Source organism: Ceratotherium simum, chromosome 34, assembly GCF_057802395.1.
Source record: "Ceratotherium simum simum isolate JZ-2026a chromosome 34, ASM5780239v1, whole genome shotgun sequence".
Taxonomy (NCBI): Eukaryota; Metazoa; Chordata; class Mammalia; order Perissodactyla; family Rhinocerotidae; genus Ceratotherium; species Ceratotherium simum.
In genome coordinates, this window is record NC_141933.1 from 9,827,553 (window position 1) to 9,888,500 (window position 60,948).

The window sequence follows — 60,948 nt, forward strand, 5'->3', positions numbered from 1 at the left end:
AATTTAGTTGACGTCCATCATCTCACATAGGTACAAAAATGAAAATAAAAAAATATTTTTTCTTTGTGATGAGAACTTTTAGGATCTACTCTGTTAGCAACTTTCAAATATACCATACAGCATTGTTAAGTATAGTCATCATGTTGTACTTACTTATCTTATATCTGAGAGTTTATACCTTTTGACTACTTCACCTAATCCGCCCCCACACCCCAGCCTCCAGTAACCACAAATTGATTGATCGCTTCTTCTCTGGATTTGTTTTTGTTTTTGCTGTTTTTTTTTCTTTTTTTAGATTCCACTTTAAGGGATATCATACAGTATTTGTCTTCCTTGTCTGACATTTCATTTAGCATAATGCTCTCAAGTTCCATTTATGTTGCTACAAATGGCAGGATTTCCTTCTTTGTTATGGCTGAATTATATATATATATATATTATTTATTATTGTTATTATTATATATTACATAATTATATATATGTATATATATAATCACAACTTGTTTTTCCATTCATCCTTTGAAGGACAATTAGGTCATTTCCATGTCTTGGCTATTGTACATAATGCTGCAATGAACAGGGGACTGCAGATATCTCTACAACATAGTGTTTTTGTTTCCTTCACATGTATACCCAGAAGTGGAATTGCTGGATCATATGGTAGTTCTATTTTTAATTTTTTGAGGAACCTCCATACTGTTTTCCATAGTGGCTGTACCAATTTACAACACTACCATCAGTGCATAAGCATCTCTTTTCTCCACATCTTCACCAGCATTTGTTCATCTTGTCTTTTTGGTGATAGCCATTCTAACAGATGTGAGGTGATACCTTATTGTCATTTTGATATACATCCACCTAATGATCAGTGATATTGAGCATCTTTTCATGAACCTCTTGGCCATCTGTATATCTTCTTAGGAAAAAATGTCTATTCATGTCCTTTGTTCATTTGTAATTGGATTATTTGCTATTTTTCTTTTGAGTTGTATGAGTTCTTTATATATTTTGGATATTACTCCTTATCAGATATATGATTCTCAAATGTTTTTTCCCATTCTGTACATTTTCCTTTCAATTTCTTGATCAATTTTTTTTCTGTGCAGTAGCTTTTCAGTTTGATGTAGTCCCACTTGTTACTTTTGCTTTTGTTGCTTGTGCTTTAGGTAAAATATCCAAAAAAAATCATTCCTAAGACCCACGTCAAGGTTCTTTTTTCCCATTTTCCTCTAGGAGTTTTATGGTTTCAGGTTTTACCTTTAAGTCTTTAATTCATTTCAAGTTAAATTTTGTGTTTATGTCTGTAATCCATTTTTAATTAATTTTTGTGAATTAAATTAAGTGGTATATGATAGGGATCTAGTTCCATTCTTTTACAAGTGAATATCCAATTTTCCAAGCACCGTTTTTTGAAGAGAATGTCTTCTCTCCATTGAGCATTCCTGGCTTCCCTGTCAAATATTAGTTGACTCTATTTGCATGGGTTTATTTCTGGGCTCTTGATTCTGTTCTATTGATCTATGTGTCTGTTTTTGGCCACTACCATACTGTTTTGATTACTATAGCTTAAAATATAGCTTGAAATCAGAATGTGTGATGCCTCCTTCTTTGTTCTTCTTTAACAGGATTACTTTGTCTACTTCGGTTCTTTTGCGGTTCCACATACATTTTAGGATTGTTTTTTCCACTTCTGTAAAAATGCCATTGGAATCTTGATAGGGATTGCATTGAATCTATAGGTGGCTTTGGGTAGTATGGACATTTAAGAATATTAATTCTTCCAATCTATGAAAATGGGATATCTTTCTCTTTTTTTTTGTTTTTTGAGTGTGTTTCTTTGGTTACTTTCATCAATGTTTTTTAAATTTTAAATAGAGATCCTTCACTTTGTTAAATTTATTCCTAAGCATTTTGTTACTTTTGGGATAAATGGGATCATTTTCTTTATTTCTTTTTCAGAAAATTGATTGTTAGTATATAGAAACATTGCTATTTTTGTACATTAAGTTTGTATCCTACAACTTTACTGAATTTGTTGATTAGATCTAGAGTTTTTGGGTGGAGCCTTTAGTTTTGTTTTTTTGTGTTTTTTTGTTGTTTTTTTTTTTGGTGAGGAAAATTAGCCCTGAGCTAACATCTGTTGTCAATCCTCCTCTTTTTGCTGAGGAAGATTGGCCCTGGGCTAACATCCATGCCCATCTTCCTCTACTTTATATGTGGGATACCTGCTACAGTATGGCTTGATAAGTGGTACATAGTTCTGTGCCTGGGATCTGAACCTGTGAACCCTGGGCCACCAAAGCAGAGCATGTGAACTTAACCACTATGCTGCAAGGCTGACCCCTACTATTTTTTATATATAAAATCATGTCACCTACAAATAGACAATTTTACATTTTCCTTTCAAATTCTGATGTCTTTTAGTTCTTTTTTTTTTAACCTAATGGCTATGGCTAGAACTTCCAGTACTATGTTGAATAGGAGAGGGAGAGTGGTACCCTGGTCTTGTTTCCAATCTTAGAGTAAAAGCTTTCAACCTTTCACCATTGAGTGTGATGTTAGCTGTGGGCTTGTCATGGCCTTTGCCATGTTGAGTTATGTTCTTTTTATAACTAATTTGTTAGGAGTTTTAATCATGAGCAGATGTTGAATTTTGTCAAATGCTTTTTCTATGTCTATTGAAACGATCATCTTATTTTTTTCTTTTGTTTTATTAATGTGATGTATCATATTTATTTATTTATTTATTTATTTATTTATTTATTTATTTATTTATTTATTTATTTATTTATTTTTTGGTGAGGAAGATCAGCCTTGAGCTAACATTCGATGCCAAGCCTCCTCTTTTTTGCTGAGGAAGACTGGCCCTGGGCTAACATGAGTGCCCATCTTCCACTACTTTATATGAGATGCTGGCACAGCATGGCTTGACAAGCGGTGCCTTGGTGCGTGCCTGGGATCAGAACCTGCTAACTCGGGGCCGCCGGAGCAGAGTGCACGCACTTAACCCACTGTGCCATTGGGCCAGTCCCTGCATTTATTGATTTGTGTATTTTGAACCATCCTTGCATCCCAGGGATAAATCCCACTTGATCATGGTGAATGATCCTTTTAATGTGCTGTTGAATCCAGTTTGCTAGTATTTTGTTGAGAATTTTTCATCTATAATCATCAGGGCCTATATGTTTCTATTATTTTTTTTAATTTATGTTATTGAGGTCACATTTGTTTATAACATTACGTAAATTTCAGATGCACATCAATATCTTTTGAATTCTGTAAAGACTGCATTGTGTTCACCACCAGATGTCTAGTTTTCATCCATCACCACGTGTGTGTATCTTTAGATCATCGACACTCCCTCTACCTGCAGCTCCTCAGGTAATCACTACTCTGTTTTCTGTATCTTATGTGTTTGTTTGTTCATCTTCCATATATGAGCGAAGTCATAATGTTTTTGTCTTTTGCCATCTGTCTTATTTTGCTTTAGCATAATATCCTCAAGGTCTATCCAAGTTATCACGAATAGTACAATTTAATGTTTTTTATGGCTGAGTAGTGGTGTATATTTACTACATCTTATTTATCCATTCATTCATTGATTGGCACTTAGGTTGCTTCCAAGACTTGGCTATTGTGAATAATGCTGCAATGAACATAGGGGTGCATATATTTTTCAAATTAGTGCTTTCATGTTCTTTGGATAAATACCCAGAAGTAGAATCACTGTATCAGATGATATTTCTATTTTTAATTTTTTGAGATATCTCCATACTGATTTTCATTGTGGCTGCAACAATTTACATTCCCACCAGCAGTGTATGAGTGTTCCTTTTTCCCCCCATCCTCTGCACAACTTGTTATTTCTCATCTTTTTAATAATAGCCATTCTGATGAGGTGAGGGGATATCTCATTGTAGTTTTGATTTGCATTTCCCTAAAATTCAGTGATATTGAACATCTTTTCATGTACCTGTTTGCCGTCTGCGTATTTTTTCTTCAGAAAAATGTCTGTTCATATCCTCTGCATTTTGTGATTGGGTTGTTCATTTTTCTGTTGTTAACTTATGTGAGTTCTTTATATACTTTGGATGTTAACCTCTTATTGGATATTTGATTTGAAAATATTTTCTCCTAGTTGGGTTATCTTTTCATTTTGTTGATGATTTCCTTTACCATGTAGAAGCTTTTTAGTTTAATGTAGTTCTATTTTTTTATTTTTCCTTTGTTTACCTTGCCTGAGGAGCCATGGTATTCAAAAATATACCGCTAAGACTGATGTCAAAGAACATACTGCCTATGTTTTCTTCTAGAAGTTTTATGGTCTTAGGTTTTACATTCAAGTCCTTAATCCATTTGAAATTAATTTTTGTGTATGGTGTAAGATAATAGTCTACTTTATTCTTTTGCATGTGACTGTCCAGTTTTCCGAAAACCACTTATTGAAGAGACTTTCCTTTCTCCATTGTATGTTCTTGGCTTCTTTTCTGAAGATAAGCTGTCCATAGATATGTGGGTTTATTTCTGGGCTCTCAATTCTGTCCCATTCATTGGTGTGTGTTTGTTTTTCTACCAGTACCATGCTGTTTTGATCACTATAGCTTGGTAGTATATTTTGAAACCAGGGAGTATGATATTTCCGACTTGGTTCTTTTTTGTCAGGATTGCTTTAGCTATTCGGGGTCTTTTGTTGTTCCATGTAAATTTTATGACTCTGTTCTATCTCCATGAAATACATTATAGGGACTTTCATAGGGATTGTATTGAATCTGTCAAGGGCTTTAGGAAGTACGGACACATTAACTTTGTTATTTCTTCCAATAAATTAGCATGGAATATCATTCTTTTTTTTTTATGTCTTTTTCAATTTCTCTAAGTAATGTCTTATTGTTTTCAGTGTATAGGTCTTTCACCTTCTTGGTTAAGCTTATTCTTAGGTATATTGTTCTTTTGGTTGATATTGTAAATGGGATTGTATTCTCGACTTCACTTTCAGCCAGTTCGTTATTAGCTTATAGAAATGAAACTGATTTTTGCATGCTGATTTTGTATCCTGAAACTTTACTCTGTTTGTTGATTCCTTCTAGTAGTTTTTGGTGGAGTCCGTAGGGTTTTTTATGTATAGAATCATGTCATTTTCTAATAATGAGAGTTTCACATCTTCCTTTCCGATTTGAATCCCTTTTACTTCTTTTTATTTCCTAATTGCTCCGGCTAAAACTTCCAGTACTATGTTGAATAATAGTGGTGCGAGTAGGCATCCTTGTCTTGTTCCTTTTCTCAGAAGAATGACTTTCAGTTTTTCTCCATTCAGTATGATATTGGCTTTGGGTTTGTCATATTTAGCTTTTATTATTTTGAGGTACTTCCCTTCTATATACAGTTTATTGAGAGTTTTTATCATAAATGGATGTTGAGTCTTGTCAGATGTTTCTCTGAATTATTGAGATGATCAGGTGATTTTTATTCTTCATTTTGTTAATGTGGTGTATCACATTCATAGATTTGCCAATTATGAATCATCCCTGTATCCCTGGAATAAATCCCACTTGATCACAGTTTACTAACATTTTGTTGAGGATTTTTGCATCTTTGTTCATCAGCAATATAGGCCTGAAATTTTTGTTTTTTGTGTTGTCCTTTTCTGGTTTTGGTATAAGGGTAATGTCAGCTTCATAGAATGGGTTAAGAAGCTTCCCCTCCTCTTCAACTTTTTGGAATAGTTTGAGAAGGAGAAATATTAAATCTTTGATTGTTTGGTAGAATTCTCCAGAGAAGCCATCTGGTCTTAGACTTTTGTTTTTTGGGAGGTTTTTGACTACTGTTTCAATCTCCTTACTGGTGATTGGCTTATTCAGAATCTCTATTTTTTCTTGATTCAGTTTTGGGAGGTTGTACAATTCTAAGAATTTATCAATTTTTCTAGGTTATCCAGTTTGTTGGCATATTGTTTTTCATAGTATTTTCTTATAATCCTTTGTATTTCTTTGGTGTCCATTGTAATTTCTCCTCTTTCATTTCTAATTTTATTCATTTGAGGCTTCTCTTTTTTTTTTCTTAGTTAGTCTGGCTAAGGACTTGTCAATTTTGTTTATCTTCTCAAAGAACCAGCTCTTAGCTTCATTGATCTTTCTTTGTTTCTTTAGTTTGTATTGTGTTTATTTCTGCTCTGATTTTTATTATCTTGATCCCTGTACTGACTTTGGGCTTTGTTTGTTCTTCTTTTCCTAGTTCTTTTAGGTATAGCATAAGCTTGTTTATTTGAGATTTTTCTTGTTTGTTGAAGTAGACCTGTATTGCTATAATGTTCTCTCTTAGTACCACTTTGGTACATCACATATATTTTGGTATGTTGTCTTTTCATTTTAATTAGTCTCTAGGTATTTTTTTGATTTCTCCTTTGATTTCTTATTTGATCCAAGAGTGTTCAGTAGCATGTTGTTTGATCTCCACATATTTGTGACTTTTCTAGCTTTTTCCTTGTAGTTGATTTCTAGTTTCATACCATTGTGCTTGGAGAATATGCTTGTTATGATTTCAGTCTTCTTATATTTATTGAGGCTTGCTTTGTTTCCCGATGTATGGTCTATTTTTGAGAATGTTCCTTGTACACTTGAGACGAATATGTATTCTGTTGTTTTGGGATGGAATGTTCTATATTTATCTATTAAGTCCATCTGGTCTAGTGTTTCATATAAGGCCACTGTTTCCTTTTTGACTTTCTGTCTGGAGGATCTATCCATTGATGTAAGTGGGGTGTTAAGATCCCCTACTATTGCTGTGTTTCTGTCAATTTCTCTCTTTAGGTTTGTTAATAGTTGCTTTATATACTTTGGTGCTCCAATGTATATAAAGATGCATATATGTTAATCAGTCTTATGTCTTCTTGATGAAAGGTCCCTTTTATCATTATATAATCTCCATCTTTGTCTCCTATTATCTTTTTTTCTTTTTCTGCTGAGGAATATTGGCCCTGGCCTAACATCTGTGCCCACTCTCCTCTAGTTTATATGTGGGACGCCTGCCGTAGCATGGCTTGATAAGCAGTGTGTAGGTCTGCACCCGGGATCTGAACCTGCTAACACTGGGCAGCTGAAATGGAGCATGCAAACTTAACCAATATGCCATCAGTCCTGTTATTTTTTTGATCTTGAAGTCTACTTTGTCTGATATAAGTATGGCTACCCTCATTTTCTTTTGCTTGCCACTTGCTTGGAGTATCATCTTCCATCCATTCACTCTGAGCCTATGTTTGTCTTTAGAGCTGAGATGTGTTTCCTCGAGGGAGCATATTGTTGGGTCTTGTTTTTTAATCCAGCCAGCCACTCTGTGTCTTTTTATTGGTAAATTAAATCCACTAACATTTGAGTGATTATTGATATATGAGAGCTCAATAGTGCCATTTTATGTTTTGTTTTCTGTTTGTTCTATTTTTCCACTTTTTCTTTTCCTTTGTATTTCTGCCTGTCATTTCAGTTTGGTGCTTTTCTGTGATGTTCTTCTCAGTTTTTTTCTTTATTTATGATCTGTTGATCTGCTCTGATTTTTTGTTTAGTGGTTACCATAGGATTTGTATAAAAGATCTGATAGATGAGGTAGACCATTTTCTGATACTTTCTTATCTTTATTAACCTAAGCAGATTCCATCCCTTTCCTTTTCCCCTTATATGCTTTAGTTGTCACAAATTATTCCTTTTTGTTTTGTGAGTTTGTGACCAAATTGAAGTGTTTATAGTTATTTTCAATTCTTTCTTTCCCTTTAACTTTTGTTACAATTAATAGTTTCCTAACCTATTCTGATATAGAGCTGCAATTTTCTGCGTTTGACTGTCTATCTCCTTGCTCAAAGCTTTGTATACCTTTGCCTTTTTGTTTCAGATAAGAGGGCTCCCTTCATCATTTCTTGTAAGGCAGATCTAGTGGTGATGAAAGCCCTCAGCTATTGTTTGTCTGAGGAAGCTTTTATTTCTCTGTCATACCTGAATAATAATTTCACTAGATAGAGTATTCTTGGCTGGTAGTTTCTGTCATTCAGTATTTTGAATATATCATTCCACTATCTCCTACCCTCTAAACTTTCTGCTGAGAAAACTTCTGAAAGCTTGATGGGCATTTGCTTGTAGGTCATTTTCCTCTCTCTTGCTACACTTAATATTTGTTCTTTGTCATTGACTTTTGACAGTTTTAATATATATGTCTTAGGGAAACTCTTTTTGCATTGATGTAATTAGAAACACTATTGTCTTCATGTACTTGTGTGTCCAGTTCCTTCCCACGTTTCAGAATGTCTCATCTATTATTTCTTTGATTAAGATCTCTGCTCCTTTTCCTCTGTGTTCTCCCTCTTGGATACCCATTTCCTTATGTTACTTTACCTAATTGAGTCAGATATTTCTTGAAGAACTTCTTCATTATTTTTAAAATCTCGGTTCTCTTTCCTCCTCCATCTGAAACATTTCCAGATTTCTATCTTCAAGCTCACTAACTCTCTCCTCCATAAGGTCTGCTCTAGTTTTTATGCTTTCCACATTATTTTTTATCTCATTGATTGTGTTCTTCATACGCAGAATTTCTGAGGTTTTCTTAGAGCTTCAATCTGTTTTGAGAAGTACTCCTTATGGTCATTTATTTTATTCCTGAGCTCATTGAACTGTCTTTCTGACATCTTGTAACTCATCTTGCCAAAGCCTCCATGTATTGCCATTTCTTTTTTTTTTTTTTTTTTTTTTTGTGAGATCAGCCCTGTGCTAACATCTGCCAATCCTCCTCTTCTTTTGCTGAGGAAGACGGCCCTGGGCTAACATCTGTGCCCATCTTCCTCAACTTTATATGGGACGCCGCCACAACATGGCTTGCCAAGCAGTGCGTCGGTGCGCGCCCGGGATCCGAACCAGTGAACCCCGGGCCGCCGCAGCGGAGCGCGCGCACTTAACTGCTTGCGCCACCGGGCCGGCCCCATGTATTGCCATTTCTTGATCATCTACTCTGATAAATATCATTTCATTGGGATGAACTACCAACCTGATATTCTATAAAATGTGCACAAGTCCAGGTGTTTTGGATTACATTATAAAGATAGGGCAGAGAGGTAACAGATTCTTGCGGCAAGAATGTAAGTGTATATTATTGCACATCTCATGTGAATTTTAGTTTTTATACTTAATAGGGATGGAAACAACACATTATACAGGTCAGGACCCACTTGCCATGATGTGAATCTGTGTTAATTTGCTGTAGCAAAGACACCACTTGTGGCAACAAGATCTAATTCAGTCTAATGGTTGGTTCTATTTGTGATAGTCCACTGTTATCCTCCAAGGTCAATCAATTATTTGCAGGGCCAGACTCAAGTGGAATTAAGTCTGCCTCCTGCAAATAATTAAATGGAGACATTATGGAAACTACTACCCTTGTGTTCTTTAGGCCTCTACAGGTGGAATAACTTCTGCTATTCGCCAGGAATACACTATTGTTTCTGATTTGCTCTGTTGGGAGGAAGTTAGACAGTAGTTTTTAATTTCTACTTGTTTTTTTTTTCTGCTAGGATAGCTCTTACTCCACTAGCCAAAGAACAAATGTGGGGTGTCCCCAAACCTTTCGATATACTCAATCCCATTATGCATGCAGGAAGTGGGGATATAATCATTTTGAGAGGGTGGACCTTGTGGTTCTACTGTGAGTCAGGCTTTAGTCAAAACACTCAATTACCTGACCCCCTAAGCTCCTGTTCTTAGATGGGGATCATGATGATTTTTTGAGTCCTTCAATCTTAGTGTCACCATGAACTCTGTGTCAAGCACTCCTCAAAATGAGTCCAGTGCATGTTCACCCAAGTAAATCATGTTAGAACTCTCTAAGAAGGACAGGAAGAATCATTCCTGTATGCAATTACCATGGTTTCCCAGAGTTCTTGTTTCTGCAGATAAGGTTTCTCCTCCAGTCAGTGGTTTTGGGTTCCAGAACTAGCTCTGGTGTGAAAATTAGATAAGGAATAATGATGTTTTATTGGGGCAGCTACCTTCAAACTGTTGATTTCTATGATTTATTTTGATTGTAATATTTTAAGTAATACTTTTGTTGGCGGCCCTTTTTTTTTTTTTTTTTGCCCAAAGTGTTACTGTGTTTCAGTAGTCATTGCCATAGTTTTGTTTATTTCTTTGTTTGTTTTTGTCATTTCCCGGGGAAAGAGAGTCTGAGGCAGAAATGTATCTGCAGAAAATTTTGTGGGGAGTGCTCCTAGAACCAATAGTATAAGGCACACAGAAGTAGAAATTGAACAGAGAGTCATTTCTTGGTTTTTAAAAGAAATATATCCACACATAGTTTGATAAATTTCCCTTTAAAAGTTGAAGCTCCTCCCACACATACTTGAGCAAGGGCTGGACTTAGTGACTCATTTCTGAATAACTGAACAAAGCAGAAATGATAATGTGTGGTTTTGGAGATTAAGTCGTAAAAAAGAACAGCGGCTGCCATTTTGGTAGAAGTGTATCTTGAGCTATTTGCTCCCAGGAAAGCAAGTTGCCATGTCATAAGGACATTCTCTGAGAAGAGACCCCTGTGACAAGGAATTGAGGCCTTTTTTCAATAGCAACCAGAAAGTGAGCTATCTTGGAAGTAGATTTCTACTCCAGCATCAAACCTTTAGATAAGTCAAACCTCTGCTAACAGCTTTAATGTGACATCATAAAGGACCTTGAGCCAGAGGTATCCAGCTAGGTTGCTTCAGGATTCTTGACCCTCAGAAATTGTGTGAGATAACAAACGTTTGTTGTTTTAAGCTGCTAAGTTTGGAGTGGTTTGTTTTGCAGCAATAGATAACTCCACATCTCCACCAACATTTTTTAAATCTACTCTTTTTGATAATTGCTGCCCTAACAGGTGTGAGGTGATATCTCATTGTGGTTTTGAGTTGTGTTTCCCTGATGGTTAGTGATTTGAGCGCCTCTGCATATATTTATGGGCCATTTGTATGTCTCCTTTGGAAAAAGTCTATTCATGTCCTCTGCCCATTTTAAAATTGGATTTTTTGGGTTTTGGGGGTCTTTTTTTTTCTTTTGCTATTGAGTTACATAACATCCTTATGTTTTCAATTCAGTTATTGTATTTTTCAGCTTTGCAATTTCTGTTTGGTTCCTTTTTATAATTCCTATCTCTTGTTGTATTCTCATCTTGTTCACATATAGTTTTCCTGGTATCTTTTAGTTCTTTGACCATGTTTTCTTTGAGCTCTTTCAGCATACTTCAGATGGTTGTTTTGAAGTCCTTATGTGGTATATCTGAGGCCTGTCTTTACAGAGGTATGGTTTCTGCTGCCATTTTCTTCCTTTGATTGCACAATATTTTTCTGTTTCTTTTTAAAACTTGGCGATTTATTTTTTTGAAAATTGGGCATTTGAAGAAACAACTCCGTCTTCTTATCTTTGTAGATTGGCTTTCTGTGGGGCATGGTCTTCACCAATTAGCAGAGTGTGTTTTGCAACTTGTAATCAGCTCAGGGTGAAGCTTAAGGTCACCTCATGTCTTTTCTGAGAATGCATCCTGCGTGGGTCTTCCTGTGGCTTTATCAATTACCCTATAAACACAGCTGCTTTTAAATTCCCTTATTTTGCAAAGAGTCCCATCACCTCTTTTGCAAAGAGGCTCCCCTTCGGGACTTTAGAAGGTCTATTGTATTTCTCCACTAGTAATCTCTGCCTCAAGCTTCTATAGATTTTATTCATGTGTCTCTTAATGATGAGGACATCTGAGAAATGTATCATTAGGTGATTTTGTCTTTGTGTGAACATCGTGGAGTGTACTTGCACAAACCTGCATGGTATAGCCTAGTACACACCTAGGCTATATGGTATTGCCTATTGCTTTCAGGCTACAAATCTGTATAGCATGTAACTGTACTGAATACTGTGGACAATTTTTTAAAAACTGTAAGTATTTGTATATCTAAACGTAGAAAAGCTACAGTGAAAATATGGTATAAAAGATAAAAACTGGTACACCTGTATAGGTAACTTACCATGAATGAAGCTTGCAGGAATGAAAGTTGTTCTGGGTGAATCAGTGAGAGTGATGAGTAAATGTGAAGGCCTAGGACATTACTAGTACACTACGGTAGACTTTATAAACTCTGTACACTTAGGCTACACTAAATTTATAGAGAAATGTTTTTCTTTCTTCAATAATAAATTAACCTTAGCTTACTGTGACTTTTTTACTTTATAAACTTTAATTTTTTTTAAACTTTTGAATCTTTTACAATAACAGCTTAAAACACAAACACATTGTACAGCTGTAAAAATATTTTCTTTCATTACATCCTTATTCTATAAGGTTTTTTATATTTTTAAATTCTTTTTTACTTTTTAAACTTTTTTGTTAAACACTAAGACACATATACATGCTTTAGCCTAGGCCTACACAGGGTAAGGATCAACAATATCACTGTCTTCCACATCCACATCTTGTCCCACTGGAAGGTTTTCAGGGGCAATAACACACTTGAAGCTGTTATCTCCTAGGATAACAACACCTTACTCTGGAATATCTCTTAAAGGACCTGCCTGAGGCTCTTCTTGAGGAGTTGTCACTCTTTTCAGAAATTTTGAGCTTCATTATAATCTTATTGGACCACTGTCGTAGATGCAATCTCACGTTGACCAAAATGTCATCATATTCATATGACTATAGTTACTCCCAGCTTTTGCAACCATTGCTCACCACTCTCAGTCTCTTTTTCCAGCATGAGATATGAGTTATGCTCCTTTTCCTACCCTGAGCTCTTACACAAAACAGACCACTACTTTATGCATCCCCAAGACAGTTTAGAATATTGCAAATAAGATCTTCTCTGCTCCTTCTGGTTTTACAGAAGGGATTGGGAGCTGGGCTTCTGTTTCCTCTAGACTATTACTGTGCTGCACTGGAAAGGGTGGACCGAGGGTGAGTAAAAATTTCCTACCTTTTTCAATGTGTCTTTTTCTTGATTGGTATTTGCTTGGTTGCTGTAGTACTTTGATTGATTTCCAGAGCTCTTATAAAGTTATTTTATTCAGTCTCTATATTTTTATTAATGTTACCATGGGGAATAAGTATCTTGTGTTTCCTAGTTTGCCATATTTCTACCTCTCACTTTATATATTTTGAGTGTCTGTTATTAGGTGTGTAAATGGGATATTCTTGATGTATTGAAACTTTTATTAATATATAATATTCTCTTTTGTCTCTTGTAACCTTTTTGATTTCAAGTCTATTCTGTCTAATACTAGTTTAGCCAACCACATGCTTTTTGATTACTATTTGCATGAAATATCTTTTTCTATCATTTCACTTTCAAACTACTTGTGTCTTTACCTCTAAAGTGAGCCTCATATACACAGCACATAGTTGAAGCTTTGAATTACTGTCTATTTTTCTCTTATTTCAACTTGAAAACTACTTTTAGCATTTCTTGCAGGGAAGATCTAGTAGTAATGAACTCCCTGAGCTTTTCCTTATCGAGGCATATCTTAATTTATCTGTCATTTTTAAAGGACAGTTTTGTTGTATATACAACTTTCAGTTGATAATTTTTTCTTTCAGTGCTTGGAATATATCAACGCACTGCCTTCTTGCCTTGACAACATTGAAGAATTTGGCTGATAATCTTATTGAGGATCTCTGTATGTGATTAGTTGCTTATCTCATTGTTTTCATGAGTCTTGCTTTGTCTTATTCTTTAGACAGTTTGGTTACAGTTTGTCTTGGTGTGGGTCTCTTTAGGTTTATCTTATTTGGAGTTTGTTCAGCTTCTTGGATTTGTAGATTCCTGCTCTTCATAAAACCTGGGAAAGTTTCAGCCATTATTTCTTCAAATATTCTGTTTTCCCTTTTTCTGTTACTCCTTTTGGGACTTCCACAATTAATTTGTGGGTCATCTTGATGGTGTTCCACAGGTCTCTTAGGCTCTGTGTCTCTTTTTTCAATATTTTTGTCTTTCTGTTTCCCAGACTTGATAATTTCAATGGTCTTATCTTTAGATTCACTGATTCTTTCTTCTGCCTCCTGAAATCTGCTTTTGAGACCCTCTAGTGAAATTTTCCTTTCACTTATTGTACCTTTTACCTACATAATTTCATTTCAGTTCCTTCTCATATTTTTTAAGCTTTTTATTGATATTTTCATTTTGTTTATACATCATTTTCCCATCTTTTTTCAAGTCTTGCTTCAGCTCCTGTAGACACTTGTTTTACAGACTTTATCTAGTAAATTCATCCTCTGGGCATCCCCAGGGATGGTTTTTGTTTATTTATATTTTTCTTTTGAATAGGTCATGTATTTCTCTTTCTTTGTGTCTCATGATTTTTTATTGAAAGCTTGACATTTGAATTTTAATGTGGTAAAATTGGAAGTCAGATTTTCTGCCTTTCCTAGAGTTTTCCTTCTTTTAAAAAACATTGTTGCAGGATGTCTCTGTGCAAGAGATCAGCCTAAGATGAAATCTTAAGGTCTTCTCTGTTCTATTCTGAGACTGAATCTTTACCTAAGCATGAGTTTTAACTTCTAAATTTCCCTGTATATATGGTTGCTTTTTATTGTCATAGTCCTTAAATGTATAGCTCCCAAAAGGAGAAAAAGGGAAAAATAAGAAAAAAAATAAATTCTTTTTCTTTACATCTCTTGAAGCTGCTTCAGCCTGTTGGGTTTGCAACAATGGCCACCTGCCTCTATGTAGGCACCTCTGTGATCAGAAGCAGCAATCAAAACACAGATCCTTGATGTTTGAAGAACACAGTCCTTTTTGCCCACCCTGGATCCCACAACCTGCTCCAGAAACCTGGGCATGACTACCCACCATAGGGATGACTGTGTGTGGATGGTAGCCACTACTGTGGTAATGGTTGAAATTGACTGAAATTAATCACAGTTTATCAGCCAAGCCTCACCTGGGAGGCCAACCTTTGACCAGACTTCATATTTCTAAAACAGTTAACCAGTTACTTTCTGCCATTACTTTTGTTTTCCATATGAAAAGATGTTTTCCTGGTGCTTCTTACTCTTCCGTCTTCCCTGATATCACTCCCTACATCACTCTTTTTCAATCCCTGCACCACTGACCATCTCATGGAGCACAGCTTCTTGTTTGCAACATCAAATGCCCATGAAGAACTGTGGAACACTCTCTCCCAGACACACTGTAATCTATGGACTGGCCACCATCTTTTAAGGTGAACAATAATAGGTTCTATCTGGTCCTTGTCATGATACAATCTCAAACATTTCATTAAGGAAAAATGTGGCTGGAGAAGCCTATGACATTCATTATGGATGATTCCTTTGGAATTTCTGATATGTCTTTCTCAAATTCTATAGTTTGTAATTTTTGTGCTTCTTTGTCTCTCAGAAGGCATTTTGGAGATGAAAAGCAGAAGAAGCTTGATAGACTTTGTTTTCAAAATCTAACATTCATAGGCTAACTAGAGGGTCTCTGGAAGAGGTAATGAGAAGAGGAACAAAGTTGAGTGTTTGAGAAGGGGTGAAATATGTGGAGGATCTGTAGGTTATGTCAGAGAAAGACACAATCCTGAACCATGGTAGTGCCCCAGGGAAGCAGAAGACCCAAACAGAGTGGTTGCCTAGGGAGCTGAACAGTGAGAGTGGAAGCCCCAGATTCAAATGCCTCATGTGGTGAATGGGAAGTTGTAGCAGCCAAGTGTGTACAGGGCCAGTATTAACCCTATAATCTCTTTGAACAGATAACTGATCACGAGTAGCTGCCTTGTCTTGTTGTCAAGCCATCACTTTGGCATTGCATGTGCCCGTGGGATCTAGATAGTGCTGGTAGGGAAGGATTGTGGAAATAATGCCCAAAACGAACTGACTTGTGATTTACTGCCAACCTGGAGGAAATTGAAACTTAAAATTATGTTGACACATAGAAAATAAAAATGTGAATCCACACCTGCACTTGTGTACTAAGATACATACTTCTTACACCTATTTTATGTCTATTTTTTTGTTTCATATTCAGATGCTTATCACACTTCTTGGTAGCAACTGTATGCTCAATAAATGGCTACTGAATTAATGAAAGTTTATTTCAAAGCTCTTAAAGACTCCCATCTGTGGTTTTAGCAGGACTCCAGCATGAATTATTTTATAATTTCGCCATCAATCGATGATTTTCTATTTAACTACACTCTCACCAGCCTTGACAATGAGCACACTATAGATTCATCTTTCATTTTATTTATTTATTTATTTTATTTTTAGTTTATTGTAGTAACATTGGTTTATAATATTGTATAAATTTCAGGTGTACGTCATTATACTTCTATTTCTACATACATGACATCATGTTCACCACCCAAATACTAACTACAACCCAACACCACACACATGTGCTGAATTATCCCTTTTGCCCTCCTCCCTCCCCCCTGCCCTCTGGTAACCACCAATCCAATCTCTATGTCTATGTGTTTGTTTGTTGTTGCTATTAGCTACTACTTAATGAGGGAGATCATACAGTAATTGACCTTCTCCTTCTGACTTATTTCACTTTGCATAGTACCCTCAATATCCCTCCGTGTTGTCACATATGGCTGGATTCATCATTTCTTATGGCTGAGTAGTATTCCATTGTGTGTATAGACCACATCTTATCCATTCGTCCCTTGATGGGCAATTAGGTTGCTTCCAAGACTTGGCTATTGTGAATAAGGCTGCAATGATCACAGGGGTGCATGTAACTTTATGCATTGGTGTTTTCAAGTTCTTTGGGTAAATACCCAACAGTGGAATAGCTGGATCATGTGGTAGTTCTACCCTTAATTTTTTGAGGAATCTCCATAATGTTTTCCATACTGGCTACACCAGTTTGCACTCCCACCAGCATTGTATGAGAGTCCCCTTCTCTCCACATCCTCTCCAACATATGTTGTTTCCTGTCTTATTAATTATAGCCATTCTGACGGGCATGAAGTGATATCTCATTGTAGTTTTGATTCGCATTTGCCGGGTAGTTAATGATTTTGAACATCTTTTCCTGTGTCTGTTGGCCATCTGTATGTCTTCTTTGGAGAAATATCTGTTCAGGTCTTTTGCCCCTTTTTTATGGGTTGGTAGTTTTGTTGTTGTTGAGATGCATGAGTTCTTTATATATTTTGGAGATTAAGCCCTTATCAGATGCATGGTTTGCAAATATCTTCTCCCAATTGTTAGGTTGTCTTTTCACTTTGTTCATGGTTTCCTTTGTAGTGCAGAAGCTATTTAGTTAGATGTAGTCCCATTTGTTTATTTTTTCTATTGTTTCTCTTGCCTGGGCAGACATGTGCTTGAAAATATGTTGCTAAGACCGATGTCAAAGAGCGTACTGCCTATGTTTTCTTCTAGAAGTTACATAGTCTAGGTCTTACATTCAAGTCTTTAATACATTTTGAGTTAATTTTTGTGTATGGTGTAAGGTAAGGGTTTACTTTCATTGTTTTGCATGTGGCTGTCCAGTTTTCCCAACACCATTTGTTGAAGAGACTTTCTTTTCTCCATTGTATGTTCTTGGCTCCTTCATCAAAAATTAGCTGTCCATAAATGTTTGGGCTTATTTCTGGACTTTTGATTCTCCTCCATTGATCTGTGTGTGTGTTTTTGTGCCAGTACCATGCTGTTCTGGTTACTATAGCTTTGTAGTATATTTTGAAATCAGGGAGTGTGATACCTCCAGCTTTGTTCTTTTTTCTCAGGATTCCTTTATCTATTCTGGGTCTTTTGTTGTTCCATATAAATTTTAGCATTCTTTGTTCTATTTTTGTGAAAAGTGTTGTTGGAACTTTGATAGAGATTGCATTGAATCTATAGATTGCTTTAGGAAGTATGAACATCTTAACTATGTTAATTCTTCCAATCCAAGATCACGGAATATCTTTCCATTTCTTTGTGTCGTCTTCAATTTCTTTCAGCAGCGTTTTATACTTTTTGGTGTACAGATCTGTCACCTCTTTTGTTAAGTTTATTCCAAGGTATTTTATTCTTTTTGTTGCAATTGGAAATGGGATTGTATTCTTAATGTCTCTTTCTGCTACTTCATTGTTAGTGTATAGAAATGCAACTGGTTTTTGTATGTTGATTTTGTATCCTGCAACTTTACCATATTTGTTTATTACTTCTAAAAGTTCTTTGGTGGATTGTTTAGGGTTTTCAATATATAAAATCATGTCATCTGCAAATAGTGAGAGTTTCACTTCTTCCTTTCCAATTTGGATCCCATTTACTTCTTTTTCTTGCCTGATAGTTCTGGCTAGGACTTCTAGTACTATGTTAAATAGGAGTGGTGAGAGTGGGCCTCCTTGTCTGGTTCCTGTTCTTAGAGGGATAGCTTTCTGTTTTTCACCATTGAGGATGATATTAGCTGTGGGTTTGTCATATATGGCCTTTATTAGGTTGAGGTACTTTCCTTCTATACCAATTTTATTCAGAATTTTTATCATAAATGGATGCTGTATCTTATCAAATATTTTCTCTGCATCTATTGAGATGATCATGTGATTTTTATTCTTCATTTTATTAATGTGGTGTGTTACATTGTTTGATTTGTGAAAGTTGAAGCATCCCTGCATACATGGAATAAATCCCACTTGATCATGGTATATAATCTTTTTAATGTATTGTTGTATGCGATTTTCTAGTATTTTGTTGAGGATTTTTGCATTGATGTTCATCAGTGATACTGGCCTGTAATTTTCTTTTTTTGTGTTGTCCTTCTCTGGTTTTGGTATCAGGGTAATGTTGGCTTCGTAGAATTAGTTAGGGAGCTTCCCTCTCCCCTCAATTTTTTGGAAGAGTTTGAGAAGGATAGGTATTAAGTCTTCTTTGAATGTTTGGTAGAATTCACCAGGGAAGCCGTCTGGTCCTGGACTTTTATTTTTGGGGAGGTTTTTGATTTCTGTTTCAATCACCTTACTGGTGGTTGGTCTATTCAAATTCTCTATTTCTTCTTGATCCAGTTTTGGAAGGTTGTATGATTCTAAGAATTTATCCATTTCTTCCAGGTTGTCGGATTTGTTGGCATATAACTTTTGGTAGTATTCTCTTATAATCTTTTGTATTTCTGAGGTGTCTGTTGTAATTTCTCCACTTTCATTTCTGATTTTATTTATTTGAGCCTTCTCTCTTTTTTTCTTGGTGAGTCTAGCTAAAGGTTTGTCAATTTTGTTGATCTTTTCAAAGAACCACCTCTTGGTTTTATTAATTTTTTCTATTGTTTATTTAGTCTCTATTTCATTTATTTGTGCTCTGATTTTTATGATTTTCCTTCTTCTACTGATTTTGGGCTTTGTTTGTTCTTCTTTTTCCAGTTCCTTTTGGTGCATTGTTAGATTGTTTATTTGAGATTTTTCTTCTTTGTTGAGATAGGCCTGTATTGCTATAAACTTCCCTCTTAGAACCAATTTTGCTGTATCCCATAAATTCTGGCATGTCGTATTGTCATTTTCATTTGTCTCCAGGTATATTTTGATCTCTCCTTTGATTTCTTCGTTGACCCAATCGTTGTTCAGTACCATTTTGTTTAATCTCCACGTATTTGTGGTTTTTCTGATTTTCTTCCTATAGTTGATTTCTAGTTTCATACCGTTGTGTTCAGAAAAGATGCTTGGTATTATTTCAATCTTCTTAAATTTATGGAGACTTGTTTTGTGGCCTAATATGTGATCAATCCTGGAGAATGTTCCTTGTGCATTTGAAAAGAATGTGTATTCTTCGGTTTTTGGATGGAATGCTCTGTATATATCTATTAGGTTCATCTGTTCTAGTGTGTCATTTCAGGCCAATGTTTTCTTATTGATCTTCTGTTTGGATGATCTATCCTTTGGTGTAAGTGGAGTGTTAAAGTCCTCTACTATTATTGTGTTACTGTCTATTTCTCTTTTTATGTCTCTTAATAATTGCTTTATATATTTAGGTGCTCCTACCTTGGGTGCATATATATTTACAAGGGTTATATCCTCTGGTTGGATTGTTCCCTTGATCATTATGTAATACATTTCTTTGTCTCTTTTTACAGTTTTTGTTTTAAAGTCTATTTTGTCTGATATGAGTACTGCTATCCCAGCTTTCTTTTCATTGCCATTTGCGTGGAGTATCTTTTTCCATCCCTTCACTTTCAGTTTGTGAATGTCTTTAGATCTCAAGTGTGTCTCTTGTATGCAGCTTATATTTGGGTCTTGTTGTTTTATCCAATCAGCCACCCTATGCCTTTTAGTTGGGGTATTTAGTCCATTGATGTTTAAAGTAGCTATTGATACGTATGTACTTACTGCCATTTTTTAACTTTTTTTTCCTCAGTGTTTTAGTAGTCCTTCTCTGTTCCTTTCTCCTTCTATACAGAATTGATGATCTCTTTAGTTGGACCTCTGTCTGAAAGCTCTACTCTTTAACTACCCTCCTCCCTCATTTTCTTTTTTTGATATCATCTAACCTCTTTCTTGTGTATTTGTATCCATTGCCCTCTTATCATGGAAATAGATAATTTTTCCCATTTGTGGTCTTCTCTTTTCCCCTTAAATCAGTCCCTTTAACATTTCTTGTAGCACTGGTTTCTTGGTGACAAACTCCTTTAATTTTTGCTTGTCTGGGCAACTTTTGATCTCTCCTTCTATTTTGAATGATAACCTTGCCAGGTAGAGTATTCTTGGCTGTAAGTTTTTTCCTTTTAGTGCTTTAAATATATCATGCCACTCTCTTCTAGCCCGTAAGGTTTCTGCTGAGGAGTCAGCTGATAGCGTTATGGGGTTTCCTTTGTATGTAACTTGTCTTTGTCTTGCGGCTTTTAGGATTCTCTCTTTATCTTTTATTCTCGACATTTTGATTATGATGTGTCTTGGTGTGGACCTCTTTGGGTTTATCTTGTTTGGTGCTCTCTGTGCTTCCTGTACCTGGATGTCTGTTTCCTTCCTTAGGTTAGGGAAGTTTTTACCTATTATTTCTTGAAATAGATTCTCTTCCCCTTTGTCTCGCTCTTCTCCTTCTGGGACACCTATAACATGGATGTTAGTGCACTTGATGTTGTCCCAGAGGTCCCTTAGACTGTCCTCACTCTTTTTTATTCTTTTTTCTTTTACCTGTTCAGCTTGGGTGATTTCCTCTAGTCTTTCGTCCAGCTCACAGATCTGTTCTTCTATATCCTCTACTCTGCTTTTGAGTCCCTCTAGTGAATTTTTCATTTCCAGTATTTTATTCTTCATTTCTCATTGGTGCTTTTTAACATATTCCATTTCTTTCTTGACGATCTCACTGAGTTCATCCATTCTTCTCCCCAGATCAGTGAGCATCCTTAACACTCTTAGTTTGAACTCTCTGTCATGTAGGCTGCTCATTTCTGTTTCACTTAGTTCCTTTTCTGGGGTTCTGTCCTGTTCCTTTACTTGGAATGTATTCCTTTGCCTCCTCATTTTGCCTCTTTCCCTGTGCTTGTGTCTACATATTAGGTAGGTCAGCTATGTCTCTTGCCCTTGGATAGGTGACCTTATATAAGTTATGCCTTAGGAGGCCTGCAGTGTGCTTCCCTCAGTTCTCAATGTTCCAGGGGTGACCCTCAAGTGGGCTATGTGTGTCCTTCTGTTGCCGCCTGTTTGCTTTCCCTGTAGGCTCCCAGGCAGGCTGAGTTATGCTCCCAGCCAGCTGTTGTAATGCTCAGCTGCTTGTAGTTGTTGTGGGCCCTTCAGTCTCTTTATCAGGTGTGGGGAGCCCCAGCACAGTTGGCTGCAATTTCTAATACCACATTTGTGTCGCAGTATTTATTTTAAGTGAGTAGGACCCCTTAAGCATGGCAGGTTGTTAGGCTCAAGGGCTTACAAATGCTATAAGCCTCCAGCCTTTAGATCTCTTGTCAGCTCTCTGAGGATTGCACCTGGGGGGGGCTGGCCTCAGGCATGGGAGCACCCTATTGTTTCAGGCTTTGGAAGGTGGGGCAAACCCCCTATGTGGGTCTTTGAGAAGCACAAGTCTTCTGCAGCTGACAAAGTCTGCCACCCACAGGTCCACACACACAGTCAACACAGTCCTGCCCTGTGTGCATGCCCTGACCTCCTGAAGTGGACCCAGTCTCTCCCCGGCAGGAGCCCCACACATTCCACCACCGCCCCACACTCTCCACCTGCTCCTTGTGCACACCCTGTGCCACTGAAGTGGGCTCAGTTGTCAGGCTGCAGAGAATCCAGTCACCAATCTATACAGGCCCACAAGTTGCCTGAGGGCTTGTTGTTGTGTGGGGCCCATCTCTAGGGTGGGCTGCCTGCCCTGGCTGAGCTCTATTAAATTGGTGCTCTAGTGGGTGGGGCAGACCCTGGGCTAACAGGCCCCAGGGACAACTCAAATGGCATCTGTGTCAGCAGGCCCACACCAGGCCACAACAATGGTTGCTGCCAAAGTCCCAGTCCCTGGAGACGTCTCACCTCTCACTGTGATGCACTCAGAGCCTTTCAGGTGAGTCTCTTTTCACCAAAGCACTGTGCACCTTTCTTTCTGGTGATTTTAGGTTGCTTTCTGAAATGGATGAGTTTGTGCGTGGGCCCTTTAAAAACTGGTTTTAATTTATTTGTGAACCAGCTTTTCTGTGGGTACTCCCTAATGTTTCAGTAGTAGGCAAAGTCAGATATTATGCCACTCATCTTGATTGTGCTGGGTCCACAACATGCCCACAGTGGGGGCACTCCCCGGCTCAGGGCGCCGCTCCTCCAGGGAGGGCTCCATACATTTGAGCTGCTCCCAGGTGGCCAGGAATCGCTGCGGCTTGTGGAGGTGGTGTTTTTTCTTTCCAGAAGGGAATTTCTGCCTCTTCCACCTCAATTATGATTGTCCTTTGTTGCAGGAGTTCCTCTTATCCAGTTTTCAGTTCTCTCTCAGGGGTAATTTTTCCATGGGTAGTTGTAAATTGGCTGTGTCCGCGAGAGGAGATGAGTTCAGAGTCTGCTTATGCTGCCATCTTGACTTCTCTCCTCAACTTTCATTTTAGTTTCTATTGTTTAATTCCAGTGGGTTTGTCCAGTTTTTCTTAGATTCATTGCCCATGTTCCTTATTTTCTCTTGAAAATGATATGTTCTGCCTTTTACTCATTTTCTATGGAATTATTTATTATCTTTTTGGATTGTTATTGTGAGAATTCTATATATTAAAAGTACATTTTGAAAACTGTTTATGTTGTCATTTGCTCTTTCATTTTTGACATCACATAATATTTTGAAATTTTACGTCTTCTTTGTTTAAACTTTGAATACAGAAACTTACAATGAAGAAAGTACCAATCACTTTGAAGTCCACCACTAAAAGTTAACTGTTTTTATCATTTTGATGAATATTTTCCTAGTTTTCTCTAATAAGTTGTTAGGGTTTTGCCCCACAGAGGCTTGAAATGAGTATCATTCAAGTCTACTTGTCTTTAAATTTGTGGTATTTGTTTTCCTATTCAAAACTGACTTAACCCAAGATATTGTAGCCAGGCTTTCTAATGAAAATTATAGTTCTTTTATTTCATTTAACATTTTATTAAAGTGCAATTTTTTTGGTTTATACTATGAAGTCACCTTATTAGTCATTTATTTTACAATAGTTATTAATGCTATTTGTTGGCATAATCCTTCTTTTTTCCCTGTGATTTATTATGCCAGTATTATACATTGTGATACATTTACTATGGTTTGTTTCTGAAATTCCTTTGATATGTAAATGCATCTGCTATTACTATTTTGACTATTGCACTTGTAACAAAGTCCAGTATATGCTACCCCATACACTAACCAGCCTCCCCTCACTCCATGATCCTCTTTTTTTGGATTACCTTATTCTTAGTTTATGAAAAATTTGTAACTATTTTTCAAGTATTCCAAAAGTATGTAGTTTTCCATTATAATTACTACATCAATTATTCTACCAATTAATTGGGGGAAGAATTAATTGTTTTTACTACTAACCAACCTTCCTATCCAGAAACATGCTGGTTATCTACAATTATACTAATATTTTAAGTTGTTTTAAAATGTATGGTTTTCTTCACATTTCTTATTATGATAATTATAGGTATTTTATACTTAGTAACTTAATACTGCAATGGAAAAAATGTACTTCCCATTATATATGTTTATTTATTTATTTTTCATATTTTCCATTATGAGGCATTACCACATTTTTCCTTTTTATTTTGCTCTTGAATCAGCAGTTAGTTAGCTCCTGGAATTCATTAAAATAGTGTCACTTTCATGGAAATATCTTCCTGCTTTGCTTTTCTCCAGCCTTTTCTCCTGGTAAAAATACAATGAAATGAATAAACAAATAAACACAAAAAATGAAAAGACATGAAATAAGCATACATATCCTGCATTCTTTAACCCATCTTATCCTTCACCAACCAGATTTACTATAAACCATGAACCCTGCCCCAAAGGGTCGAGTAAATCTTGTGAACAAAAAGACCTAGCTCTCAGTGCAGGATCTGGGAAGGCAGCTTTGATAGTTTCTACTCTCATCCTTGGACACCATGGCATTGGAAAGAGGGGTTTTGGAAAAGCCAAAGGAAGTAAAGAAAAGTTTGAGAATCCTTTCCCATTCTTCACCACTTTAAAATCTGTTCTCAAAATTTTCCTTCCCAGTGAAAACCGGATGACGTGAATCACACAGGCAGCACAACAGGACTCCTTCCCCTGGGAAATGTTGTCATCTGTGGGAGGGGCTCTTGTCCTTTCCCTGATCTCCCTCAGATTCTTCAGTGACCATGGCAGTCCTCTGGCCTTCTGGTGGTTAATATTTTATGTCAACTTGGCTAGGCCATAGTGCCCAGATGTTTGGTCAAACATCAGTCTAGATGTTTCTGTAGAAGTATTCTTTAGATGTTATTACTATTTAAATCAGTAGACTTTGAGTAAAGGACATTACACTCCACAATGTGGTGGGTATCATCCAATCAGTTGAAGGTTTTAGGGGAAAAATATAGGGCCCCCAGAGGAAGAGGAATTCTGCTCAGAAATTTGCCTTCAGACTGGAGAACTCTTCTCTTCCTTCAACTCTTCCCTGGGTCTCCATGCTGCTGTCTGCTTACAGACTTCAGACTTGCGAGCCCCCCAATCTTGTGAGCTAATTCCTTAAAATAAATCTCTCTTGCTGTATATATACACATCCTATTGATTCTGTTTCTCTGGAGAATACAAATCAGATTATACAGGTCTATGGCAATCAGCAGTCTCAGAGACCTTACCTGCACTTCCTGGGCTGAGGGCTGCCAGGGGCAGGGGGATCAGAATCTGGTGTTTGGATCTGTGTATATTTGTGAAATACTTTCAGGGCTGTGTATGTCACACTAGGGTGCCTAATTTTGGCCTTTTCACCATTAAACCTACTGGTTCAGCCTGGAAAGAGCAGATCTGTGTGATCTAGGGAGTCTTGGGGGAGTCTGAGGTCACTGTGGGAGAAGGATGTGCCTGTAGCTAAGCCAAAGGCACTGACCACATGGAAATAATCTGGGTCTAAACCTTCCCCTGGGGAAAATGACCTTGAATGGTGTGTTGTCCTCCTCATCACAGACCTATAATGCACCACAACCCTAAGGGACAGCTAGAGAGTTTACTCACTCATTTTCCACATCCTGGATGGAGTCAGGCAGGAGTTGATTTCTGGTTTCAGGAAGGAGTAGGACAAGAAATCCAGCGAGGATGGGGAGGACTCCATACATGATCCAGGGTAGGTGGAGGTAATACACCATTAGGGTCATCAAGAGGGGAGCCAGGGCTGCCCCAATATTACCAGCAATTCCAATGATTCCTAAAGCTATTGCTCTTGGGGTGCAAATCATAATACAAAAAAAAAACTGGTGAAAATCCACAAATATAATTTGTGATTTATTATTTTGCTTTGGCTATGATAGATAGCACATCAGTGTGTTTAGAAATGGAGATATATGGCATGTTCTTGTTTTGGACATTTTCTATTTTATTTGCTAGTGGTTTTTTTAAAGTTCACATGTGCATTAAGACAATTTGATCATTAAAAAAGTACTCTTATCCGTAGCATTTACACATCGTGTGGTTCAGATTATTACAGGAGAAGAAATATTAAAGGACTTAACTCATGCTTGGCAAAAAGGCAGCTTTCAATAAAATTTGGATATAATTTTTGTTATTATTATTACTATTGTAATTAATTACTTTTAGTAACCTACTTTAGTTTGCTTCCCCCAATAAATGTATGTTATCTGGAAAAGATGTGTTTTGATCCTGAGTGAGCATCCATGAGCTTGGTACCTGATTATGGTGGGAATTAGATCATTTCCATGGGCTATAGAACAGACAATAGTGGCAGAAGAAACTCCTACTCCCAAAGTTGCCAAAACCACACTTAGGGTCTGCATTTCTACAGAGAAGAAGACCAGTGAGACTGAGGAAATCAACATCTCTCAAATTACAAATGAATAAGACCATATTTGAGGTGTTTGCAATTATAAAATATGTTGTACAGAAACTGCATGGAGTCAGAAAATGTGCAGTGTCTAATCAGTTGAGAAACATATTATGGCTTATCTACATATTATGGCTTACAGTGAATAAAAGGATTGAGTCATTTCATCAACTCCCCTTGCATATCTGAGATTTGCCAGAAAGGAGGGGAGAAGTTGAGTCCAGCAGGTGCTGTCTTGCATTACTTCTGTTCTGTGTCTCCTTTGCCCTTCACGTAAAACATAGGACTGTCATGTGAGCAATTACCGAGGGGTGTAAGACTCATCCATTTGAGAGTTTTAAACCTGGGAATTTGCACAATCTTAACAAGAGGCTAGTAATGCAGAGAAAGTAATAATAAAAAGTACTCCTGTATTAATGGAAAAACTGGAGAACAGCTTGATCTAGAATAATGTTTCAATATTCAAGTATAAGGACCTCTATTAGGAAAAAAGCATGATTTTGGAAACCACTAATGGGAAATTTCAGAAAATCAGTTTTCTGTCCCTGACTTGCCCTCCCTCCCTCCCTCCAAAAAATTTCCTTAAGAGCATTACAGCATTGGATTGTGCTCTGTTGTAAGGCAGAAAACTTGCATCATTGATGACATTCAAGATGAAGAGTGGAGCCCACCAATCTGGGATCTTGTAAAACATATATCTATGCTGGGAGTTAGGTGAAGCATGGTGACCACCTGGGTTCCCCTATTCCTTACATATGATCATTCAATTTAGTAAAATAGATTCTGAGAGAGGCTCTTAACTGCTTAATGCCTTGTTCCTGTTGTATACTTCATGCCTGAAGACAAGGAGTCTTTGTTTTCTTGAGGTAAAGATGATGCCCCTAAACCAGTGTTGCTGTTATGGAGACTTTATATGAGACATATGAGTGGATACATAGAGATCAGATAATAAATAGTCACTAAAGCTGTAGTAACAAGAAAGATCCCAAACAGAGGATGTGACAGTATTGTGTCCTCACATCAGAAACAATGACCAGTTCTAGGCCCTCCACGCTTGCTGTATAAAGTATGATTGACCAAAGGTAATTGATTAATTGCTGTCCTAGAGAAACTGTCAGTAATAGATGGCATCAGTTTCTATATATCTCCAGAATGTGATGAAGACAACCATATACCTGAGCTGACCTTTACTCACCTTGGTTCTTTTCCCAGAATCTTCACTGCAGAAGCTATACTAATCCCCCATGTTGGTTTCAGGGAATCCTTAGAATGCAATTCTCCCTTTCCTTCTGGCTTCAGATAGGTGTGACTCATACAATCACTAAGGAATTCAGAGAAGCCATTTCCCACTCTGTGCTCTTTTCTCACCTTGGGGTACAAATATGATGGACAGAATGGAAATTCCCAGCAGGAACAGGAAAATCATCTGGCTTACTCGACGGTCCAGGTGATCCACTGCCAAAAGTGCAACATAATTGCTTGCAAGTGTGATTACTCCAAAAATCACCAGGAACAGGAAAATGTTTGTCCCCAAGTGCTGGAGGTGGCGACTCAGACCAAAAAAAGGAAATAAACTTGCAAATCTGTGGTGAAAGGAAGAGGAAAGACATATGTCATAAGGTTTAGATTTTCTGTCTTACAAATGATAATATTGAGCCAAGAAGCCAAGGGTTGGAGTCATGTAAGAAGGCATGATCTGATTTGTGGAATATTTATGTTGATTATATTTTCTGATTTTCTATATTTTTGATACTCCAGCATTTTGGGCCTTGATCCTGATGTGATGCCTTTTCCAGGGCTAGCTAATTCCTAGAGACAGCAAATTACTCCCCTGTGCGTGCACTTTTGAAATACAAATCCCCAATCCAGAGCCCATGCTCCCAACCATATCCCTGATCAAAATCACACACCAAGCCAATATTTTCCCACCCAAAATCAACCCAGGGCTAGGTGTTGGACAACTATGGACCACCACTATCGCCCAGAGTCCACTAAAATTATTCAAACTTTCCAATCTTAAGCTTACTCAGAGTACCTACCTTCTTTCCCCATTCCTTCTGACAAAAAATAAAGGCTCTTGGTCATGTTCTTTCTTTTCTTCTCTCTTTTGCCTTCTACCTGACCCTGGTGCCTCCCTGACTGGCCCTGTGTCTGTTTCATGCCTCCTCTTTCTAGGGATGTGTGATTATAAACTTCCTTCATGACAGTCATTCCTGAGTTTGTGTGTCTTAGCATACGTGATTCAAACAAATCATGGGTACATTTTAAACACAATTTCCTTACAAGCTAATGATATAATAATTACCATAAAATAATAGTATGATAAAGGTGGTTATAATTGTTGCTAAGTGTTTTTGGGGGGGTGGAGAGTGTTTTTGTGGAGGATACATGAGGGGGCCGTCTAGGGCTTTAGAGTTTTTTCTATACTCTGTTCTGGGTGACAGTTATATATTTACTATATTTACTATATTACTATATTTACATATAGAACTATTCACTGAGCTGCATATATTTGAGTGATTTATGGTTTGTAATTTTACCTCAAATAAAATGAAAACAAACAAGTGAAGAATCCTAAGACAAGATCTGTACTGTGATTGAAGTTCTCACATCATCTTCAGTAATGAGCCTAGTAGAATCATGTGATAAAAAAACTCCTCATGAAACAAATAGTTCCATGTCACTCTTTTCTTAACCCTTTCTCTAAGTATAAACACAGAAATTATCTTTGTGTCTTTCTCATGTTTTATCTCAAATCTATAGCTAGGCATATGGTATCTCCTGAAATAACAAATAGAATCACATCTCCACTATTTTAATGTTCCTCATGCACTGTCAGAAGCCTACCTCACGAAGGACAGTAAACAGATCCTTTTACACAGGATGGTCGTGTGGAACAAGTCATGCACAGGTTTGGTCTGTGCTGCCTCCAGCTCCTTCTGCATAGTGGAAGTCAAAACCTTCACAACAAGAATAGGAAACAATTCAGTTATCACAAAATGGTAGACCTTGTGAACTCCCAACAGAGGACAAGAGAGATGAATTCTATTTTTAGTACAGTAGAAAATATAGCCAGGGAAGAGAAACAAAATTAATGAGATGAAAGGTAATGTAAAAAGCATTAAAAATAGAGCAGACTATTGGGAGGACACAATTGTGAAGTCAAAGGTAGAAACCTGGAAATGATTCAGGTGGAGAAAGAGAGAAAACAGATTTTTTTTTTAAAACTGATGGAACTCTTTGAGAGATATATCACTCAATTAGGATAAGTAAAATAAAGATTATAGGTATCCCCTAATTAGAAGAGAGGGAGAAAGGAGCAGAAAGCTTATTCAAAGAAGTAATAACTGAGAGCTTCCCAAACATGAGGAAGGACCTGGACAAGCAAGTATATGAAGCTAATAGAACTCCAAATTTCTTCAATGCAAAAACACCTTGTCCAAGGCATATAACACAACTGTCAAAAGTCAATGACAAGCAAAAAATACTGAGGGCAGCAGAGAGAAGAAAATAACCTACAAAGGAACCTTGATCAAGCTTTCAGCAGATTTCTCAGCAGAAATCCTAAAGGATCGGAGATAGTGGAATGATATATTCAACATACTGAAAGACAAAACATAAGAACCAAGAATCCTCTATCCAGCAAAAATATCCTTCAGATATGAAGGAGAAATAAAAGCTTTCCCAAACAAAAAAAAAAGTTGAGAGAGTACATTGCTACTAGATCTGCCTTACAAGAAAGATGAAGGGTGCCCTCTTACCTGAAAAAAAAAAGGCAAGAGTTTGCAAAGCTTTGAGCAAAGAGATAAATAGACAGAATTTTTAAAAATGAAGCTCTATAACAGAATAGGTTAGTAAACAATTATAACATAAAGGGTGAAGGGACAGAAAACATCAAAAATAACTACAAACACTTCAACTTGGTCACAGACTCACAAAGCAAGAAATAAATTTTGTGACAATGAAAACACAGAATGAAGAGAGGAAAAGGACAGAATCTGCACAGGCTAATGGAGATAAGAGGCTATCAGAAAAAGACCTATCTTATCTATGAGATATTCTATACGGCCTCATGGTAACCACAATACAAAAATTCAGAGCAGAGCCATAAATCACAAATAAAGAGAAAACTGAGAAAAACATCACAGACAACCGTCAAACCAAAATGGCAGACAGATACAAGGAAAAAGAAACAATAGAAATATAGAACAAGTAGAAAACAAAAGATAAAATGGCAGTATTAAGCCTCCGTATATCAATAATCACTCTAAGTGTAAATGAATAGAATTCACCAATCAAAAGACACAGAGTGGCTGGATGAACTAAAACACGATACACAATATTGTGCCTCCAGCACAGTCATCTCAGCTCTAGAGACAAACATAGGCTCAGAGTGAAGGGAAGGAAGATGATACTCCAAGAAAATGGAAACCAAAAGATAGCATGTATAGCCAATCTTTATTAGAGAAAAGAGACTTCAAGACAAAAAGACAACAAAAGACCAAGATGGAGATTATGTAATTACAAAATGGATATTCCTCCAGGAAGACATAACTCTTATTAATATGTATGCACCTAACACAGGAGCAGCAAAGTATATAAAGCAACTATTAACAGACTTAAGGGAGAAATTGACAGCAACACTATAATGGTAGGGGACCTGAACACCCCACTTATATCAATGGATAGATCATCCAGACAGAAAGTCAACAAGGAAACAGTGGCCTTAAATGAAACACTAGACTAGATGGACTTAATAGATACATATAGAAGATTCCATGCAAAAATAGCAGAATACACATTCTTCTCAAGTGCACATGGAATATTCTAAAATATCGATCATATGTTCAGAAAGAAGTCAAGCCTCAATAAATTTAAGAAGATTGAAATCATATCAAGCATCTTTTCCTACTACAGTGATATGAAACTAGAAATAAACTACATGCAAAAAGCTGGAAAAGTCACAAATACGTGGAGACTAAACAACATGCTACTGAACAACTATTAGATCAATGAAGAAATCAGAGACATCAAAAAATACGTGGATACAAATGAAAATGAAAACACAACATGCCAAAACTTATGGGATGCAGCAAAAGACGTACTCAGAGGTAAGTTTATAGAAATACAAGCCTACCTCAAAAAACTAGAAAAATCTCAAATAAACAATCTTAAACTATACCCAAAGAATTAGAAAAAGAAGAACAAACAAACCCCAAACTCAGTAGAAGGAAGGAAATAATAAATATAGAGCAGAAATAAATGAAATAGAGACTAAAGTAACAACAGAAAAGATCTGTGAAACTAAGAGATGCTTTTTTTTAAAAGATAAATAAAATTGACAAATCCTAAGCTAGACTCACTAAGAAAAAAAGAGAGAGACACAAATAAATAAAATCAAAAATGAATGATGACAAATTACAATAGACACCACATAAATACAAAGAATTATAAGAGAATACTTTGAAAAGCTATACACCAACAAACTGGATGACCTAGAAGAAAAGGATAAATTCTTCGAATCATGCAACCTCCCAAACCTGCATTAAGAAGAGATAGAGAACATGAATAGATGAATCACAAGTAAAGAGATTGAAACAGTAATCAAAAACCTCCCCAAAAAACAAAAGTCCATGTCCAGATGGCTTCTCTGTTGAATTCTACCTTCTTCAAAGACTTAATACCTATCCTTCTCAAATTCTTTCAAAAAAATTGAAAAGGATGAGACTCCTCCTGACTCATTTTATGAGGTCAGCATTACCCTGATACCAAGAACAGACAAGGACAACACCAAAAAAGGAAAATTAGATATCAATAGATGAACATAGATGCAAAATACCTCAAAAAAATATTAGCAAATCGAATACAACAATGCATTAAAAAGATCATACACCATGATCAAGTGGGATTTATTCCAGGGATGCAGGGATGATTCAACATCCACAAGTCATTCAATGTGATACACCACATTAACAAAATGAAGAATAAAAATCACATGATCATCTCAATAGATGCAGAGAGAGCATTTGACAAGATCCAACATTAATTTATGATAAAAACTCTCAATCAAATGGATACAGAAGGAAAATACCTTGATATAATAAAGGCCATATGCAACAAACCCACAGATAACAATAGTCAACAATGAAAAACTGAAAACTATTCCTCAGAGCAGGAACAAGACAAGGATGACCACTCTCACTACTCTTATTCAACATAGTACTGGAAGTTTTAGCCATAGCAATTAGGCAAGAAAGAGATATAAAAGGGATCCAAAATGGAAAGGAATAAATAAAACAGTCACTATTTGCAGATGACATTTTTTAAATATAGAAAACCCTACAGAATCTATCAAAAAACTATAAGAAATAATCAACAAATAGAACAAATTTTCAGGGTAGAAAATCAACATACAAAACTCAGTTGCATTTCTATACACTAATAATGAACTAAGAGAAAGAGAAATCAAGAATATAATTCCAGGTACAATTGCAACAATAAAAATAAAATACCTAGGAATAAATTTAACCAGGGAAGTGAAAGACTTATACATTGAAAACTATAAGACATTATTGAAAGAAATTGAAGATGACAAAAAGAAATTGAAAGATATTCCATGCTCATGGATTGGAAGAATGAACATAGTTAAAATGTTCATATTACCTAGAGAAATCTACAGATCCATGCAATCTGAATCAGAATTTCAATGACATTCTTCATGGAAATAGAACAAAGAATCCTAAACTTTACATGGAAGAACAAAAGAGCCCAAATAGTCAAAGTAATCCTGAGAAAAAAGAACAAACCTGGGGGTAACACACTCCCTCATTTCAAAATATACTACAAAGATATAGCAATCAATACAGCATGGTACTGGCAGAAAAAAACACACAGAGATCTATGTAACAGAATTGAAAGCCCAGAAATAAACCCACACGTCTATGGACAGCCAATCTTTGACAAAGGAGCCAAGAACATACAGTGGAGAAAGGAAAGTTTCTTTAATAAATGATGTTGGAAAAACTGGACAGCCACATGCAAAAGAATGAAAGTAGAACATTATCTTACAGCATGCAAAAAACTTAACTCAAAAAGAATTAAAGACTTGAATGTAAGACCCAAAACCATAAAACTGCTAGAAGAAACATAGGCACTACACTCTGATATCGGTTTTAGCAGTGTCTTTTTGAATACCCTGTCTACTCAGGTAAGGGAAACAAAAGAAGAAATAAAAAAGTGGGACTACATCATACTACAAAGCTTCTTCATGACAAAAGATACCATCAAAAAAATGAAAAGATAACACACAAAATAGGATAAAATATTTACAAATCCTATATCCAACAATGGGTTAATTTCCAAAATATATAAAGATCTCATATAACTCAACAACAACAAAAAAGGACAACCCGATCAAAAACTGGGCAGAGGATATTTTTCCAAAGAAGATATACAGATGGCCAATAGGCATATGAAAAGATGTTCAAAGTCACTATTAGGGAAATGCAAATCAAAACTATAATGAGATTTCACCTCACACCTTTCATAGTAGTTATAATTAACAAAACAAGAAATAACAAGTGTTGGAGAGGATATGGAAAAGGGAACCATCATATACTGCTGTCAGGAATGCAAAAGGTGCAACCACTATGGAAAACAGTATAGACATTTCTCAAAAAATTAAAAACAGAAATACCACATGATCCAGCTATCCCAATACTTGGTATTTATCCAAAGAACATGAAATCAATAATTCAAAGAGATTTATGCATCACTATGTTCATCACAGAATTATTCACAATAACCGTGATGTGTAAGCAACCCAAGTGCCCATCAACAAACGAACAGATAAAGATGTGATATATATATACAATGTAATACTACTCAGAGATTAAAAAAAAAAAAGGCAAAATCGTGCCATTCATGAAAACATGGATGTACCATCAGGGTAGTATGCTAAGCATATTAAGTCTGATAGAGAAAGACAAACACTGCATGATTTCACTAATATGTGGAAGATAACTGAACACACAGATAAGGGAACAAATTAGTGGTTACCTGAGGATAAGGGGATGAGGGGAGGGCAAAAGTGGTAAAGGGGCACATGTATGGTGACAGACAAAAACTAGACTATTGGTGGTGAACACCATGCTGAAACTGAAATAGAATACTGTAAACCTGAAATTTACACAATGTTATGAGCCAATATGACCTCAAAAAAAAAAAAAAACTCCTCATGGTACAGTTAGTTCCATGTTAATCTTTTCATAACCCTTTCACTACCCCCAAGCATAGTAATTATCTTTGTGACTTCCTCATGTTTTATTTCACATCTGTCCCTATCGGATGTTATATCTTTGAAGAAAGAAATAGAATCACATCTTCACTGTTTTAGCATTCCTCATGAACTCTCTGAAGCCCATGTCAAAAAGGAGAGTGACCAGGTCCTTTTATGCAAGTTAGGTGTTCGGTCATACACAAAAGGTTTGTTCTATGCTGTCTCCAGCTCCTTCTGCATGGTGGATCTCAAAACCTTCAACAACAACAGCAAAAGCTTCCATTGTCACAAAATGGTAGACATTGTGAAGCCCCCAACAGAGGACAATATAGATGACTTCCCTTCCTGTCCACTGGAAAATATAGCCATGGAAGATGCAACGACAGTTGTAAAAGTGGTGTGAAAGGTGAATTAGGGAGTTAAAGGGGCCTGAGGGAAATTTTACAGTGACAAGGACATTGTAACATGAGACTCAATTTGGCTGCAGGGCATCAAAACAGATGTGTAGGTTAGAGATCAGGAAGGGGACAAAATGAAGAGTTGCTTGGATTATAGTCCAAAGCTTCATTTATACTAGAAGGGCATGAGAGACCTGGCAACTGAGCTTGGTTCTCAGCTGGCTGCTCTTAGCAGAAAAGTAGTTTTTTTCAGAAAGCAGAATAATTTCCTATGAGCCTTATTCTGGTTCTTGGGTCAGCCTCCTTCAGTGATACCTTGGCATATGTTGTGCCTCCATGAATAAGATGCCTAGAATTAAATCCGAGGATGAAATCAGGGAGATGTTGATGTGGTAATGATTTATACACAGACTTTATAGCCTGGCATTATACAATGAGTCTGCCTCATGCTAGGTATACCTTGAGGAATGTACCAGGACATCTTTAAGCCTCAATTTCATTGTCATTAAAAAGATGAATAAGAATAAGAAGATGTGGCAACCTACTGAATGGGAGAAAATATTTGCAAATCACATATAGGGGGTTATATCAAAAATATATACAGAACTCATACAACTCAATAGCAAAAGACAAACAATATGATTAAAAGTGAGCAGAGGATATAAAGAGACATTTTTCCAAAGAGGACATGCAGAAGGCTAATAGGTGTATGCACAGGTGCTCAACATCACTAATCATCAAGGAAATACAAAGAAAAACTACAGTGAGATATCACTTCACACCTGTTGGAATGGCTATATCAAAAAGACAAGAAATAACAAGTGTTGGTGAGGATGTGGAGAAAAAAGAACGCTTGTGCACTGTTGGCGGGAATGTAAATTAGTGCAACCACTATGGAAAATAGTATGATGGTTCCTCAAAAAATTAAAAATACAACTAGCATATGATCCAGCAATTCCACTTCTGGGTATTTATCGGAAGAAAACAAAAACACTAACTTAAAAAGATATATGCACCCCTAAGTTCATTGCAGATTCATTTACAATAGCCAAGACATGGAAACAATCTAAGTGACCATCAATGGAAGAATGGATAAGGAAAATGTGGTATATATATATACCATGGAATATTATTCAACAATAAAAAAGAAATCTTGCCATTTGAGATAACATGGATGGACATTGAGGACATTGTACTAAGTGAAATAAGTCAGACAGGGAAGGCAAATGCCAAGTGTTCTCACTTATATATGGAATCTTAAAAAAAATAGAACAAAACAAAACCAAGCTCATTGATACAAAGAGCAAACTGATTGTTGCCAGAGGTGGAGGTTGGTAGAGTGGGCAAAATGAGCGAAGGGCGTCAATACTTCCAGGTACAAACTTCCAGGCATAAAATAAGTAAGTCATGGGGATGTGATGTACAACATGGTGTCTATAGTTAATAATACCATATTGTATATTGGAAGTTGTTAAGAGAGTATATCTTAAAAGTTCTTATCTCAAGAAAAATAAATTTTATAGCTATTAAGGTGATGAATGTTAACTAGACTTATTGTGGTTGATCTTTTTATAATATATACAAATACTGAATCATGTTGTACACTTGAAACTAATATAATGTTATATGTCCATTATACCTCAAAAAAAATAGGAAAAGAAGAAATGTAAAAGAATTAGGATCAGGAGAAGAAGAAGTAGGAGAAAACAATAATGTCTCTCTCACAAGGATTTCCAAGGCATACAGGAGGTCACAAATGTGTGTATGGAGTTATATCAGGCACAGCTCAGGCAGTTATTGATATATTAATTATTCAAATTATATTAGCTCCATTTTCTTCCCATCTCTACTAATGAAACAATACCATGGAGTTCATTAGAGAAAATTCCACAATGAAGGCAATTTAGAGAAATGAAAGGCCACCATCTCCAGAGATCTGGAGTAATCAACAGGTGAATATTGATATAAAGTGGAGCAGCTTTAAGTTAGAAGAATTGTCTGGAGCAAGTGTTTTTGGCCATCCATCAGATGGAGATTTAAACAGGATTAAGAACACAAATTTCTGAATATGTTTACAAAATTAAAAAAAAATAAAATGAATGCGTATTAGCTACCCATTCATGAATAGAATCTCTGGCTTAACCAGCATTTTAACTACTACTCATGTGCCATGCTCTCTTTCTTTCCCTGGTATGGAGTGATTGTCAGTTGCCATTCTCCTTGATCATGCATTTCTTTTCTTGGTTTCAGCTAGTGTCACTTATTTTTGTATCTGCCTGCATCCTGTAAATATTTAAGCTTTCCTTCTCTGGACTGGAACAATTTGGTAGGCAAAATAACTAGGTATGTGCTTGGAACCAAAGATAATTCCTGAGAAATTAGTTGGTCGAAAAGAATTTTATATAATTTAGGCATATATTGACACAGTATGAACGTGCCATAGAGATCCACCTAAATTTTAAGGTCCACACTCATTCTTTTCTTTTTTTAAATCAAAAGCCAATGTTTTCCCCACCATATCAGGAACACTCAGTGCCATTGTCTGTGTAATGGTTTCATCTCTGGGAAACCTTGATTTCTTCTCACCATCTTCAGTGAGATCTGAAGACTCAGGGGCATTATTTGAAATCTTCTAAAAGGACCTCTGCTTTTTTCTGTGACTATAAGAACTTCCATCTGGTGTGCCATTGTACATGTTTACAGAAATGTTTTATCCTCCTTTTTGAATGGCTAAATTCTAATCTCCTCCTTTGTAAATAAAAGGAGGGTAGATTTTTTCCTTATATCCATTAGCATTCTTTACATTCTCTAATCATTTTAAACATTTGGATTTAAAAGGGTCTATAAATTTTCTATGTCTTATTAATAGGAAAGTTTCTTGAAGTCTCAGACTCTGACTTATTCTGTATTCATGATTTAGCCCCATACCAGGCACAATACAATTTTTCAATAAATATGTTATGTATGTGCATGACATAAAGAATGATATAACTAATGATGCACAGCAATATCTGCCTTCCATACCTGGGATGGAAAATAAAAAAGAGAAAGTTTTGGAGTGACATCAGTGTCATGGCAGAGTGAGCTTTCCCATAAACTCTTCCCACAATAATATACAACAAAAGGAACAGTCACAGACCAACAATGGACTTCTAGACAGTGAAAAGCAAGGTCAGAAATATCCACACTGCTGCACATCTGAGAGTGGAAAGGGCTGGCCCCCCGGAGGAAGTGAAGAGAGGTAAGGAGAACTCTTCTCCCTCCCCATCAGATCAGCAATCCTGGTCCCCATGGTTCCCAGAGAGGGGGGAGGGGTGGCCCTCAGGGGCAGAAACCGTAGCTCTTTGGGCTCTCTCTGCCAGTGGGAAATTCCCACACAGAGGACTCAGAACTGCTACAGGGGCACCATAAACATCTGAGCACACCAGGAGAGTGGATAATGAGGGGCGAGCGAGAAGCCCCCACACCAGGGAGCCAGTGGGCAAAAGAGACGCCCCCATCCCCTGCATGCCGGACACTGCAGCTCAGCCAACCAGACCAGACCAAGCAGCCAGCAGATCACAGCAAACAGCTGGGGCAGAGCACAGGGGGCTCAGATTACACAGCCCTTAACCCCCATGCAGTGGGGGCAGGTGGAAATTACAACCAGATATTTCCAGGACGAGGAAAAACAAAGCCAATACAGGAACCACAATGCAAAGGTACATGAAATCACCAGACCAGAAGGAAAATGACAAGCACCCAGAAACCAACCCTGAAGACACAGAAATCCATAACCTAAATGACAGAGATTTCAAAATAGCTATCATAAAAAAAAACTCAACAAAATACGAGACAACACAGACAAACAATTCAATGAGATTAGGAGTTTCTTCACAAAAGAGATTGAAATCATAAAGAAAAACCAATCAGTGCTGATGGAGATGAAGAACACAGTGGAGGAGATAAAGGAGAATCTGGAATCTTTAAAGAACAGAGCTGACAATATGGAGGAAAGAATTAGCATTATAGAGGATAGGAATACAGATATGCTCCAGATAGAAAAGGAGAGAGAACTAAGACTAAAAAGAAATGAAGAAAGTCTCTGAGAAATATCTGACTCTATTAGGAAATGTAACATAAGAATTATAGGTACTCCTGAGGGACAAGGGAGGGAAAGAAGAACAGAGAGACTATTCAAGGAAATAATAGCTGAGAAATTCCCAAATCTGGGGAAGGAACAGGAAATACCAGTAAGTGAAGCCAATAGGTCACCTAAATACATCAACAGGCAAAGGCCCACTCCACGACATGTAGTGGTAAGGCTGGCCAAAGTCAATGACAAAGAAACAATATTAAAGGCAGATAGACAAAAACAAAAAATAGCATACAAAGGAACTCCCATCAAGCTCTCGGGATTTCTCTATAGAACCTTTACAGGCTAGGAGAGACTGGAATGATATTTTCAAAATACTGAAAGACAAAAACTTTCAGCCAAGAATACTTTATCCAGCAAAAATATCCTTCAAATATGATGGAGAAATAGTAACTCTCCCAGATAAACAAAAGCTAAGGGAGTTCATGGCCACGAGACCCCCACTACAAGAAATACTCAAGAAGGCCCTCAGGCCTGAAAAAAAGAAGAGAAAGGGAATACAAAGCTTGGAGAAAGGAGAAAAATAGGTGGACAAAATCAGAAAATAGTAGATCTTTACCGGAATAGGTTAGCAACCACTTAAATACCAAAATCAAAGATCAAAGGGAGGAATTCACCAAAAATAAATATAACCTCATCACTGTAAACACACACCCACAACACAAGATAGAATAAGGTATAACAAGAACGACTTAGAAGGGGAAGAGGAAAGTGATTGAATTGACTTAGTATAAGGAAATAAGAGGCCATCAGATAATGGACTATCTCATACACAAGATTTTTTATACAAACCTCAAGGTAACCACTAAACAAATAATCAAAACAAAATCACATATGATAAACAAAGAGAAAGCTGGAAGAGTCATAAGACAGAACAACCAAACTGAATTGGCAGTCCGAAACAAATGGGACAAGAAACAAAGGTAATTCAAAAGAACCAGAAAATAAGTGACAAAACAGCAACATTAAGCCCTCATATATCAATAATTACCCTAAATGTAAATGGATTGAACTCTCCAATCAAAAGATACAGAGTGGCAGCATGGATTAAAAAACAAGACTCAACAATATGCTGCCTCCAGGAAACATAGCTCAGCTCTAAAGACAAGCACAGGCTCAGAGTGAAAGGATGGAAGAAAATACTCCAAGCTAATTGCAAACAAAAGAAAGCAGGTGTTGCCATACTCATATCAGACAAAGTAGACTTCAAGATAAAACAGGTTAAGAGAGACAAAGAAGGGAAATATATAGTGATAAAAGGGACACTCCACCAAGAAGACATATCACTTATAAATATATATGCACCCAACATAGGAGCACCAATGTACATAAAGCAACTATTAACAAACCTAAAAGGAGACATTAACAACAACACAATAATAGTAGGGGATCTTAATACCCCACTTACATGAATGGATAGATCATCCAGAGAAAGTCAATAAAGATATAGTGGACTTAAATGAAAAACTGGATGAGATAGACCTTGTAGACATATACAGAGCACTCCATCCAAAAACAACTGACTACACATTCTTCTCAAGTGCCCATGGAACATTCTCAAGGATAGACCATACGTTGGGAAACAAAGCAAGCCTCAATAAATTTAAAAAGATTGAAATCATAACAAACATCTTTTCAGACCATAATGCTATGAAACTGGAAATCAACCACGAAAAAGAAAAAACTGTGAAAGTGACAAAAATGTGGTGATTAAACAACATGCTACTGAACAACGAATGGATCATTGATGAAATTAAAGGAGAAATCAAAAACTATCTGGAAACAAATGAAAATGAAAATATGCCATACAAAACCATAAGGGATGCAGCAAAAGCAGTCCTGAGAGGGAAACTCATAGCGATACAAGCCCACCTTAACAAACAAGAATAAGCCCAAATAAGCAACCTTAAATTACACCTAACAGAACTAGAAAAAGAAGAACAAATAAAGCCCAAAGTCAGCAGAAGGAGAGAAATTATAAAAATCAGAGCAGAAATAAATGAAATTGAGACCAAAAAAACAGTAGAAAGGATTAATGAAACAAAGAGTTTGTTCTTTGAGAAGATAAACAAAATTGACAACCCCTTAGCTAGACTTACTAAGAAAAAAAGAGAAAAGATTCAAGTAAATAAAACTAGAAATGAAAGAGGAGAAATTACAATGGATACCATGGAAATACAAAGGATTATAAGAGAATACTATGAGAAATTATATGCCAATAAATTGGACAATCTAGAAGAAATGGATAAATTCTTAGACTCATACAACCTCCCAAAACTGAACCAAGAAGAAATGGAGAATCTGAATAGACCAATCACAAGTAAAGAGATTGAAATAGTAATCAAAAACCTCCCAAAAAATAAAAGTCCAGCACCAGGTGGCTTCTCTGGTGAATTTTACCAAACATTCAAAGAAGATTTAATACCCATCCATCTCAAGCTATTCCAAAAAATAGAGGAAGACGGAACACCTCCTAAATCATTCTATGACGCCAACATCACCCTGATACCAAAGCCAGACAAAGACAATACAAAGAAGGAAAATTACAGGCCAATAATGCTGATGAACATAGATGCAAAAACCCTCAAGAAAATATTGGCAAACCGAATACAACAATACGTTAAAAAGATCATACACCATGATCAAGTGGGATTTATACCAGAGACACAGGGATGGTTCAACATCCGCAAATCAATCAACGTGATACACCATGTCAACAAAACAAAGAATAAAAACCACATGGTCATCTCAATAGACGCAGAGAAGGCATTTGACAAGATATAACATCCATTTATGATAAAAACTCTCAACAAAATGGGTATAGAAGGAAAGTACCTCAACATAATAACAAACCCACAGCCAACATCATACTCAATGGGGAAAGACTGAAAGCCATTCCTCTGAGAACAGGAATGAGGCAGGGCTGCCCACTCTCACCACTCCTATTCAACATAGTACTGGAGGTTTTGGCCAGAGCAATTAGGCAAGAAAAAGGAATAAAAGGAATCCAAATAGACAATGAAGAAGTGAAACTCTCACTATTTGCAGATGACATGATTTTATATATAGAAAACCCTAAAGAATCCATTGGAAAACTATTAGAAATAATCAACAACTACAGCTAAGTCGCAGGGTACAAAATCAATCTACAAAAATCAGTTGCATACCTGTATGCTAATAACGAACTAACAGCAAGAGAGCTCAAAAAGATAATACCGTTTACAATTGCATCAAAAAGAATAAAATATCAAGGAATAAATCTTACCAAGGAGATGAAAGACCTATCCAATGAAAACTACAACACATTATTGAAAGAAATCGATGATGACATAAAGAAATGGAAAGACAGATGAGGGCGGAGTCAAGATGGCGGCGTAGGCAGACTCTGAACTCACCTCCTCCCGTGGACACAGCCAATTTACAACTACTCGTGGAAAAATTACCCCTGAGACAGAACTGAAAACTGGATGAGAGGAACTCCTGCAACAACGGACAATCCTAACTGGGGTGGAAGAGGCAGAGACTCCCTTCCGGAGAGGAAAAACGCTGCCTTCACAAGCCGCCAGCGTCACGGCCGCCGGGAGCAGCTCACAGGTACGCAGCCTCCCTGGAGGCGCGGGGCCCTGAGCCGGGGAGCGCCCCCGCTGTGGGCATTTTGTGGACCCAGCACAATCGACACCAGTGGCATAATATCTGACCTTGCCTGCTACTAAAGCATTGGGGAGCACCCCCAGAAAACCCGGTTCACAAAGAAACTAAAACTGGCTCTTAAAGGGCCCGCGCACAAACTCACCCGTTCCAGAAAGCATCCTAAAATCACCAGAAAGAAAGGTGCACACTGCTTTGGTGACAAGAGACTCACCTAATAGGCCCTGAGTGCATCTCGGTAAGGGGTGAGACCTCTCCAGGGACTGGGGCATTGGCGGCCATTGTTGTGGCCTGGTGTGAGCGTGCTGACACAGACGCCATTGGAGTTTTCCCTGAGACCTGCTAGCCCAGGGTCTGCTCCACCCGCTAGAGCACCGATTTAATCCAGCTCAGCCAAGGCAGGCAGCCCACCCTAGAGACTGGCCCCACCTAACAACAAGCCCTCAGGCAACGTGTGGGCCTGCATAGATTGGTGACTGGATTTTCTGCAGCCTGGCAACTGAGCTGAATTGAGAGGGGCAGGGTGTGCACAAGGAGCGGGTGGAGAGTGTGGGGTGGTGGCGGAGTGTGTGGGGCTCCCGCAGTGGAGAGACTGGGTCCACTTGGGGAGGTCGGGGCGCTCACACGGGGCAGGACTGTGTTGACTGTGTGTGTGGACCTGTGGGCAACAGGGCTTGTCAGCTGCAGAAGACTTGTGCTTCTCAAAGACCCACATAGGAGGTTTGCCCCACCTTCCAAAGCCTGAAACAATTGGGTGCTCCTGTGCCTGAGGGCAGCCCCACCCAGCTGCAATCCTCAGAGAGAGCTGACAAGAGACCTAATAGGCTAGAGGTTTACAGCAATTCTAAGGCCCTGAGCCTAACAACCTGCCACACTGGGGGCCTACTCACTTAAAAGAAATACTGCAACACAAATGTGGTATTAGAACTTGCAGCCAACTGTGCTGGGGCTCCCCACACCTGATAAAGAGACTGAAGGGCCCACAACAACTACAAGCAGCTGAGCATTACAACAGCTGGCCAGGAGCATAACTCAGCCTCCCTGGGCGCCTATAGGGAGAGCTAACAGGCCACAATAGAAGGTCACACGTAGCCCACATAGGGGCCACCCCTGGAACATTGAGAACTGAGGGAAGCACACTGGAAGCCTCCTAAGCCATCACTTACATAAGGTCACCTATCCAAGAGCAGGAGACGTAGCTGACCTACCTAATACGTAGACACAAGCACAGGGAAAAAGGCAAAATGAGGAGGCAAAAGAATACATTCCAAGTAAGGGAACAGGACAAAACCCCAGAAAAGGAACTAAGTGAAACAGAAATGAGCAACCTACCTGACAGAGAGTTCAAACTAAGAGTGTTAAGGATGCTCACTGATCTGGGGAGAAGAATAGATGAACTCAGTGAGAATGTCAACAAAGAAATGGAAGATATAAAAAAGAACCAATCAGAAATGAAGAATACAATACTGGAAATGAAAAACTCATTAGAGGGACTGAAAAGCAGAGTAGAGGATACAGAAGAACGGATCAGTGAGCTGGAAGAAAGACTAGAAGAAACTACCCAAGGTGAACAGGTAAAAGAGAAAAGAATTAAAAAGAGTGAGGACAGTCTAAGGGACCTCTGGGACAACATCAAGCGCACTAACATCCGTGTTATAGGTGTCCCGGAAGGAGAAGAGCGAGACAAGGGGGCAGAGAATCTATTTCAAGAAATAATAGATGAAAACTTCCCTAACCTAAGGAAGGAAACAGACATCCAGGTACAGGAGGCACAGAGAGCCCCAAACAAGATAAACCCAAAGAGGCCCACACCAAGACACATCATAATCAAAATGTCCAGAATTAAAGATAAAGAGAGAATCCTAAAAGCCGCAAGAGAATGTCAAGTTACATATAAAGGAAACCCCATAAGGCTATCAGCTGACTTCTCAGCAGAAACCTTACAGGCTAGAAGAGAATGGCACGATATATTTAAAGTGCTAAAAGGAAAAAACTTACAGCCAAGAATACTCTACCCGGCAAGGTTATCGTTCAAAATGGAAGGAGAGATCAAAATTTTCCCAGATAAGCAAAAATTAAAGGAGTTTGTCACCAAGAAACCAGTGTTACAAGAAATGTTAAAGGGACTGATTTAAGGGGAAAAGAAAAGACCACAAATAGGAAAAATTATCTATTTCCACGATTAGAACGTAATGGATACAAAAGCACAAAAAGAGGTTAGATATGATATCAAAAACATAAAAGGAGGGAGGAGGGTAGTTAAAGAGTACAGCTTTCAGACAGAGGTCAAACTAAAGTGACCATCAATTCTGTATAGAAGAAGTAAGGAACAGAGAAGGACTACTTAAACACGGAGGAAAAGAAAAAAAAAAATTTAAAAAATGGCAGTAAGTACATACTTATCAATAGCTACTTTACACGTCAATGGACTAAATGCCCCAATTAAAAGGCATAGGGTGGCTGACTGGATAAAAAAACAAGACCCATATATATGCTGCATACAAGAGACACACTTCAGACCTAAAGACACTCACAAACTGAAAGTGAAGGGATGGAAAAAGATACTCCATGCAAATGGCAATGAAAAGAAAGCTGGGGTAGCAGTACTCATATCAGACAAAATAGACTTTAAAACAAAAACTGTAAAAAGAGACAAAGAAGGGCATTACATAATGATCAAGGGAACAATCCAACAAGAGGATATAACACTTGTAAATATCTACGCACCCAATGTAGGTGCACCTAAATATATAAAGCAATTATTAACAGACATAAAAACAGAAATAGACAGTAACACAATAATAGTAGGGGACTTTAACACTCCACTTACACCAACAGATAGATCATCCAAACAGAAGATCAATAAGGAAACATTGGCCTTAAACAACACCTTAGAACAGATGGACCTAGTAGATATATACAGAGCATTCCATCCAAAAACCGAAGAATACACGTTCTTTTCAAATGCACATGGAACATTCTCCAAGATTGATCACATATTAGGCCACAAAACAAGGCTCCATAAATTTAAGAAGATTGAAATAATACCAAGCATCTTTTCTGACCACAACGGTATGAAACTAGAAATCAACTATAGGAAGAAAATCAGAAAAGCCACAAATACATGGAGATTAAACAAAATGCTACTGAACAACGACTGGGTTAACGAAGAAATCAAAGAAGAAATCAAAAACTACCTGGAGACAAATGAAAATGAAAATACGACATGCCAGAATTTATGGGATACAGCAAAAGCGGTTCTAAGAGGGAAGTTTATAGCGATACAGGCCTATCTCAACAAACAAGAAAAATCTCAAATAAACAATCTGAAAATGCACCTAAAGGAACTGGAAAAGAAGAACAAACAAAGCCCAAAATCAGTAGAAGAAGGGAAATAATAAAAATCAGAGCAGAAATAAATGAAATAGAGACCAAAAACAATAGAAAAACTTAATAAAACCAAGAGCTGGTTCTTTGAAAAGATCAACAAAATAGACAAACCTTTAGCTAGACTCACCAAGAAAAAAAGAGAGAAGGCACAAATAAGTAAAATCAGAAATGAAAGAGGAGAGGTTACAACAGACACCTCAGAAATACAAAAGATTATAAGAGAATACTATGAAAAACTATATGTCAACCAATTCGACAATCTGGAAGAAATGGATAAATTCTTAGAATCATACAACCTTCCAAAACTGGATCAAGAAGAAGTGGAGAATTTGAATAGACCAATCACCAGTAAGGAGATCGAAACAGTAATCACAAACCTCCCCAAAAATAAAAGTCCAGGACCAGACGGCTTCCCTGGTGAATTCTACCAAACATTCAAAGAAGACTTAATACCTATCCTTCTCAAACTCTTCCAAAAAATTGAGGAGGGGGGGAAGCTCCCTAACTCATTCTACGAAGCTGACATTACCCTGATACCAAAACCAGACAAGGACAACACAAAAAAGAAAATTACAGGCCAATATCACTGATGAACATCGATGCGAAAATCCTCAACAAAATACTAGCAAATCGCATACAACAATACGTTAAAAGATTATACACCATGATCAAGTGGGATTTATTCCAGGGATGCAGGGATGGTTTAACATTCGCAAATCAATCAACGTAATACACCACATTAATAAAATGAAGAATAAAAATCACATGATCATCTCAATAGATGCAGAGAAAGCATTTGACAAGATCCAGCATCCATTTATGATAAAAACTCTGAATAAAATGGGTATAGAAGGAAAGTACCTCAAGATAATAAAGACCATATATGAGAAACCCACAGCTAATATCATCCTCAATGGTGAAAAACTGAAAGCTATCCCTCTAAGAACAGGAACCAGACAAGGATGCCCACTGTCACCACTCCTATTTAACATAGTATTGGAAGTCCTAGCCAGAGCAATCAGGCAAGAGAAAGAAATAAAAGGGATCCAAATTGGAAAGGAAGAAGTGAAACTGTCACTATTTGCAGATGACATGATTTTATATATAGAAAACCCTAAAGAATCCACCAGAAAACTTTTAGAAGTAATAAACGAATATGGTAAAGTTGCAGGATACAAAATCAACATACAAAATCAGTTGCATTTCTGTACACTAACAACGAAGTAGCAGAAAGAGAAATTAAGAATACCATCCCATTTACAATTGCAACAAAAAGAATAAAATACCTAGGAATAAATTTAACCAAAGAGGTGAAAGATCTGTACACCGAAAACTATAAAACATTTCTGAAAGAAATTGAAGAAGACACAAAGAAATGGAAAGATATTCCGTGCTCTTGGATTGGAAGAATTAACATAGTTAAGATGTCCATACTTCCTAAAGCCATCTATAGATTCAATGCAATCCCTATCAAAGTTCCAACAACATTTTTCACAGAAATAGAAGAAAGAATCCTAAAATTCATATGGAACAACAAAAGACCCTGAATAGCTAAAGGAATCCTGAGAAAAAGAACAAAGCTGGAGGTATCACACTCCTGATATCAAAATATACTACAAAGCTATAGTAACCAAAACAGCATGGTACTGGCACAAAAACAGACACACAGATCAATGGAATAGAATCGAAAGCCCAGAAATAAACCCACACATCTATGGACAGCTAATCTTTGACAAAGGAGCCAAGAACATACAATGGGGAAAAGAAAGTCTCTTCAACAAATGGTGTTGGGAAAACTGGATAGCCATATGCAAAAATGAAAGTAGATCCTTACCTTCCACCATACACAAAAATTAACTACAAATGGAAGAAAGACTTGAAAGTAAGACCTGAAACTGTGAAAGTTCTAGAAGCAAACATAGGCAGTACGATCTTCGACATCGGTCTTAGCAACATCTTTTCTAACACCACATCTGACCGGGCAAGAGAAACAATAGAAAAAATAAACAAATGGGACTACATCAAACTAAAAGCTTCTGCACAGCAAAGGAAACCATCAACAAAACGAAAAGACAACCTAACAATTGGGAGAAGATATTTGCAAACCATACATCTGATAAGGGCTTAATCTCCAAAATATATAAAGAACTCATGCATCTCAACAACAAAAAACTACCAACCCAATTAAAAATGGGCAAAAGACCTGAACAGACATTTCTCCAAAGAAGATATACAGATGGCCATCAGACACATGAAAAGATGTTCAAAATCACTAACTATCAGGGAAATGCAAATCAAAACTACAATGAGATATCACCTCACGCCTGTCAGAATGGCTATAATTAACAAGACAGGAAACAACATGTGTTGGAGAGGATGTGGAGAGAAGGGAACTCTCATACACTGCTGGTGGGAGTGCAAACTGGTGCAGCCACTATGGAAAACAGTATGGAGATTCCTCAAAAATCAACGATAGAACTACCATATGATCCAGCTATTCCACTGTTGGGTATTTATCCAAAGAACTTGAAAACACCAATTTGCAAAGGTACATGCACCCCTGTGTTCATTGCAGCGTTATTCACAATAGCCAAGACTTGGAAGCAACCTAAGTGCCCATCAAGGGACGAATGGATAAAGAAGCTGTGGTATATATACACAATGGAATACTACTCAGCCATAAGAAACGACGAAATCCAGCCATTTGTGACAACATGGATGGACATTGAGGGTATAATGCAAAGTGAAATAAGTCAGAGGGAGAAGGCCAAATACCGTATGATTTCCTTCATTAAGTAGTAGATAATAACAACAGTAAACAAACACATAGGGACAGAGATTGGGTTGGTGGTTACCAGAGGGGAAGGGGGGAGGGTGGAGGGTGAAAGGGATAATTCGGTACATGTGTGTGGTGATGGGTTGTAATTAGTATTTTGGTGGTGAACATGATGCAGTCCATGCAGAAATAGAAGTACAATGATGTACACCTGAAATTTTTGCAATGTTATAAACCAATGTTACTGCAATAAAAAAAAAAAAATATAGAAATGGAAAGACATCCCATGCACATGGATTGGAAGAATAAACATAGTTAAAATGTCTATATTACCTAAAGCAATCTACAGATTCAATGCAATCCCAATCAGAATCCCAATGACATTCTTCAGGTAAATAGAAAAAAGAATACTAAAATTCATATGGGGCAACAAAAGACCCTGAATAGCTAAAGCAATCCTAAGAAAAAAGAACAAAGCTGGAGGCATCACAATCCATGACTTTAAGATATACTACAAAGCAATAGTAATCAAAACAGCATGGTACTGGTACAAAAACAGACACACAGATCAATGGAACAGAACTGAAAGCCCAGAAATACAACCACACATCTATGGACAGCTAATTTTTGACAAAGGAGCTAAGAACGTACAATGGAGAAAGGAAAGTCTCTTCAATAAATGGTGTTGGGAAAACTGGACAGTCACATGCAAAAGAATGAAAATGGACCATCTGCTATCACCATTCACAAAAATTAACTCAAAATGGATCAAAGACCTGAAGGTGAGACCTGAAACTATAAAACTCATAGAAGAAAATACAGGGAACACACCATTTGACATTGGTCATAAAGGAATCCTTTCAGATGACATGCCTACCCAGATTAGGGAAACTAAAGAAAAAATAAGCAAGTGGGTCTTTATCAGATTAAAGAGCTTCTACAAGACAAAACCAGAATCAAGATGAACAGACAACCCACCAGCTGGGAAAAAATATTTGCAAAACATATATCTGACAAGGGGTTAATCTCCATAATATATAAAGAACTCACACAACTGAACAACAAAAAATCAAACAACCCGATCAAAAAATGGGCAGATGAAATGAACAGACACTTCTCCAAAGAAGATATACAGATGGCCAATAGGCACATGAAAAGATGTTCAACATGATTAATCATCAGAGAAATGCAAATCAAAACAACACTAAGATACCACCTCACGCCCGTTAGAATGGCTATAATCACCAAGACAAAAAACAACAAATGTTGGAGAGGATGTGGAGAAACAGGAACCCTCATACACAGCTGGTGGGAATGCAAGCTGGTGTAGCCTCTATGGAAAACGGTATGGAGATTCCTCAGAGAATTAAAAATAGAAATACCCTATGATCCAGCTATCCCATTACAGGGAATCTATTGAATGAACCTGAAATCAACAATCCAAAGAGGCTTACGCACTCCTATGTTCATTGCAGCACTATTCACTATAGCCAAGAAGTGGAAGCAACCTAAGTGTCCCTCAACTGATGATTGGATCAAGAGGATGTGGTATATATATACAAGGGGATACTACTCAGCCATAAAAAAAGACAAAATCGTCCCATTTGCAACAACATGGGTGGGCCTGGAGGGTATTATGTTAAGTGAAATAAGCCAGAAAGAGAAATACAAACACTATGATCTCACTCATATGTGGAATATAAACCAACACATGGACAGAGAAAACTGTATTGTGGTTACCAGGGGCAATGGGGGTAGGGGGTGGGCACAAGGGGTGAAGGGAGACATATATATGGTGATGGACAAACAAAAATGTACAACCCAAAATTTCACAATGTTATAAACTATTAAAACATCAATAAAAAAAGAGGGAAAGATTTCTCTAAGGTATTTCCACTCAGTCATGCTCTTGTAACTTGTGATAAGAACACAAACTCCATACAACCTGCATTTGGACTGTTATGGTCACTGCCATATTTCCAGGGATAAAACAAAACCTGCCACAGATAGGCAGTTACTAAATATACTATGGAATAAAGTGCATGGGTGAGTAAATAAATGAGAACCTCCTTATGCTCTATTCTGCATCATCACTAATCCTTCTACTGATGTTACTGCTCTGAAAAATGACCATCAGAACACTAATTGGAAGGGAATGGATTACCTTTTACCACTTTCTTACACAGAGTGAGACCAATATACAATTTTTTTCTAAAATAATTTTTCTTTAATTATTTTTGAGGTAACATTGGTTTATAATTCTATGTGGATTTCAGGTGTACATGATTATATTTTGACTTCTGTGTTGACCACACTGTGTTCACTACTCAAAGTCTAATTGCCATCCATCACCATACCTATGTACTTTTTTACCCATTTTGCCCTCACCCCTTCTCCCTTATCCTCTGGTAACCACCAACCTATTCTCTGTGTCTATGTCTTCGTTTTTTTAATCTTCCACACTTGAGTGAAATCATAAAGTATTTGGCTTTCTCTGTCTGACTTATTTCACTTAGCATAACGCCCTCAAAGACCATCCATGTTGTGGTGAATAGCAAGATTTCATCTTTTTTTATGAAAGGGTAGTATTCCATTGCAAATATATAACACATCTTCTTTATCCATTCTTCCATTAATGGGCACTTAGGTTGTTTCCAAATCTCGGCTGTTGAATAATGCTGAGATGAACATGGGGGAGCATATATCTTTTCAAATTAGTGCTTTCCTGTTCTTTGGATAAATACCCAGAAGTGGAAAACTGCATCATATGGTATTTCTGTTCTTAATTTTTTGAGGAATATTCATATTGTTTTCCATAGTGGCTGCACCAGTTTACATGGCGACCAGCAGTGTCTGAGAGTTCCCTTTTCTCCACATCATCTCCAACACTTGTTATTTCTTGTCTTTTTAATAGTAGTCATTTTGACAGATGTGAGGTGATATCTCAGTATGGTTTTGATTTGCATTCCTTATAATTAGTGATATTGAACATCTTCTCATGTGTCTCATGGTCATCTGTGTATCTTATTTGGTAAAATGTCTGTATATATCCTCTTCCCCCTTTTTAATTGGATTGTTTGTTTCTTTGTTGTTGAGTTGTATGAATTCTTTATATATTTTAGATATTAATCACTTATCAGATATATGATTTGTAAATCATACAAATCATACACTTTCCTTTCTCTGTATGTTCTTTGATCCTCTGTCTATAGATGTGTGGCTTTATTTCTGGGCTTTTGATTCTGCTCCATTGATCTGTGTGTCTGTTTTTCTTCGAGTAGTATATTTTGAAGTCAGGGATTGTGATGCTTCCAGCTTTTTTCTGTTTTCTCAGGATTGCATTGAGTATTTGGGGTCTTTTTTTGTTCCATGTAAATTTTAGGATTCTTTGTTCTATTTCCGTGAAAAATATTGCTGGGACTTTGACAGGGATTGCACTGAATCTTTAGATTCCTTTAGGAAGTATGGACATTTTAACTATCTTAATTCTTCCAATTTATGAGCACTGAATATCTTTCCATCTTTTTGTGTCTTCTTCAATTTCTTTCAACAATGTTTTATAGGTTTCAGGGTACAGGTCTTTCACCTCCTTGGTTAAATTTCTTCCTAAGTATTTTATTCTTTTGTGGGATTGTAAATGAAATTGTATTCTTGATTTCTCTTTGTGCTATTTCATTGTTAATATATAGAAACACTACTGATTTTTGCATGTTGATATTGTACCCTGCAATGTTACTGTATTCATTTCTTATTTCTAAGTTTTTTGGTGGATTCTTCAGAGTTTTATATAATATAAAAAATGTCATCTGTTGTGATACTTTCCTTTTATACCTATTTTATTCAGAGTCTTTATCATAAATAGATACTCTATCCTGTTTAATGCTTTCTCTGCATCTATTGAGATGATCATGTGATTTGTAGTCTTCATTTTGTTAGTGTGGTGTATCACATTGATTGATTTGTGGAGGCTGAAGCATCCTTGCATCCCTGGAATAAATCTCTCTTGATAATGGTGTATAATCCTTTTACTGTATATTTTTTGATTTGCTAATATTTTCTTGAGGATTTTTGCATCTATTCATCAGTGATATTGGTCTGTAATTTTCTTTTGTTGTATTGTCCTTGTCAGGTTTTGCTTATCGGGGTTATATTGGCCTCATAGAATGAGTTAGGAAGTGTCCTGTCCTCTTCAATTCTTGGAAGAATTTAACAAGGATAGATATAAAATCCTCTTTGAATGTTTGGTAGAATACACCAGGGAAGTCGTCAGTCCTGACTTTTGATTTTTGGGAGGGTTTGATTACTGTTTTGATCTCCTTACTGGTGATCAGTCTATTCAGATTCTAAATTTCTTCTTGATTCAGTTTTCAAAGGTGGTGTAATTCTAAGAATTTATCTATTTATTCTAGATTATCTAATTTGTTGGCATATAAGTTTTCACTGTTTCTCTTATAGTCCTTTGTATTTCTATGGTATGTGTTGTAATTACTCCACTTTCTTTTCTAATTTTATTTATTTGAGCCTTCTCTCTTTTTTTTTTTCTTTGTGAGTCTACAATTTATAATTGTTAATACTCAGTGCTTTGTCTCCATTGAGTAAAATACGTGTCCAATGCTTTCAGCAACAGCATGTCCTTTTCTAACGTTAACCCAAACAATGTTGACTCTCATTGAGAACCAGCACAATGAGGTCAGAAGACCCCTAACCACTCTTGACACATTACCTTGCATTCCTCTTATGGATGCTGACTAATATAGATGTCAGGTCATGTCTTCCCTACATCCCATATCCAGCTCCCATCCTGCTCACCTCAAGGGTTAGGGTATCTCCTGCATCCTTCCTTCCATTCATGTGTGCAGCTTTTCTGAGTTCCTTTAAGCTCTCCTTGGGTTTGTTGATAATGATCAGCCGCCGAGCAGACTCCACTAGCCACCTGATCAAAGAACAGGACAGAGGTTTAGTTAACTCTCATTTGCTCATTTTTCACATAACCTTTGTCCAGGGATGGGAAAGGGTTTGGAATATGTCACCCAAAATATGCTGCTTGGACATATTTATTATTTGCACTGAAGACACTTGAGAAACAGCAGATGTAGGAAGAGTTCTCTGTCCTCCCCTTTCTACCTAAAAATAGGTCATAAAATTTCACATGAGAAGATGCCTTTCTTGTGGCAGGAAGAGAAGAACATTCTTATCACCAGATACTGGGAGTTGATGCCCAAATAGATCTGTAAAACTAATTTACTAAAATGAGTCTTATTTTCCCTTAGTTTCCCCATATATTTTTTAGTCATACTCCCACAAATTATTGCCCCTGGTCCAAGGCACTTTGTCTTGTCATATCCCCTCAATCTAAAGTTTTTTTAATGTGTAAAAATGTATGTAAGCTTTTGGCCTAATGACATCTTTAGGTCTTCCTTTTTCTTCTGAAGACTCCTGTGTACATGAAAAAGTATTAAATAAATTTGCATGCATTTCTCCTGTTAATCTGTCTCATGTCAGAGTAATTCTTAGACCATCCACAGAACCCAAGAGTGCAGAAGGAAGTTTATCCTCCCTTGCGGATACCTCTTCCCTCCAATCTAATACCTACCACTGTTTGGTTATACCAGAAAATATAAATTTACTTCCTCTCATGTGATAACTAGGAAAAATATGAGGATGGCCCTTAATTCAGTAAACTTTTACTTCTAGAAATGCAGACTTTGAGTCATATTGGCTTCCCTCTTATTCAGAGGAAGTGCCAATTTTAGCAACTAAAAATAGAGTGAGCCTCGTTAAATTTGTATTCAAACAAACAATGAATAACTCTTTAGTATAACTATGTCCTGTACAATATTTGGAACATAGTTGTACTAAAATATTATTCGTCATTTATCCAAAATTTGAATTTAATGGGACATTATGTATTTTATTTCGTTAGCACATAAAAATACAGAGCTCTCAGATAAATAGAAATTTCACATAAACCATAAATAATTTGCAGTATGACTATGTGCCATATAACATTTGAGATGTTATTATACAAAAATATACATTGTTTATCTGAAATTCAAATTTAATTTAGTGTCCATGGTGTTATCTAGCAACCCTGTCTGTTCAGCTTCTGGAATCACACAAATTAGTAGAGCACATGCTCAAGCGTTCACCAAGGATCAAAGAGAATTCCTGTGTCCTGATTCCATTCATCTTTCATTCCAGAACCCTCTAAGACTAAGAGAGAGCTTATACCTTGAAGACAGAAAGATGGCAAATACCGGCACAGAAAACACCAGCTGGAGGGTGCGCCAGTCTCGAATAGCAAAAGCCACACCTCCTGATATTATCTGTCCGATACTATTTGCACAGATTACCAGTGTCATTCCCATGGCTTGGAATTGGCGTGGTGTCCATTCAACAACTAAAAGAAAACACAAACAGGATTTTGACTTTAAACAAAGGTGGAATGCCAACATTAATGTCAAGGCTTGGAAAATGTACAAGATCAAAAGTGTTGACTTACTGAGCATAGTACCATTTAACAAGATGGTCATGACGGAAAGGCCAGCCCAGAAGCACAGTGAGCAGTAAATGAGGAGGGTGGAGCAAAGGCTGCACAGGTGTCAGCAATGGCAAACTGGAGCAAACACCACCTGAAGATTAACCTCCTCCCGAACCTGAGAAACAGGTACAGGTTAGATTAGGGAACAGTAACAACCTATTATAAAACTAAGTGTAAAAAAGAAGTCACATTTCAAAATTTAGGTAATGTTTTAACAAGTGAAACTTTGCACTTAAAACCTTAAATTATCAAAAGATAATCAACAACAGATCTTCTCAGAAGCAACCCTCCCTGTTAGTAAATAGATACTGAGTATAACAAAGCTTCTTCTCTAATCTGTTACCAGTAGATCTTTGACACCAATTGAAATGAAATAAGGCAGGCTGCGGTATTGGGAATTTTTTTTTTTTTTGGAGTATGTCCCTCTTTTTCTTTATTCTATTTTTTTTATTTTTTATTTATTGCAGTAACATTGGTTTGTAACATTGTATACATTTCAGGTGTACATCATTATACTTCTATTTCTCCATAGATTACATCATGTTCACCACCCGAATACTAATTACAACCCATCACCACACACATGTGCCGAATTATCCCTTTCGCCCTCCTCCCTCCCCCCTTTCCCTCTGGTAACCACCAATCCAATCTCTGTCTCTATGTGTTTGTTTATTATTGTTATTATCTACTACTTAATGAAGGAAATCATAAGGTATTTGACCTTCTCCCTTTGACTTACTTCGCTTTGCATAATACCCTCAATGTCCATCCATGTTGTCACAAATGGCTGCATTTCATCGTTTCTTATGGCTGAGTAGTATTCCATTGTGTATATATACCACATCTTCTTTATCCGTTCGTCCCTTGATGGGCACTTAGGTTGCTTCCAAGTCTTGGCTATTGTGAATAACGCTGCAATGAAATATTTTTTATAACTTTCAGAAACATACACTTTTTCATAGAAAATTTCTCAATATCGCATAAAACATGTTTACTAATAGACCCAAATTTACCTTTAGTTTCTGTGCAATAGGCAGCCAAAAGTTGATAAAGCTATGTTCAATGATTAATGTTTCCCTATTTTATCTTACTCAAAATGATCTAGATATTTAGTAAATTTCTCATCATTTAATTTAGCTTAGAAAATCTCTAAAGTTTCAAGTTTCCAGAAAAATTTTGGATGCTATTTATAAGTACACATGCCATAAAATATAATTGTTGCTAAAATGCTCATCAATAAACTATTATCCCATTTACACTAATCTAAATTATTTGCTCCCAACAACTACATTTAGATTACTCATAAAAACTTCATGAGACATTGAACAAAATCAACCACCATTTTAAGTTATTTTTTGCTGACAAATTTTGCAACAAAGATAACATAACATAAATTTGACTAGTAAACCTAGGTGGAATAAAAGCTGTTTATGTGCATTATATTCAATGTTGGCAACTTTAAAGATATGTCTGTTTAATTAAACTGACTAACTTAAGCTAGGTTTTTTGTTTTTCGGATTTTTTTAGGAATGTTGGCACTGGGCTAACATCTGTCGCCAATCTTCCTCTTTTTCTTTTTTTTCTCCCCAAAGCCCCAGTGCATAGTTGTATATCCTAGTTGTAGGTCCTTCTATTTCTTCTATGTGGGATGCCACCTCAGCATGGCTTGACAAGTGGTGAGTATGTCCATGCCCAGGATCTGAACCGGTGAACCCCAGGCTGCTGAAGTGGAGTGCACAAACTTAATTGCTATGCCACCAGGCCAGCCCCTATGCTAGGTTTTATACTGAACATTTTCCCAGATAACTTCTTGAAATGAATTTGGGTTAGTTTGTATTACATTTCTGAGAACTTTAAAACGCCCAATCCTTACAAGTGCTTGGCCTTTAACTCAATTAAATAGAGCACTTTCACAAATTAATTTTAGCAATGACATCTGGAGGTAGAAAATATCACACATCTACAACACATACATATATAGATGTACAGACAGATATAGAGAGAGATGCAAACGGAGACATTATGGTTACTAATTTTTGTGGAGAAGTTTTGTAAGATTTCTCATTAGCCCAATTTCCAAATACTTTCCTCTCATTTTTTTTCTTCTGTTGAGAAACATTGCATTTTAAAGAATGGCTCTTAGGTCATAGTGAAGTTTGGAGTAGAAAACCTACATCACAAAGGCACAGAGAAGGTATCCAAGTGTTCTTTAAGGTGAAGTTTTTGGACACTATTTGCAAGACAATTCTGTTTCTAATATCCCAATATCTACAATTATTTTGAGGTGAATAGGGAAAGTTTTGGGATTGACAAAAAGGACTGACACACTCATCCACCTATTGTAGGAACTTTTCTTTCCCTCTGGGTACATAGTTTCATTTTAACTTAAGGGAGGAGGCCTACAAAAAAATTCTAACAGGCTTTAAATATCTGTTTTCAATTTGGCCAAATTTCTGATCATATAGTTATTAAATCCTTGTAAATATCTTGTCAGGTTTCAGCTGGAGCAAACAGTAAATATAACTGTCAGTATTGGACAACTTCATTAATTATTATTTTAGTTTCCACTTGGTTGTTTATGGGAATAACATAACTGTTTATCAGGAAATCACTCAGAGTCCCATCAACATTGGTAGGAGCCTTTACAGGGATCCTTTTTCAAAGGTAGATATAGGGTGTCTGTAAGGCCATTAAATTGGCCAGCTTTTGTTTATGGTCATGCTATCTTTTCAGAGTGGAAAAACAATTCAGACATAAGAGTGCTAGAATAATTACTCAAGTAGAAGAGGTTAGAGGAGGCAGTAGGTGTTATGTCAGTGTTACATCAGTCTTATAGTCTTTGTTTTAGACCATCTCTTATCTCTAATTTTTTACGTGTCTTTGCAGTGAATTTTTCAATGCTAAATCTTGAAACCTTTGCTAAGATTCTACATTGACCTTATCATATTGGAATGTTCCCCATACTGAACATTGCAATTCTAGGTTGTCTCTAGACAAATTTTGCCATTTTTTTCAAATATCTACTACTCCCAGGACCACAGTTCTTAGATAGAAAATAAACAGATGTGCAAGAAGGTGGTGTACTCAATTCTTTGAAACTTGAGAATCTCATTTCTTTTATCTAAGGCCTTTGGGTTATCTGAGCCAAACTAATACCTAAGAGAGACTTGCTGTGTGGTTGGGAGGTGGCAAGTGTTTTAAGAGCATTTAAATGCTGGACCCGTGCACACCAATTTGCCGGGTTGTTTTTTTTTTTTTTTTCTTCAGAGATTCCCATTACCAATTAGCTCATATTTAATATTTACCTGAGGCCTCCCACTGGACTCAGTCCAGCTTAAATCGGACCCAGTCTGACCCCAGACCCAGTGTGTTACCTTCATCAGACCCAATCCGACTCTGGCTGGTAACCACCAACAATTCCCATGGAACTTTGAGCTAGGACAAAGGATTAAACCAGCAAACCCCAAACAATGGAGACTGTGGACTGATTTCAAACAAAACGGAGAACTGCAGCTGCCACCAACAGTTCCCAGCATGGAATCAGAGGGCCGATTCCAAAGGAATGGGGAATTACAGACTAAACCATCAGCAGTTCCCAACGTGGAATTGAAAGAAAGGGCTAAGGGCTGGAATTTTCCACCAAGGAATTGTAATCTGAAAGACTAAGGTTTTGGCCCTGAGTAGAACATTTTGCTAGCTCAACTGGCTCTGGGAAGAATCCTCTGCCAGCTCTATTGGGCTCCAGGCAGAGTCATCCACCAGCTCAAGCTGACCTGCCCTGTAAAGGAAAGCCACAGATTGGTAGCTTGAATACAAAAAGAGAGAGGAGATCAAACTGAGAGGAACTTACCAATGGCCCTCAGAAATGGCGAGAAAGATGGTGAACTCAAAATGGGGTTCAGGGGGCACCATGCCCGTGTTTCTTTTTGTCCAAGAATGTTCTCAGAAGTTCACTTTGGTCTGCCACTGTCACCAAATTGTTAAAAAACAAAATTAATCTGAGTAAATCTGAGGATCTAATTGCTCTTATTAAATGATTCTTGAATTGAACAGTATCAGTTCTATCAACTAGAAGGCCAGTCTCAGAGTTGTACAAAATGGAAGGTTTTGATAGGAAAGAGGGTGGGGCTAGGAAGTTATTAGCAAAAGAAAAGACAGTGTTTTGGGGGGACTGGGAAATCTATTTTGGGTGAAAGGGAACTAGGATAGGTTTTATCATGCAGATTGCCTCGCTAGTGCAACTCAGGAAGTTTCAGATTGACTGTTTAGACGTCACATTCCTGGGATGGGCTGAAACTGTAATTAAGTCTTGGTTTGATGTTATGGGGACCATTTGGGGCCTATTATTTCTTTTTTGTAACACATCTAATTTACTCATCTGAAGTGTACAATTCAGTGGCTTTGAGTTACAATAGAGTGTGTAACCATCACCACTATGTCATGACAGAACATCTTTATCACCACCAAAAAAACTAGCTGCAGGTGACAGAGGCTCCAATTTTCTCTAATGTACTCATTTTTTTCCTGCCTATGATATTGTAATTTATAATAAGAAATATATATTTGATCTTCATCTCTGCTTCTAACAGAGAGCTCCTAAAACACTTGGAATGTCCTAAGTGATGAGATTGACAAAGATATCATTTGTCATGTTAACGAGGTAACATTTGGACTGCACCTAAGGATGAGGGCTGGTTGTTAGGAGAACCAACCATGTACTGGAGGGTTGGAACCTTCACTCTACCCTCCTGGCCTCCAGGGAGCAGAGAGGGGCTGAAGGTTGAATCAACTGCTAATGACTAATGATTTAGTCATGCTACCCATGTAATGAAACTTCCAAAAAACCCAAAAGGATTCAGGTGAAAGGGCTTCCAGGTTGGAATCCAAATCCACATCCCAAGGGTGACACACCCCAACTCCACAGGGACAGAAGCACTTGTGCTCAGAACACCCCCAGACCTCACCCTATGTATCTCTTCACCTGGCTGCTCATTTGTATCCTTTATCATATCCTTTAATGAACTGGTAAATGTAAGTAAATATTTCCCTGAGCCACTCTAGCAAATTAATAGAGGCCAAAGAGAGGGTCATTGGAACCTCCAATCTATAGCCAGTTTGTCAGGGGCACAGGTAATAACCTGGGTTTGTAAGTGGCATCTGATGTTGGGAGAAGCAGCCTTATGGGCCTGAACCCTTATCCTGTGGGCTCTGATGCTAACTCCAGGTAGATAGTGTCAGGATTGAAATACGTTGTATGATTAAATTTGTATATGTTTCTCCTGTTGATCTGTCTCATGTCAGATTAATTCTTAGGACATCCACAAAACCTAAGAGGGTAGAAGGAAGTTTTTCCTTCCCTGCTGATGACTTTC

The 60,948-nt window shown here is 37.1% G+C and overlaps 1 pseudogene across 1 annotated transcript; it reads right to left on the minus strand.

The window, feature by feature from the left end:
• Positions 1-24,048: 24,048 nt before the first annotated feature.
• On the minus strand, positions 24,049-59,488 carry LOC101400281 (organic anion transporter 7-like; annotated as a pseudogene). Its single transcript, XR_015549778.1, has 9 exons — positions 59,427-59,488; positions 55,538-55,691; positions 55,267-55,435; positions 53,845-53,968; positions 29,258-29,370; positions 27,779-27,993; positions 26,257-26,365; positions 25,588-25,791; positions 24,049-24,264 (listed from the first exon to the last, which is right to left on the minus strand). The product of XR_015549778.1 is annotated as an organic anion transporter 7-like (transcript).
• Between the last annotated feature and the right edge of the window lie 1,460 nt (positions 59,489-60,948).